Here is a 72,089-nt window from a genome sequence, read left to right as displayed (position 1 = left end):
ATTGAATTGGGTAAATTTTTAGATCTGTACAGCAAGAAAGACACAGCAGAAACATTACAGAGTAGTTTGAGGAATTGGGAGGCTCCAGATCCTTTGAATGCTCCTGAATACCCTTATTTTAATGATCGGGGTTCCTTAATTTCCTCTCAGTATATCTTCCATATAAAAGAATTAGTGAGGTTGTGAATTTAACTGCTATTTTAGTTAAGCTCCCCTAGAATCAATTTCTTTTTTTTTTTTAAAGATTTTATTTATTTATTTGTCAGACAGAGATCACAAGTAGGCAGAGTGGCAGGCAGAGAGAGAGCAGGGGGTAGTAGGCTCCCTGTTGAGCAGAGAGTCTGATGTGGGCTGGATTCCAGTCCTGGGATCATGACCTGAGCCAAAGGCAGAAGCTTAACCCACTCAGCCACCTAGGTGCCGCCCCTAGAATCAATTTCTATATTTGATATTTAGTTAACTTCAGCTATGTGGTGACGAAAGATAAGATTTTCTTTGTTTCAGCTTGGTAAAATGTAGGAACTGAGGATCACATCTAAATCTTGTGGTAGGCTAGGGTTGTTTTTAGGGTTGTCTTACTTTAAATTACTCTGTACCATTAGATATAGTAAAGATACTGTCATATTCCTAGAATTTTTCATCCTTTGTGGTTTTTCTAGTAAATAAAATCAGTAACTTGATTGACTAATTCACTGTTCTGTACCATCATAGGCTAGAACTTTTCTGTTCTTGGAAGATGGGAAAGTATCCTACTACTTTTGTTGCATGTTAACCATGTAACACATTGAAAAAAAGATAAATTTCTATAAGGATCTGTGGCCCTTGCCCTACTCCTATTATTTAATTCTGTGTTTGTTAAGGTGTCTATGGATGAAAGCAGTTGACACAGTTCTGATGGTACCTGACTAGACCTTCTGATGCTACTACATTCCCACACACTGGCCATCATGAGGTGGCTCTGCTGTATATAATGTAAACACAATAATATGCATTTTAATTATTTTATAATCTGCAGACAGTGGCATAATTAAAAATTGTATATGAAACATAGGTGTTAGATACAGGTGACCTGCCTTGCTAAGTGACTTCACAATCATAAAATATTATTATGCTATAATTTCAGAGACATAAAGTTGATGGTATAAAAGGCTAGGAAGGCTAGGAAGCCTTCCTATTGGGATCTAGGGCCTGAGTACAAGAATACAATCTCTACCAACGTAAGTGTATTGTCCACAAGAACCTGGAGACTCTTGAAAAGCAGGACTTGCTCCAAATCCTTGACCCTTGTGCCTCCCAGTCCATTCTCTTGAGAGTGTACTTCTGTGTATTTCAGGATAGTTTGTACCTTCTATGAGAACAATATATCACAATTCTTTCCTTCTCTAAAACTCCTGCCTACTCTTTTAGAAGATTGAGTCACAAACTTTGGTTAAAATTTTTTTTTTTCGTTAAAAAAAAATGAAGGAAAAATAGGAATGTTTCTTGAAAAGAAAATGAGATCATTTACAAAGTTAAATAGCTAGATAATTAGGTCTCAGGAAGGATAAATTCCAACTCAAACTGCTGTAAACCAAGAGGAAACTCATTGACTAATATGGCTGCTACAGTGTTGGTTTGATCCAGCACTTCAAAACTTTCACTAAGAAATTAGCTTCTTTCTGTTTTTCTCCTGCCTTTGTACTACTCTAAAGTTGACTCTTTCTGTTGTGTCATAGGACTGCAGCCATGGGCTTCTGAGGTTCATTCTTCCTGGCTTATATTAAGAGTGTGTGTGTGTGTGTGTGTGTGTGTGTGTGTGTGTGTGTGTTTGAGGGAGGGAGGGAGGGAGGCAGAGAGAGAGAGAGGGAGAGAGAGATACTTGTCTATTTTAATCACTGAATAAAAGTCCCAAGCTTCCCTGTGATTGGACTAATATTAGCACTTGTTCATTCATGGAAAATCATACACTAACTACTTGGCTTAGGCATTGGTTTGCTGCTAAATGATTAAAATCAGCTCTCTAAAAACATATAACCATGTAACTATGTACATAAGATCATTATGAATTTTGCTCACGGAAAAGATGTCTGGCCCACAATTCACAAATAAAAAAATACACAGCACTCTTCAATGTAAATTCCATATGACCAATTAATTCTCCGAATTACTAACTTTTGCCAAACTCTCATATCTGTAGCCAACCTATGGTTGCAATCCAGTAATGATTTGAAAACATCCTAGCTGTTGGGAAACCACCAGTTCATTCATTGGTGATGGGAGTGAATTACTTGCTCATTTGGACAATAGTTTTACAGTATTGGAAAAATATATATTATTTAGCTATCAGCATGATGTCGCTGACCAGAGTTGAGAAAAGGTATGTAGTAGCACAACATTACATAGAATTCCCACCATACATATTCAATAAGTGTCAAAATCTGAAGAACATCAATTCTAATAAAGTACAGTAAGGTAATATAAAATGATTAGGAATTGGTGTATTTTAAGTATTTTCATATAACTTACGTATGAGTTCATAATTTCGTTTTTAATAATGACTCAACTCTTTGTATTAGTCCTGACTAACTTGCAGACTTTGAAGAAATTTAGCAGTTGGCTCCAGAGAGTTGCTGTGAGCTAGATCTAGCCCACCTAGCCTGGGGTCTAGGTTACATACCCACCCCTAATTCTGAAACTGTGCATGGGGATGAATTATGTTGTTGGCTTCAGCAAATTAGGATACATCTTGAACTAGAGATCGGATAATAGCATCCCAATTATATGAATGGGGCATTAAGATACTGTTAGCACTTGGGAAGGGAAGATGAATCTAGAAAAGCTACTAAAAATTTCTGCTGCCAGCAGGAGCATCAGTATTCTGGGATCTCAGCAGCAGGAACTTGGGGTCATTTGCTGCAGTGCTGACCTGGCATGACTCAGCTACCACTTTCTAACTTTATGCACCTTTGCTCAGCCTTCTGGTTGCTGGGAAAAGACTATGACTGATCCAGCTTAGATCACCAGGAGTCAATATTTCGTCCAAATAAAATTGCTAAATGCCACTGAAATAGGCAAAATACGTTTAATGTATGCTAAATAAAATGCAAAGTAATCTCATTTTAATTCCAAAGGTTGGTAATATATTCCATGTTTAAAACAAATGGAATCTTGGGGTCCTGGCTGGCTCAGTGGGTTAAAGCCTCTGCCTTTGGCTCAGGTCATGATCCTGGCCAGGGTCCTGGGATTGAGCCCCGCATTGGACTCTCTGCTCAGTGGGGAACCTGCTTCCTCCTCTCTCTCTGCCTGTCTCTCTGCCTACTTGTGATCTCTCTGTCAAATAAATAAGTAAAATCTTAAAAAAAAACAAAAACAAAAAACAAATGGAATCTTAAAAATGAAAAAATAAATATATAAATAAAAAATAAAACAAATGGAATCTTAAAATACAGTGGACCTCGAATAGCATGTATTTGAACTGCATGGGACCACTGATATGTGGTTTTTGTTTGTTTGTTTGTTTTAGATAAATTCAGTATAGTCTTCTAAATGTATGTTCTCTTCCTTAATATTTTCTTTATTTTATTGTAAGAACACAGTAAAAAATGCATTTAACTCAGAAGATTTGAGTTAATTGACTCTATGTTATGGTAAGGCTTCCAATCAACACTAGGCTATTTTGGAAGGGTCAGAAAGTTATATGCAGATTTTTCAACTATGCAAGGAGTTGGCACCTTGAATCTCTACATTTTTTAAGGGCCAACTGTATTATATTTTGGGATTTTGTGTAATAACTGCATCATGAGTAAGAATTTAGGGGACTTTTAAATCTCTCTTGATCTTAGATTTACAACGCTCTAAGTAAAATAAAATAATGATTGATTATGAATTAAATGTGCGTTAATTGAATTAGGTTTGATTACAAGTAGCAGAAGGTCCCACAGAGCCTTGGTTTTCTTTTTTCTTTTTTTAATTTAAATTCAATTAGCCCACATATAGTTGATCCTTAGTTTCAGATGTAGTGTTCACTGATTCCTCAGTTGCTTATAACACACAGTGCTCATCACATCACGTGTTCTCCTTAAATAGCCTGGGTTTATTTTTATTTATTTTATTTTTGAATTTTTATTTATTTATTTGACAGAATAAGAGGGAGAGTGCACAAGCAGGCAGAGCAGCAGATAAAGGGAGACGGAGAAGCAGGCCCCTTACTGAGTAAGGAGCCTAGGACTCTGGGATCATGACCTAAGCCAAAGGCAGTCACTTAACCAACTGAGCCACCCAGGTGCTCCATAGCCTTGGTTTTAATAAGAACAAGAAATTTCTTTCTTTCTTGAAGTCTGGAAGTAGTCACTTGAAACATACTATGATACTCCACAGAATCTGAAAACCACATGATAACCTCAATTCCCAGAATAATCTCATGGAAGGAGATGATTGCTCCAGTTCTAATACTGCATCCCCATTTCAGCCAGCAGAAAGGGCATGTTCTAGAAGCGTTACACTTGATTCTGTTCACATTCCATTGACCAGAAGGCACAAGACTACTTTGGTATTGCTGTAAGATAGCTATGTGCAAGTATGTGCAAGGGGAACAAAACACACCCCAAGATTTCTGGAATTTTAATAATATACCAATAATACAATTATAGTTAGCCAACAAGGAAATATTTGCTTATAAATTATGATTAGAGCTGCGAAGAAAATAAACATAACACTGCAAGGGGGAAAATGATCAGTAAAATGATTGGTAGAAATTAATTCCCCCTAAGAGGCAAAAGAAAGAAATATGGGAAAGCTTCATGGAGCGGCTTTTGATAAGCGGATATAATTTGCAAAGATTTGGGCTGGAGATAAGCTTAGAAAGGGAATTTAAATACAGGGAAAACATAAGCATCACAGACATCCAAAAATGTGGGCTTTGTTCAGAGGCCATCATGCAGTTTTGTTTGTTGAAATTAAGTGTGTGTGAGCAGTAAAATGAATAATCTAACACTTAGACAAAATTTATTCTGTGCTAAGCACTGTTTTAAGTACTTGCCTTTACTCATTTACTCTCCACAATCACAATCTCAGGTACATTCTGTTGTTTTTCCCATTTTCAAATGAGGAATTTGAGGCATGGAAAGGATAGATAACTTGCTTAACTTCACAAAGCTCTGATTTTAGGCAGTGTAACTCTGAGTCTGCTCTTAACAGTTGGACTATATTGCTTTAAAATAGGGAGACCTCTAACGGAGGGCCAGTGATGTTGTACTCAATAATTTGGACTTAATTCTATAGACAATGGGGAGCTACTAAAGAGTTTGGAGTAGAGGTAGATAATATATTTGAATTTGTGTTTTGGGGATATTGGTTTAATATTTGTGGGATGGACATAATTAAATAGACTAAGAATGGGGTGTCATTTGGGAGATGCTAGAAATGACCCAACAAGAATCAGCATAAACCTTTACTGAATAATGAATGAAGTGTTGGGGAGACTTTCTGAGACAAGTTTTTCTAATCTGTAGTGCCTATTCAGGGTAGAATAAAATTGAAAGAAATATTGGCAATCCTTTAATATGAGAGGTAAATATTAATTATTGATCCTCTCTGCAATGGCAAGGTTAACTCAGAAGGAAGGCGGTAACGTTTATGAAGCATCTAGTTTGTGCCTAGAGCTAACATGGGCTCGTATGATTTTTAATTCTCACAACAGAAGTATGGGAAGTAGGGCTTCTCACTGAATTCTATTCATTCTCAGATGAAGGCAGCATGACTACTTTTTGACCAGTTTTGTCAGCAAATGACAGAACTGGAATTGGGTTTCAAGTCTTCTGTCCTTACACTACACAGCACCGATAGCAGTACCCATTACCAGTTCACAAGGTAAGTTGGCCAGTCACAAAGCCTCAGAATATGTGGCCACATGCACAACTTGAGACCTGTTTTGAAATAAACATTCCTTTTATTTTTTTTTTTAAAGATTTACTTATTTAATTGACAGAGAGAGAGAGATCACAAGTAGGTAGAGAGGCAGAGAGAGAGGAGGAAGCAGGCTCCCTGCTGAGTAGAGAGCCTGATGTGGGGCTTGATCCCAGGATCCTGAGTCAAAGGCAGAGGCTTAACCCACCGAGCCACCCTGGCACCCCTAAATACTCCTGTGAAATGCAGTCTTCTCTGAGATTACCTTGACGTTAGCTCTAAAGTAAGACAAATGAGCGTGAGTAGAAAAATCTTTATTGATTTCTGTCTTATTCACATCATTAAGTGACATGTACCAGACCTCTTTATTACAGAGGAAGAAGATATTAAATGTTTTCTGAGATTCCCGACTTTCTTGTTTCCTGGGGTCCTTCATCCTCACTCATGTTGTCACAGTCCTCAGACCAAAAGAAATACTTAAAAGTTCCATTTATTACACAGAGAAGTCCAAATAACTCAGTCAGTACTTATGTCCTAACAACTTATTAGATGTCTGAAGAAAATAATATGAATAAATTACTTAAAAATCAGTTAATTTTTATGTAAGCACAATTACCAATGGGATTTGAGTATGGCACACCTCTAAGATATTAGCACTGCCCAAGACATCACCGGGACACTCATTTCACCTGTATTGCACATCGGGTTTTTTGCTTGGTACTTGGTTTTCTTCTGATCGGTCACTGAAAATCCAGCTATGCTGGACCAAGAGATGCCATTGAAAGGATTTTAGCACAATGTACTCCCGAAACTCAACTACTTCAAACCAGTAGTTTGCGGCAATCTGACAATCACTGTGTTTCTCTTAAAAATTTAAGGTATTCCCTAGTGCCTGGTGACTAGTTTGGGAAACATGCATATACATTATTTGCCACATACCAAGAGTTTTGACCTAGACACATTACAATTTGCATCCAAGCATATTTAATTCAAAACATGTTTTTCAACTCTGATGTTTTTATTCCAAATACAGATGATTTTATAGATGCATCCTGATGCTGATTTGAAGTCATGTTTAAATCCTTGTTTCATTATTCACTGGCAATTGGTCTCTGGGCAAGTTACCCAACATCTGTGAGCCTTAGTGTCTTCCTGTTTTTTAATCTGTTCCGTGGAAATAGTCATAAGCACTTCTCATGGTGCCTGTCAGAATTAGTGTAAATGTTGTATTGGAACTACCTAGGACAACAGTTGGTGCCTTTGGGGCTTCATCTAATATTGTTTTTTTCCCCTCTTTCCTCTCTGAAGAGAGACTATCTCATGGAATTGACTGTACTTCTTTTCTGAATAACACATACTTGAAATGAGAAAGCCTTCTGTAAAGGCTGTGAAGGGCAATGACTTTTAAATTAGCAGAAGGAGGCTAATGCAGATGAGATGAGATGTTTAATTCTGGAGAATTTATGTCGCCAGAACCATTAACAATCTCCTTTCTAGGAGCAATTATCTCAGCAGCAAAGTAAGCACTGAGGGACACACATGCAAGAAGTAGACAAGCAAAAGACAGATGAATTTAGAAAATACAAACTAAGAGGCGTTCTGTAGTAAAGTATATCCCGTGGGCTCCTAAAAAAATAAATTCTAGGGAATATTATTCTTTATAGGGTTTTTTTCCTGTATATTATGAGGGTTACTGATCAGGATTCTCACAAAGATGAATAATTCCTAATTATTTTCAACGTGTGGGTCATGCGTGACTGTATGACTGAGAGAAATTGAACCACTGATTCCATGACCCATTCTGTTCCTCTCTCTCCTGGTCAGCCATACGCAGTTGGGAAAATTATGCCTACTGGAGACCAATTTCTCACTCATTCAACATTCCCTCAGAGCTACATCAGATCATTAACAAGGATTTTCTCAATTAACTACTAAATCAGCAATTAAAGCTTAAGAGATATCTACTGCAAATAAAGGGGTTATTGATTTTAATTCAGTCATATCTTACAATTATGGATATTAATCACACCAGTCCTTAATGGCAAACTAGGACTCTCTGTAGCAGTCAGACATGACAGAAGGAGGCAAAGTTAAATGACTTTCAAGTGGACAAACTGCCATTACTTAGTAATGAGATTGAACAGTATGGCACTAATTTAAAAAACAGGATAGATGCTTTACAGGGTAATTTAAAAATGACTTGAGATTTATATTTAGGCTTGCTTAAAACTCATCAGCCATGTAATACATGAATACATTCATTGAAGGATCATCTACAATTGCCTTAATGGAAAGGCAACATGCTACAAGAAACAGTTACAGCTACACTCTGTGTTCACACAGACCAGTGCATATGCCAAATCATGTCTTCATTAACATATCACATGGAAATGTAACTTGTTAAAAATAGTAATGGAAGAGTGGTGAGAGCGTATTAACCTAATGAAGTCCTTCATATTTAAATTTATTAAAATAAAAAAATAAGATTTTTTTTTTCTATCTGGATATGTTCATTTTGGTCTAACAGAATATGTAAAGTCTCATAAAAAAAAAATAGAAAAAGACTGCAGCCCACCACCTTTCTCTGTTTTACCAGATGGCAACATTTTCTTTAGCATTCTTTCGTGTTTGCCAAAGCCCCAGCTATCAGCCATGTGTTGAATGAGTTTCGGCAATCTGGAATACACAGTCCGGGTTGTATTAGACAGTGTTGTAATTTTGCACAAAAATTTCCTTGCCCAAGACCAATTATCTTTAGACCTTGTTTAAATGTATTGATTCCAAGCTTCGTGCAAATTCCTACGACTGACAGCAACCTTCTCATAGAGTTTGTTTACATTATATCTTTATCAAGTGCTACCATTCCTGGTCTGCTGTTTCCGTGATTGCAGATTGCAAGTCTTTCTTTTCTGTCCTAAACAGGTTCTTGAGTGTCGAAGCAAAAACTGCCTCTGACGAAGTTAAAGAGGTAAGGAAGTTTTTATTCAAGGTTTTATTTATTGTAGTCAAGAGGGAGATCAGACTAAACTCTGAACTCATTTTCTCTGAAACAAAGGGTAAGGAGATTTGTAAGCACTGGGGTGAGAGAAAACACAGGCCATCTGTGTTTGCTAATTTGCTTTTTCCCAAAGAAAAGTAAATTTTCTCCAGTTTTTGTGATGGGAGGTAATTTTACAAGCTGGAGTAGAATTTACACTGAAGTTCGGCTCCTGTCCTCTCACAGAGTTTGGGAGATAGGAGAACTCTCTTCCTTGATGTTGAAATGTCAAGAGGGATGGCTGTCAGATCCCCTAGACAGGTAGTCCTGGTTTATAACACTGACAGAAGCTTTTTTTTTTTTTTTTTGTAAATTTACATTTCAAAGGGGGCAGAGAAGGAATTTGCAGTTTCAAAGTTTTTAAAGTAAATGCTCCAAGAAAAGGAAGATCTAACTAGGTATTAGGGTCAGGAATAAGCCTGTCTAAAGTTGAATTAAGCTGAGCACTTTAAGGCTGTGTTCACCACCTGAATTACTAGGACTCTGTGGTGACAACTGATAAGAATAATGAGAACCTCATAATAATGGCAGATGGTTAGGATACATTTCACAATTTAGCAGCCAAGATGTCCCAGTGTTTGTTCCCAGAGTCAGTTATGGTTATGGTGATAGACTCATTAACTGCACTTGAGAAGTCATAACAAAACCCAGAAGGTGAAAATTTATTTTGTGCCTGTATATCTTAAGTTGTACTTCTCAATGGTTCCCACCCCTTTTACAGAAATGTTCGAGATTAAAGGTGTCTCCAAAACCTGCCATTATTTCTCCCAAAGCCATTGCCTTTCTGTGGATTTAACTGTTGTTAAATCTGAATATACCCATATACCATCTACATGGTAGTGTTTCTACATTTCCGAAGTACACTCATTTTTCATTTGATCCATACAACAGCATCTTGAAGCAGAAAAGGACAGAAACTATGATTCTCTTTTTACAAGACTAGAAAATTGAGGTTCCTGGGATCTAAGCAACTTGCCCACGGTCACATAGATAGCAAATAGTAGTACTAACTTCTACTACATCCAGACTTTGATATAAAATTTTCCCAAGTAGTACTACTTGCAATTTAGCCAAAGTGTGATTTTTGAAGCACATGGATTGTTTTTGTTTTTTGAGGGCATCTGAGAAAAATCTGTCGTATTATTGAAGTAATACTGTCCAAGTAAGTGAGCCAGCATTAGCCTTCTTCCTCTCTTTTGGATGTTCCTCCTAATTGCTTGTGTACTTGGCTTTTCAAATCCCTGTCAAGTGTTAAGATAATTAAAGGGACATTTGATCTCTTTTCTTTTTTTTTTTTTTTTAAAGATTTATTTATTTATTTGACAGAGAAAAATCCCAAGTAGACAGACAGGCAGCCAGAGAGAGAGAGAGAGAGAGGGAAGCAGGCTCCCTGCTGAGCAGAGAGCCCGACGCGGGACTCGATCCCAGGACCCTGAGATCATGACCCGAGCCGAAGGCAGCGGCTTAATCCACTGAGCCACCCAGGCGCCCCAACATTTGATCTCTTTATGTATTTTTATAATCTGTAAATGGATAGACAATCTTATATTTCTTTATATTCTTGTACAACCATATGTGTAAATTTATTCTTTTTTTTTTTTTTTTTTAAAGATTTTATTTATTTATTTTACAGAGAGAAATCACACGTAGATGGAGAGGCAGGCAGAGAGAGAAGAGGAAGCAGGCTCCCTGCTGAGCAGAGAGCCCGATGCGGGGCTCGATCCCAGGACCCTGAGATCATGACCTGAGCCGAAGGCAGCGGCTTAACCCACTGAGCCACCCAGGCGCCCCGTGTAAATTTATTCTTATCAACAGACTTTTATGTTTCCCAAATTGCTTCTCTCTTTTTAAAAAAGATCTATTTATTTATTTGGGGGAGGGGGAGAAAGTATGAACAAGTGGCAGGAGGGGCAGAGGACAAGAATCTTTAAGCAGACTCCCCACTGAGCTTGGAGCCCACCAGGGCTCAATCTCAGTATCATGACATGAGCTAAAAGTAAGAGTCGTATACAACTGACTGAACCACCCGGGCATCCCTTCCTCCTCTATTTCTAGTGTTTACAAAATAATATTCATCATTAACATTTCAATATTAACATTTTTGTTTTATGTTAGACTTAGACTCTTATTTTGGAGCCAAACCTATGATTCCCAAAATGTGGACTTTTACTGCGAATAAAGTATAGAAATACATATTAATGAATGAGGGTCAGTCGGGGTGGGGGGGTGCAAAGAATGTGCATTTAAAGTGTTAGCTGCCCCAATAATGGGTCTGTGATTAAAGGAGTGAGACTGATACAAAGCGAAGGTCAAGCAAAGCTTTATTTCACACCAAGCATCAAGAAACAAACCGAACATTTGGGGCCACGCCTCTTACAGAAAGGGTGACCTCTCTCTGCTTCACAGATTAGCTTTTAAGGGCAAAGGCCATGTGGTTGGGCCTGGCCATGCACAGGTGGCCAATGAAATTGTAACACACAGAGAAATCTGCACAGTCATGCTAGGTCACATATAAGTGACCAACTGAATTACAATTTACCCTAGTAGATATTTGAACTGGCCTATCACTTTGGTCAAAATTGGCACCCAAAAGGCTCCCAAAGGGTGGGGCCCATACTCCTTGGTAACTAGGGAGACAGTATGCACCCCCACACACTGATTGGATGTCTCCACCTGGCCTGACCCACATTTGTATTTGGGCTTTGTTACCTGGGACTGGTTTCCGGGACTTGTTTTTAAGTAAGTCCCCTGGGGGAAGAGGGGCAGGGACAGTTTAAGGGTTAAACAACAAAATTATTGTTTAACCAGATGGAAGCCTCTGGCTAAATAGGTCCTTACAAAAGAAGGTCCCCAATAATTCTGTGTACTTTATGATTTAAGATGCACTGGTCCTAGGTTTTTTTTTTTTTTTTAATTATTAAAGATTTTATTTATTTATTTGACAGAGAGAGATCACAAGTAGGCAGGGAGGCAGGCACAGAGAGAGAGAAAGAGAGAGAGAGGAGGAAGCAGGCTCTCCGCTGAGCAGAGAGCCCGAAGTGGGACTCGATCCCAGGACCCTGAGATCATGACCTGAGCCGAAGGCAGAGGCTTAACCCACTGAGCCACCCAGGTGCCCCGGTCCTAGGTTTTTTATTCTTCCAACCCCTCATCTTGATTAATGCATTTCCTATTCCTCTGAAAATCTTCATTTTAAAAAGCAAACCCATCACTGCCACTACCACTATAACTTAGTGAATAGCAATGTCATTGGGTTTATAGTACCTATTTTCAAAATAATTTTAATTTTCTCAAATTTATATAATAGTATGTTGTGAAGGAAGAGAAAATCTTCCTCAGAAAACTTTGTAAATGAAAATTAAAGTCAAAACCAAAATTATAGACACAGAAGAAATTTTATCCATTGAATGTGTTTTCATACTCTTTAATGGGTTAATCTATCATGAAATGGACCGTATTTGTATCCCCAGTCCTCAGAACCCATCATTTTCATGGTGGACTTTTAGGCCTCTTAGTAGACCTATATGACACTCCATTTCAGCCTTCAGGTTAATTCTTTAAATTACTACTGCCACCTGATAGAGCTGAACCAGAATTTAAAGAGAGAAACATGAGGAGAAAACTATGGATAGTTTATAATTTTGCCAAAAAGACTTTTCTAACATTTAGAAAATTACAAAGGTAGAATTGACTGACTTAGGAGGTAGAGAATTCCTTAGAAGGTAGAAAGTGAATTTGTATGTAAGATATAATGGAAGAAATGAATGTACTTGTGTAAAACAAAAACAGACTATTTGATCTCTGAGGTCCTTTTTAATTCTCTTCTTAATCTCAGAGTATTTAGATTTGCCATCTGTCCAACCAAAGTTATTATAGCTTTCCCACTCAGTTATTATTGCTTGAATGCTAGTTATAATTCATTTGAATTTCTCATTTTTATAGAACAAAATCTGTGAGAGAATATCAAATGAAGTATTATGCCTTGAATTTCCTTGTCCAGAGCACATGCAAAACAAAAATAAGAATTCTTCTATTCACCCAAATAATAAACAGTTTAATGAAATCTCTTAAATGTCAGGTAATATAAAACCATGGGAACTTTGAAGGACCTTAGGTTCCTCAAGAAAATTTAATTTAATTTAAAGATTTTGTTTATTTACTTGACAGAGAGAGAGCACATAGCAAAGGGAGAGGGAGAAGCAGACTCTGGGCTGAGCAGGGAGCAGGGCTTAATCCCAGGACTCCAGGATCATGACTTTAAGAAAATATTAAACTCAAAAATATCATTGATATGTTTCTATATACCTTGTTTTCCCCAATAATTTTGCCAGTGATTAGTAGTTTTTATATCTTTCAGAAGATTTTGTGTTGGCTTTTTAATATTTTCTTTTGTTAAGCATTTTTTAGACACTTTGGCTAAATACTAATGATAGTTTAATATCCTGAAAAAGTAAAAAAATCAGCCAATTGTCTGGGTACATTGTTTTTCTTTTTTTTTTTTTTTAAGATTTCATTTATTTATTTGACAGAGATCACAAGTAGGCAGAGAGGCAGGCAGAGAGAGAGAGGAGAAAGCAGGCTCCCCGCTGAGCAGAGAGCCCTTTGTGGGGTTCCATCCCAAGACCCTGAGATCATGACCTGAGCCGAAGGCAGAGGCTTTAACCCACTGAGCCACCCAGGTGCCCCGGTACATTGTTTTTCTCATATAATTGGACTGCACGAAAACCTCTCATTTAAAGGATTATGTGGGGGGCACCTGGGTAGCTCAGTAGGTTAAGCCTCTGCCTTTGGCTCAGGTCATGATCTCAAGGTCCTGGGATCGAGCCCCACATGGGCTCTCTGCTCATCACGGAGCCTGCTTTCCCCTCTCTCTCTGCCTGTCTCTCTGCCTACTTGAGATCTCTCTCTCTGTCAAATAAATAAATAAAATCTTTAAAAAAAATAAAATAAAGGATTATGTGTAATAGGTCTTCTCACCTCCAACAGAAATTATTCTTTCCCTTTACTAGCCATTTTTGACAGATAAAAATCATTTGGTGTATTTTTATGATGCTTGCTATCATAGACATAGCCATGTCCCCTTGAGAAGCTTTCTAAAGAGAGCATTTGACAGCTACTTAAAAAAAGATTGAATGATATTCTCAAAATTTGTCTGTTGCCCACTTTAAGTATTGTCTAACAAAGAAGTGCACTGTAGATAGGCTAACTTACAATTCAAAATAAAATCTAACAAAAACACTTACTCCGACACAAGAATTAATTTTCACTTTCTGAATTAATTGATTTGGGAATCAGCAAACTGGAACTATAATTCTAAAATCTAAGAACTAAGGTGACTCCTTAGCACAGTAGGCAGCGCATTAGTCTCATAAAATCTAAAAACTAATGCACATTTATTACACAGAGAATCTTGTCCTGAACCTTGTAATTAATAAAGTAAAATATTAAAAAGAATGCAGCTTTGGAAAATGTTTTAAGGGTACTATTATGTTCCAGTTCTTTTTGAAATAAATGTTTTTACCTGTTGGGCTGAGGAGGATTTGTTTGATTTTGGAAATGTCACTCTGATAGAATAAAACTGCCTGGTATAGAGGTGATTGTCAAGGGCAAGCAAGTACTAAGGCACTAGGTAGTTCTAAATGCAGAGTATATGTATTATGTATGAAGTTGTGTAAAAATTTCCATAGGATTTAAGTAAATACTCTTCATGACTCATAGAAATGTGTAACTGGTAAGTGATTTTTATTGTTACATTATACACAATTTATTCCTGATTTGTCGTAAAGTTTGCAGTAAATTTCCAGATCAGGTATTTAGAACTCAGAATCAGATTTTCCAAAGGAATTACATTATATGTGGTGGTCGGGTCTTAGGCTAGTTAACATTGTGTCTGTCAAATCTGTATCATTCAACCAAGTATAAAAAAAACAAAAACAAAAACAAAAAACTAACCTTCATCTACTATACTCTTTTAAGGGCAATGATTTTGAGTTTTGACTTAGACTTATAGAAGTATATATGGCTTTTGAAGTAGGATCCTGGATGGTTCTTGTGTTCTGTTTTCCAATTTAAAAGAAGAAAATGGGATAGCAAGGTGGCCAGAGATGCACTGGAAGGAATTAGGTGAGATGCAATAATCAAAGTTATGAAATGGAAGGAAAGGAAAATGTTTTGGGAGGAGTGAGATTATCTAAATAACTAAATACTGATCATCTGATCAGGTAATAGTGGCTTGGATTCTATTCCGTTCATTGGGGCACCTGGGTGGCGCAGTGGGTTGAGCCTCTGCCTTCGGCTCAGGTCATGATCCCAGCGTCCTGGGATCGACCCTGTGTTGGGCTCTCTGCTCGGCAGAGAGCTTGGCAGGGAGCCTGCTTCCACCTCTCTCTCTGCCTGCCTCTTTGTCTACTTGTGATCTGTCAAATAAATAAATAAAATCTTAAAAAAAAAAAAGATTTTCTCTATTCCATTCATTATTCATGGCATGGAAGGCTCAAAACTATTGGAACAGGAAGATGTGTGCTCTAGAGCTATGCTGTCCATTGAGGTAACCCCCAGACAGATACGGCTCTAATGACATTTCAAGTATTCATTAGCTCTATGAGTTTTGTGACTACCATATTGGGAGAGCAAACATATAGAGCATAACCACCATCACAGGAAGTTTTATTAGATACTGTTGTTCAAAAGGAAGGGTTGGAAACTTTTTTCATAGGGCCACATAGTAAATATTCAAGGCTTAGTGGATCATGTACGGTCTATGTCTTAAACTCTCCTCCTCTCCCTCCTTTCCTCCTTTTCCTCTTACTGTTTTTTTTTTCTTTGTTTTACAAACTTTTAAAAAGGTAAAAGCATTCTTAGCTCATGCATTCTTATATAGTAATAGGCTACGGGCTGGACATAGTTGGTTTTCCTCTGCCCTCACTGATCTAGAGTATCTCATTCCTTTTTTTCTGATGAATGGAAAGACTGGAGGTTAGAATTAGTTTAAGGGTAAAATTTTTTGTTTGATCCTAAAATAGGTACTTATGTCTCATGTTGAAACTTCAGGAAGAACAATGAGTGGCATGGTCTTCTTATGCTTCTACTAAAGAATGTGATTTGGTCTGTAGAGTTTCCTCTACAGTGCACTGGTGAGCAGTGCCATATCCTTTACTTCAGTGATGGCAGAACTTGAGAAAAATGTATTATAATATAATATGACTGCTCTGTAAGCATAAATTTTTTCATCCATAACATTTATCAATATATTACTGAAAATATGTATGAATGAAAAGTTTCTATGCTCTGTTACAGTCTCACTGTAATTAATCTGAAGAGTCATCCTCAACATCTTTGATGTGGTAAAGTAGAATCAATTATAGGGTCTTTATGTTCCTTTAAAAAGGTGTCTTATTTGATGTTTAACAGTGACAGTTGAAATTCATGTACATACTTTGCTTCATGAAAATGTGATCATCTCTTTCTTTAATATAATTGATTTTTTATTTCTCTTTTGGCCATCTCCATTAATAATAGTGATAGTTAATTCTTAAATCTCAACTTCCTCTAAAAACAGGAAAATAAAATTTAAGAGTATTATTTATAATATTTATGCATTCAATTTAACAAGATTTGTTGAGTCTCATCTATGTGCCAAGAGCTATGCTAAGCACTGTGGATACAAAAATCGTTTATGTAATTCCTGATATCAAGGAACTCATGTGTAACAGGAAGATAGGCACATAAACCTATAAAGCAGAGTATTAAATGCTATATTGTTCAAGAAAAAATATAGCAAAAGAGCGAAGAGCTGTATTAGAATAATGTCTATTAAATCTTTAGGAAAGAAGAGACATCTCTTTCAGGCTTTTATAGATGAATGGGATTATTTTATTTATTTATTTATTTATCAAGATATATTTCTTTATTTTAGAGAAGGAGGGGAGGGTCAGAGAGACAGGGAGAGAGAGTCTTAAGCAGACTCTGTACTGAGCTCAGGGCTTGGCATGGGGCTTGATCCTATGATGCTGAGTTCACAACCTGAGCTGAAATCAAGAGTTGGAAGCTGAACAAATTCCATGACCCAGGTGCCCCTGAATAGGCTATTTTAAAATCGAGAGAGAGGGCACCTGGGTGGCTCAGTGGGTTAAAGCCGCTGCCTTCGGCTCAGGTCATGGTCTCAGGGTCCTGGGATCGAGTCCCACATCGGGCTTTCTGCTCAGCAGGGAGCCTGCTTCTCTCTCTCTCTCTGCCTGCCTCTCCATCTACTTGTGAATTCTCTCTGTCAAATAAATAAATAAAATCTTAAAAAAAATAAAAAATAAAAGCGAGAGAGAAAGCAAAGCCATGCTGTATAAAATAAGTAGCATGAATATATATATGGAGTATATACTAGGAATGAGAAAGTTGGATATTATAGTTTGGTTTGAGTAGAAGGTATGAAGGTGAGAAGATAAGTGGCTAGATATGTGGCCAGGCTGTGTAGCTTGCTAAAGCTGTTGAATGCTATAATTAAAATAGATGATGAGATGACCTATTAAATTAATATACTACTTAAGTATAGTCTTGACCTTAGTCAGAAATACAATTCTGGCAGCAGTGTATAATATCAGTTGAGTGAAAAAATGAAAGTAATGAGATGCCCTAGGTAGTTCTTTCCATAGTTAAGGGAAACAGTGTGGAGAATTAAAATTTAATTAAATCAAAATAAATAAAGCAAATTAATTAAAACAAATGGCACCACAATAGAGCATATGAGTAGGGTTCTAGAAAATTGGGGAAGAAACTAAGGCAGGATTTCCTCAATTGGTTTTGAGTAAAGGAGAAATAAAGAAAGTAACTCCATAGTTACTTTCTTTATAGATTGATGTCTAGGTCAGCTTATAAACTTTTAAAAGAGAATGGTAATATGGAAGAAAAAGGTATCAAGGTTTTAGGAATGGAAATAGAGATTTAACTTTGGAAAAGACAGATTCTGAAGAACTAATCCATCATCTAAGCAGAAATGTCTAATAGTATAGATACTGATTTAGAGCACAAAAGAATTCAATTGTGATATTACAATCACCTTAAAACACATTTATGTGAAGTGTTTAAGTACTTTAAGTGTTTATCATTCATCACATAGTTTATTCCTCATAAAAAAACTCATGAGAGTTTTTTTATTATTATACTCATTTTAGAATTAAGATAAATTTGCTTATTTCTTTTGGGATTATCTTTTCTCCTCCTATGTGATTCAACAAAATGTGACAATATATGTGAAAACACTTAATAATGCTTGTTCGTGATAGAAAGTTGTGTTAAAACTCAACCCATATTTGCAAATGACATATCAGATAAAGGGCTAGTATCCAAAATCTGTAAAGAGTTTAGCAAACTCAACACCCAAAGAACAAATAATCCAATCAAGAAATGGGGAAAGGACATGAACAGCCATTTCTGCAAAGAAGACATCCAGATGGCCAACAGACACATGAAGAAATGCTCCACATCACACGGCATCAGGGAAATACAAATCAAAACCACAATGAGATACCACCTCACACCAGTCAGAATGGCTAAAATTAACAAATCAGGAAATGACAGATGCTGGCGAGGATGCAGAGAAAGGGGAACCCTCCTACACTGTTGGTGGGAATGCAAGCTGGTGCAACCACTCTGGAAAACAGCATGGAGGTTCCTCAAAAAGTTGAAAATAGAGTTACCCTATAACTCAGCAATTGTACTACTGGGTATTTACCCTACAGATACAAACGTAGTGATCTGAAGGGGCACGTGCACCCGAATGTTTATAGCAGCAATGTCCACAATGGCCAAACTATGGAAAGAACCTAGATATCCATCAACAGATGAATGGATAAAGAAGATGTGGTGTGTGTATGTATATATATATATACAATGGAATACTATGCAGCCATCAAAAGAAATCAAATCTTGCCATTTGCAATGATGTGGATGGAACTAGAGGGTATTATGCTTAGCAAAATAAGTCAATCGGGGGGCACCTGGGTGGCTCAGTGGGTTAGGGCCTCTGCCTTTGGCTCAGGTCATGATCCTAGGGTCCTGGGATCGAGCCCCGCATCGGGCTGTCTGCTCCGCGGAGAGCCTGCTTCCTCCTCTCTCTCTCTCTGCCTGTCTCTCTGCCTACTTGTGATCTCTGTCTGTCAAATAAATAAATAAAATCTTTAAAAAAAAATAAGTCAATCAGAGAAAGACAACTATCATATGATCTCCCTGATATGAGGAAGTGGAGATGCAACGTGGGGGGTTTGGGAAAAGAATAAATGAAACAAGATGGGATTGGGAGGGAGACAAACCATAAGAGACTCTTAATCTTACAAAACAAACTGAGGGGGTTTGGGAGGAGGGGGGAAGGGAGAGGGTGGTGAGGTCATAGACATTGAGTGGGTATGTGTTATGGTGAGTGCTGTGAAATGTGTAAACCTGGCAATTCACAGACCTGTACCCCTAGGCTAAAAATACATTATATGTTTACAAAAAATAAAAATAAAAAATAAAAAAAAACTCAACCCATTCAGATGGTAGAGTATAGTACTTAAATTTGAATTGATTAAAATGAAAATCCATTTCCTTAGTGGGATAGTAGAATATAGTATCAGCCCCATTTAGGTGTAGAATATAGTAGTTAAAACCACGGATTCTGGGGCGCCTGGGTGGCTCAGTGGGTTAAGCAGCTGCCTTCGGCTCAGGTCATGATCTCAGGGTCCTGGGATCGAGTCCTGCATCGGGCTCTCTGCTCAGCAAGGATCCTGCTTCCTCCTCTCTCTCCCTCTCTCTGCCTGCCTCTCTGCCTATTTGTGATCTCTCTCTGTCGAATAAATAATAAAATCTTTAAAAAAAAAAAACAAACCACGGATTCTGAAATCAGATTATGATTTTAAGATACACTTCAGTACCAAAACCAAACAAACATATTAAAAGGGAGGAACACTCTAGACCAATATGTTTTATGAACTTTATGTGCAAATATTCTGAACAAAATATTAGCAAATTAAACCCAATAATGTATAAAAAGAATTATTTAATATGATCAAGTGGGATTTATCATAGGTATACAAAATTCCAATATTGATTAATATTAACTTACAATAAGCTAGAAGAGAAAAATCATATAATTATATCAATAGATGCAGAGAAAGTATTTGAAAAATATAACATCACTTTATGATGAAAACTGAGCAAACTACTAAGATAGAGGAAATTTTCCAACTTGATAAACAACATCTCCAAAAAACCTATAGCTAGCACCACATTTAATGACTAGAAACTAGAAACTTCCTCCCCAAGAATAGGAAAAGGCAAGATGTTTCCTCTCACTACTCCTATTCAACATTAACTAGGAAGTTCTAATTAATGCAATAAGACAAGAAAATGAAATAAAAAGTATACAGATTGGGAGAGAGGAAATAAGATTATCTTTGTTCATAGATGACATAATTGGTTATGTATAAAATCCCAGAGAATCAAAAAAACAACCCCTAGATGTAATAAGTGATTAAAGTTGCAGGACACAAGGTTAATATAAAAAAGTCATTTGCTTTCCTGTATATCAGCAATGAACAAACTGTATTTGAAATTAATAAGAAAAAATTGTTTATATGGAAATGAAAAATAAACACTAATTGTAGTTCAAAAATGAAATACTTAGATATAAATCTAACAAAATCCATACCAGATTTATAAGAGAAAAACTAGAAAACTCTGACATAGAAAATCAAAGAATATCTAAGGAAATGTAAAGATACTCTATGTTCATAGGTAGAAAATTCAGTACTGTTGTCAGTTCTTCCTAACTTCATGTATAGATTCAATACAATCCCAATTAAAACCCCAGAAAATTATTTTATGGATATTGACAAATTTATTTGAAAGTTAGTATATAAATGTAAAAACCTAGAATAGCCAGACAATATTGAAGAAGAATTAAGTCAAAGAGACTGACACTACCTGACTTCAAGACTTATTGTAGAGCCATTGTCAATGAGGTCATATGGTACTGGTGGAAGAACAAATAGAATAATGAAACAGAATAGACAGCCACAGAAATTAGTCAACTTATTTTTGACAGAGGAACTAAGACAATGAACTAAGACAATTCATGACAAAAATTTGATGGAGAAATGTTAGTCTTTAGTAAGTGGTGCTGGAACTACTGGACATTCTCATGTAAGCAAGCACAGCAGAATCTTAGACTTTCATACAGTTTACTAAAAATTAATCATAAATCTAGAAATACAATGCAAACTATAACACTTAAAGAAAATACAAAGAAAGTGACCTTGGGTTTAGTAATGCCTTTTTTATATACAAACCAAAGTCAAGAAAGAAAAAAAATGGTAAGTTGGAGTTCATTAAAATTAAAATCTTCTCCTCTGTGAAAGACCTTTTTTTTTTAAAGATTTTATTTATTTATTTGACAGACAGAGATCACGAGTAGGCAGAGAGGCAGGCAGAGAGAGAGAGAGGAGGAAGCAGGCTCCCTGCTGAGCAGAGAGCCCGATGCGGGACTCGATCCCAGGACCCTGAGATCATGACCTGAGCCGAAGGCAGCAGCTTAACCCACTGAGCCACCCAGGCGCCCATGTGAAAGACCCTTTTAAGAAAATGAGAATATAAGCCACAGATATGGAGAAAATCTTCACAATGCTCATAGGTAATATAGGAGTTGTCTCCAAAGTATATCAGAAACACTTAAAAACTCAATATTAAGAAAATGAACAACCCAAAATAAAAACTGGCAAACCACGTGAACAGACACCTCAGCAAAGAAGATATACAGATAGCAAATAAGCTTATAAAGAGATGCTCAAGGGGTCCCTGGGTGGCTCAGTTGTTTAAGCATCTGCCCTCAGCTCAGGTCATGATTCCAGGGTTCTGGAATTGAGCCCCACATCAGGCTTCCTGCTCGGCAGGGGAGTCTGTTTCTCCCTGTCCCTCTGCCCCTGATCCTTAACTCTCTGTCTTGCTCACTCTGTCTCTCAAATAAATGAATAAAATCTTTAAAAAAAGAGGTGCTCAACTTCATATTTCATTGGGAAATTGCAAATTAAAACAGCAATAAGATTCTATGATACACCTAATAGAATGAATGAAATCTAAGACAACACCAAATGCTGGTGAGTATGTGGAACAAAAGAACCTCTAATTCTTTGCTAGTGGGAATAAAAAATGGTACAGCCATTTTTTAAATAGTTTTTATTTAAATTCCAGTTAGTTAACACACATTGTAATATTAGTTTCGTGTGCAATATAGTGATTCATTACTTCCATATGACATCCAGTGCTCATCACAAGTGCACTCCTTAATCCCCATCATCTATTTAACCCATCCTCCCTCCACTCTGGTAATCAGTTTGTTTTCTTTGCTTAAGAGTCAGTTTCCTGGTTTGCTCTTCTCTCTTTTTTCACTTTACTCATCTGTTTTGTGTCTTAAATTCCACATATGAGTGAAATCATGTTTATCTTTTTCTGTCTGACTTATTACACTTAGCATAACCTCATGTACCCTCAGGTTCCATCCATGTGGTAGCAAATGACAGGACTCCATCTTTTTTTATGGCTGAGTTGTTTTCCATTATATATATATATATATTTTCACACACACACACACACACACCCTATATATCACATCTTTATTTTCCATTATACATATATATGATACACACACACACACACACACATGCATGCACACACACACATATATATCTCACATCTTTATCCATTCATCCATTTATGGACAATTACATTGTTTCCATATCTTGTATATTGTAAATAATGTTACAATGAAAATAGGAGTGCCAATCTTTTTGAATTCGTGTTTTCAATTTCTTTGGATAAATATCCAGAAGTAGAATTGCTGGATCATATGGTAGTGCTATTTTTAATTTTTTGAAGTAATCCATACTGTTTTTCATAGTGACTGCACCAATTTACATTCCCACCCATAGTGCATGAAGTTTCCCTTTTTTCCACATCCTCACAAACACTTGTTATATCTTCTCTTCTTAATGATAGACATTTTAGTAGGTGTGGGATAGAACCTCATTGTGCTTTAATTTATATTTTTCTGGTAATAATTAGTGAAACTGAAATTTTTTTGTTGTCATCTGTATGTTTTCTTTGGAAAAATGTCTATTCAGATCCTCTGGCTATTTAAAAAAGATTGTTTTGGTGTTGAGTTGTATGGGTTCTTTATATATTTTGGATATTAACCCTTCATCAGATATATGATTTGCAAATATTTTCTCCCATTCAAGTAGATTGCTTTTTAACTTTAGTGATGGCTTACTTTGTTATGTAGAAAGTTTTAGTTTGATGTAGTCCCATTTGTTCATTTTTGCTTTGATTATCTTTAATTTTAGAGTCAGATTATTAAAAAATTGCCAATATTGATGTCAAGAAACTTACTGCTTATGTTTTCTTTTAGGATTCTTTCAGTTTCAGGTCTTAAATTCAAGTTGTGATCCATTTTGAATTAATTTTTGTGTGTGGTGTAAGATGTTAGTCTAATTTTATTCTTTTGCATGTGGCTGCACAGTTTTTAAAATACTGTTTTTTTAAAAAATACTGTTTTGTTTGTTTGTTTTTAAATACTGATTATTAAAGAAACTGACCTTTCCCCATTATATATTCTTGGCTACCATGTTGTAAATTAATTGGCCATATATGGATTTACCTCTAGGCTCTAGGCTCTCTATTCTGTCCCATAGATCTGTGTGTCTTTTGTGTGTGTGTGTGCCATATTGTTTTGATACCAATATGCCAATACCATATTGTTTTGATTACTATAGGTTTATAATACAGTTTGAAATCAAGGAGCATGCTGCTTTCAGCATTTGTTCTTACTCTGAATTGCTTTGGCTATTTGAGATCTTTTTGGCTCCATACAAATTTTATGGTTGTTGTATTTCTGTAAAAAATGTCATTGGGATTTTGATAGAGATTGCATTTAACCTGAATATCATTTTGGGTAATATGAATATTTTAACAATATGAATTCTTCCAGTCAGTGAGCACAGAATATATTTCCATTTATTTCTTTCATTAGTATCTTACAGTTGTCAGTGTATAGGTCTTTCAACTTTATGGTTAAATTTATTCCAAGGTATTTTATTCTTTTTGATGCATTTGTAAACAGAATTTTTTTCTTAATTTCTCATTGTGATAGTTTGTTGCTAGTGTATAGAAATGCAACAGATTATTGCATGTTGATCTTATACTCTGTAGTTTTACCTAATTTGTTTCTTCATTCGGACAGGTTTTTGGCAGTCTTGAGGCTTTTTTACATATAAAATCATGTTGCCCACAAACAATTTATAAATTTGGATGCCTTCTATTTATTTTTCTTACCTAATTGCCCTGGCTAATACTTACAGTACTTTGTTGAATAAAAGTAGCAAGAGTGGGTATCCTTGTCTTTTTCCTTTTTTTAAGAGTAAAATGTTTCAGCTTTTCACCTTTGAGTATGATGTTAGCTGTGGGCTTGTCATATATTGCCTTTATTTTGTTGAGGTACATTTACCCACTTTGTTGAGAGTTTTAAATCATAAATGTTGTTAACTTCATCAAATTCTTTTTCTGCATCTATTGAGATGATCATATAATTTTTATCCTTCATTTGTTAATGTGGTAAATCAGTAGACAGATTAACAGAAGTTAATTCATCTTTATATCACTATAGTAAACTCCCATTTACTATCATTGTATGTTACTTTAATGTATGATTAAATTGGTTTGCTAATATTTTGTTGGTGATATTTGCATCTATGTTCACCAGGGATATTGGCTTATAATTTTTTTTTTCTTCTGTGATGTCCTTGTCTGGTTTTTGTATTAGGGTAACGTTGACCTCATAAAATGAGTTTAGAAGTATTCTCTCCTCTCATTTTCTGGGAGATTTGGAGAAAATGAGTATATTAAGTCATCTTTAAATCCTTAGTAGAAATCACTAGTAAAACTGTCTGGCCTGGGAGTTTCATTTTTTGTTGGGAGGCTTTGATTACTGATTCAATCTCCTTAATAATAATCAGTTTATTCAGATTTTCTACTTCTTCATAATTCAGTCTTGGAAGATTTTATGTTTTAGGAATTTGTCCATTTCTTCTAGGTTTTCCAATTTGTTGGTATAACTGTTCATATTAATCTTATAATACTTTGTATTTCTTGTTTTTAAGATTTATTTTATTTTTTTATTTTAGAGAGATTGAGCATGCATGGAGGGGAGGGGCAGAGGGAGAGGGAGAGAGTCCCAAGCAGACTCTGAAGTGAATGTGGAGCCTGATGCAAGGCTTGATCCTACCACCCTGAGATCATGACTTGAGCCAAAATCAAGAGTCCGACTCTCAACAGACTGTACCCCTCAGGGACCCCTAATCCTTTGTATTTCTATAGTATTACTTGTAACTTGTCTTCCATTTCTGATTTTATTTATTGAAGTTTTCTTTCTTTTTTTGTGGTGAGTGTAGATGAAAGTTTGTCAATTTTGCTTAAATTTTCAAAGAAGCAGTTCTTTGTTTCATTGATTTTTCTATTGTCTTTTTGGCCTCATTTTCATTTATTTCTGCTATGATATTTATTACTTTTTTCCTTCTAAAAATTTTGGACTTCATTTGTTCTTTTGATTTTCCTTTAGACTGCTTATTGAGATGGTTCTTGTCCCCTGAGATAAGCCTATATTGCTGTGGACTTCTGTATTAGCACTGCTTTTGCTACATCTCATAGATTTTGGTAAGTTGTATTTCCATTTTCACATATCTCAGAGTATTTTTTGATCTCCCCTTTAATTTTTTATTGACCCATTGGTTGTTCAGTAGCATGCAGTTTAATCTCTACATAATTTTAATTTTTCCTGTATTTCTTATAATTGATTTCTAGTTTCATGCCATTGTGGTCAGAAAAGATGCTTTATTTCATTCTTCTTAAATTTATTGAAACTTAACTTAGTGGCCTAATATGTGATCTATCCTGAATAATGTTCCATGTGCACTTGAGAGAAATGTATATTCTGCTGCTTTTAGAGGAAGTGTTTTGTATATACCTATCAATTTCATCTGGTCTTATGTGTCATTTAATTTGATATTTCCTTATTGATTTTCTGTATAGATACTCTAGCCTTTGATGTAAGTGGTATATTAAAGTCCCCTAATATTACTATATTGCTTTCAATTTCTCTGTTTATGTCTCTTAATGTTTGCTTTATATTTCAGGTGCTTCTCTTTTGGGTGCATAAATATTTATAAATACAAGCTTTTGTTGGATTGATACCCTTATCATTATTAATACTTTTCTTTTTTTCTTTTTCTTTTTTTTGTGTGTGTGTGTCTTATCACAGTCTTTGTTTCAGAGTCTGTTTTGTATGATGTATGTTTAGCCACCCCAACACTCCTTTGGTTTCCATTTGTGTGGAATATCTTTCTTTATTCCTTCATTTTTAGTTTCTATGTGTCCTTATGTCTGAAATTAGTTTCTTCTGGGCATTACATAGATGAATCTTATTGTTGTTGCTGTTGTTTAATCCATTAAGCCATTCTGTATCTTTTGATTAGAGAAATCAGTTCTTTTACCTTTAAAATAATTGTTAATAGTTAGGTACTTGTTACCATTTGTTAATTGTTTTCTGGCTGTTTTGCAGTTCTGTGTTTCTTATTTTCTTGCTCTCTCCCTTTGTGATATGATGGCTCTCTTTAGTGTTCTGCTTAGATTACTTTCTTACTATCTTTTGTTTAGTTATTATAGGTTTTTGCCATGTAAATATAATGAAGCGTGCATGTATATATATGAATAAAACAGTCTTTTTAAAGTTGATAGCAACTTAAGTTTGAACACATTCTAAACTCAGTATTTTTACTCCTGCTTCATCTGTTTTTGACGTCACATTTTACATTTTTTAAAAAATTTTGGATATTTTTTAACTGAGTATTGTAGTTACATTTGTTTTTACTTTTGACTTTTAACCTTTATCCTAGCCTTATAAGTTCTTATCTACTACCTTTACTTTCTTGACCAGTGAGATCTACACTTTAATATGTTTATTATTAATTAATGCCTTTTCAGCCCAAAGAAGGTCCCTTAATATTTCTTGTAAGGCTAGGTTAGAGGTGATGAGCTGCTTTAGTTTTTGCTTGTCTGGAGAATTCTATTTCTCTTTCAATTCTGAATGATACCTTGCTAGGTATAGTATTCTTAGTTGGAAGTTTTGTTTTGTTTTGTTTTTTCTTTCAGCACTTTGAATATATCATTCCACTCTCTTCTGGCCTGCAAAGTTTCTTCTAAAAACTCTCTTCATTGTCTTACGGTGTTTTCTCATAGGTAACACATTATTTTTCTCTTGTTACTTTAAAAATTCTCTTTTTTTAAGGGGGTGGGATTATGGACATTGGGGGGGGTATGTGCTTTGGTGAGTGCTGTGAAGTGTGTAAACCTGGTGATTCACAGACCTGTACCCCTGGGGATAAAAATATATGTTTATAAAAAATAAAAAATTTTAAAAAAATTTCACAATAAACATAACGGATGCTTTCCTTTTAAAAAAAAATTCTCTTTTTTTTTAAACTTTTGACATTTTAATTCTAATGTGTCATGGTGTGGCTCACTCTTAGGTTTATTTTATTTGGAACTCCCTGAAATTCTTGGATGTGGGTATCTGTTTCCTTCCCCAAATTAGAGAAGTTTTCAGGCAGTATTTTTTTTTAAATGTTTTGTTTCTCCTTTTCTCTCTGTTCTCCTTGCATGACCCCTATAATGCAAGTATTATTCTGCTTCATGTTGCCCATAAGTCCCTTAAACTACCTTTACAAATTTAATTCTTTTTTCTTTTTGCTACTCTGTTTGGGTAAGGTTCACTGCCTTGTATTCTAGGTCACTGATCCTTTTTTCTACTTTATCTAGTCTGCTGTTGAACTCCCCACCCCCTTTTTTCCAATTCAGTTCAGTTACTGTACTCTTAATGTCTGTAACTTCTGCTTGGTACTTAGATTTTTCAGCTCTTCACTGAAGTTCCCACTATGTTCATCCATTCTTCTCCCAAGTTCTGTAAGCATCTTCATAACAATTACTTTGAACTCTTTATCAGGTAATTTACTTACCTCTGTTTCTTTGAGGTTTTTTTTCTGAGGTTTTATCTTGTTCTTTTGTTTGGGATGTATTCCTTGGTTTTTTCATTTTGCTTGACTCTGTGTGTTTCTATATATTGGGCAAAATAGCTTTCTCTCCTAGTCTTGAAGGAGTGGCCTTGTGTCGGAGATGAGACTTATCTTTCACCTTTTCTGTAGTTCTTGGTTGTCACTCAAACCTTTGTGATTATCTAGGCATTCTGATTTATTCTGGACAGGTCCCAGTTGTTGATAGTGTGCTGAGATCTGTCAGTGTTACAAAAGGAGGTTCTCAGTCAGTTCCTAGTTTTAGGCTGATTGGAAAGCAGACCCTCAAGCAGCAGCTTTTAAAGTATGCAAATATATATGTTCCTGTGGGACCACGTCATAACCCAGGTGTTATCTGGAGGTACCACTGGGTGATATAGCAATAATTAGAGCTTTGAAAGAGAGTATAAGCTCCTTTCTGGGAGGTACTAGTGAGCTACAGTGGGACTAAGAGAGTACAAAGATAATGTCTCCCTCTCTGTATTCCATGAGAGTTTCTCTTTAGATGTGTGGCAGATGTGAAATATGACCCTCAGGCTGAAGATCTAGGAAAAAAGTAAATGGGCCTTTCTTTTCCACTGAAAAAACAAGATGTGTTTTATTCTGTAGTTTGTGCATTTCCCTGTTGGAGATTGACTACCAATAACTGTCTGTAATTGTTATAGCCCTGGGGGACCCAGGAATTCAAGTCCTTCTGTCCATTAAAGCCAGATGATTAAGGAGCATCTTTTGTGCGGATTGCATATGGCTGCTGGTTTTAGCAAAGCAGTGGAAGAGCATAGGCCTGAGGTGTGCCTTCCAGCTTTAATGTGTCAGTGTAGAGCTCATACAGGGCCAGTATGTTCCCGCCAGCACCATCAAGGTAGGACAAGAATGCAGAAATGATTCTCACCCCCACATCCATCTCTACAATCTCTCAACAAATCCCTGCTCTTTCCCCTCCACAGGTGCTTTGAGGTTAGCAAATGAATCTCCACATAGAATCTGGGTGCTTTTTTTTTTTTTTTTCTCTCAAAGATTTTATTTATTTATTTGAGAGAGAGGGAGCATGAGAAGGGAAGGGTTAGAGTGAGAAGCAGACTCCCTTCCGAGCAGGGAGCCTGATGTGGGACTTGATCGCAGGACTCCAGGATCATGACCTAGGCCAAGGCAGTCGTTTAACCAACTGAGCCACCCAGGTGCCCCAGAATCTAGATACTTCATTTTTTTATTTTTTATTTTTTAAAAGATTTTATTTATTTATTTGACAGACAGAGATCACAAGTAGGCAGAGAGGCAGGCAGAGAGAGAGAGGAGGAAGCTGGCTCCCTGCTGAGCAGAGAGCCTGATGTGGAGCTCGATCCCAGGACCCCAGGATCATGACCCAAGCCGAAGGCAGAGGCTTTAACCCACTGAGCCACCCAGGTGCCCCAGAATCTAAATACTTTAAAGCTGTTGCTTTTGTGCTGGTCCTTGGGGCAAGTGCATTTGTAGATAAGATCTTCAAGAGAAGTGTCTCAGTTTCTTACAGTCTTTTGGGTTTCCTGGTTGTGATCGCCATTGGTTTTCAAAGCCAGACATTTTGGGGACTCATCTCTCTGATATAGGTCCTAAAGGTTGGGTAGGTCCTTGATATGGGACACAACCCCTTATTCTTCAGGGAGAAGCTCCAGATTTGTGAGATTCCTCCTTGATTAGAGTTACCATGCCAGGAATTGGATTTTTGGTGAGACCATACCAAAAGGCTCCTAGCCCTTTTGATATGGGCCTTTTACTATTTATTGTGAAGGAGCTGTTCAACTACTTTTTAGGTCTATTTTAGAGAAAATTATTTCATGAGTATCTATGGAACTGATATGTCTGTGGTAGGAGATGAGTTCAGGATCTTCCTATGCTGTCATCTTGAACTATTTTTCTGCATTTGTTTTTGAAATGAAAGTTTTTGATGTAGCTAGATCCTAGCTTGCTGGAAATTTGATATTATTTTTAATTATATTTTACACCGGCCTTGTAACTAATATATATTGTTGAACCAACATTTTAGATGAGAGAGTCTTTTGATAATATGTGTAAAAGACCTTATGTAAGTCCTTGACTTTATGCAGCAGATGTAAACATTATGTGGAATTTACCATGTGGAATTACTATGACAGATAACTGTGGACACATCTTAAATGCCTTATCCCTAGTGCTCTATTAAAACAATCCTGTTCAGACAAATGAGAGTTTAGAACCATATTAGTGCACATATGGTATCTTTAGGGACAATTAATAGTGGCTTATCTCTTCTTATTTTATTAGATATCTTGCCTTTACTAGCAGGTGAGGTTGAAAATCAGTTTTATGTTGTCTAACTCAATTTTCAAAACCCAGCAACATAAAGCTCATAGGCTGATGGCAGTATTTGTAAATTAAAGATTACTTTAATCTTCAGTGACAGAGATTTATGAAATATTGCTTTAAATTTGTGCTTCATGTGGTAAAGCAAATTGAGTTTATTTTATAGACAAAAGCAATTTGAAGAGACCCATAGATTACTCTGGCCACTGAAGGGTATAAATTATCTCTAACTAAATTTTGTCAGTACTGTATGTTGAGCTATTTAGATAAAACATGTTTTTGACATTTATTGCAAAATGATACCTTCTAGACTTCTGCATTCTCTGGAGTTGAGTATAGAATGAATCATTAAGGGAATTAGTAATCCTTTTCTTGACACAAATCGCATTATCCAAGAATGTGAAAATTTGAATGTATTTTTCTAAGTAAATTATTGCGAAAAGGTATCCAAACCTATTATGATGAATTTGAGGCATACCAAAACATTATACAACCCACATGCATAATTTCTAGGCAAATTTGCTGCCATTATTTAGGATTTTAAATGCATATTTATTCCCACAGGGTATAATCCCATGTAGAGGCAAGGTAAGTAAATCATTATGGTGGTAATACTTGCTCATAAAAGTAAGGCAATTTTTACAGAACATGAAGCTTTCTAGTGGACACCCACCATAAATGTTAGTTTTGCTCCTATTACTCACCTCTAGAAGCAGCAAAAAGGCATCCATTATGAGCAAAGCTCTGCACTAGAAAGAAAAAAAAAACACACACACAACAGTGTACGTTTTATGACTCCAAGAAATATAACATATAATGGGTAAAAGAGGCTAATGTGTAGATGTTGATAAACATTAAAACACAGACAGCCAACCACAAGGCTTAACAACTGAGGTATGAAAGATAAAGAATGGGTGGATGGTTTAAAGAAAAAACAAACACTATAACTGGATTCAGGAAATTATTATTTGCTAAGATTTGTAATCAAATTAGTACAACACCAAATTTAGTAGTAGCTGCCATTAAATAGCATTTCAATTTAATAATTTAACTATGAATTATATTGACTGCCACTAATTGGGAAGGACATAATGAGCCTTTGATTAATGGTTCTCCTCTTCCTCCCTTCCTCTCCTCTTCTTTTACTTCCCAAAAATGTTTTTCTAGACAAACCTAACTTTGAACATTGCAGCTTATATTTGTTATTTATATTTAACCCTAATGGCAATGACATGAACAGCACATAGCCTCTCCCTCCTAGCTGATATAATTTAAATGAATGTCATGTCTCTGCTTTAAGATCTCCTGGTAGAGATGTCACAAAAGAATAGATTTCATTAATTCAATTACCAAATAATTTTCTACTCTACTGATTTTTGTTCTTTCATAACTAGTATTAGTTCATTTATATTTATCTTAATTATAGTCATACCCCATTTCATTGTGCTTGGCAGATACTGTGTTTTTTACAGATTGAAGGTTGTGGCAACCCTGTGTCATGCAACTCTGTCAGCACTGTTTTTCCAACAGCATTTGCTCACTTCATGTGTATGCCACATTTAAAAATTCTTGGACTAATTAAAATGCCTTTATTTTATTTGTTATGGTCATATGTCAACTGTGATTATGACTTGAAAGCTCAAATGCTGGTTAGCATTTTTTTAGCAATAGCTTTTTTGACAAAATACTATTGCATACTTAATAGATAACAGTATAATGTAAACGTAACTTTTATATGCTCAGAGAAACCAAAGAAATCATTTGACTTTGTTTATTGCAATATTAGCTTTATTATGGTGGTTTGGAACTGAACTAACAGTATCTCCAAGGGATGAATATACTTACATACATTGACTTATATCTACCATGATTTTTTTTTTCGTTTACCATGCTCTCTCTTAAGTTGTTTTCAGCTTTCCTAAATTCTGTTACGTGAATCTAGTGATCTTTTCCTTATTTAAACTCTTTGTTTCCTCTGCTGGTTTAGATGCTATAGATTGTATTTTTTGGTAGCCATCCTTACATTCTTTTAACACTCAGATTTAAAAATAATTTCTTCTCTTAAGTCCTTCATTTGCCTACAATATCACATTCCCCCCAAGAAAATGAGAATTTATATATACTTTAATTTTTCAGTAAGCCATTTCCTTTTTCTTATTTATTTCTAAAATATTAGCCCTATTTCCATTTAGTACAATTTTACAGTCAAATTGTTATTTGATTTAACAAAAAGTTATTTGTTCCTTATTTTGTTTTTTAAATTTCATTCATTACTCGGCCAATAGAAGTATTTGATACCACTGTATCTCACAGGAATAATTATAAAGCCCACTCCTATGTGTCCTGCATACCAATGGAATTATAGATTCCTGCCAACAATATTGTAACTCAGGAACACATATGGAGACAGATTTTAATAGTCTTATACAAAGACTAATGAGTATAAAACATGCACTTGTATCAGTTGAATTTATCAGTGAATATACTCCCTGGAATTTGGGATTTGTTTGACCTAGCAATTGGGAGAGGAGTTATGGGTACTGGGTTGGTTAACTGAAGTTTGGACACAATTTTTGCCCACAGTTGAGTGACATGAAATGAAAGGGCTTCCTTTATATATTTTAGAGGACCAAGTCCCAGAGATTAGTGAAATAGAAATATTGGGGTACATATATTTTATACAACTTGTTCAGTCATTCCCTAACTACATATCTGGGAAGGTCTGGCAGACATGCCCTTCACTAAGGAATTAAAAATATATTGGTGAATGGAGCACCATAATCCTTGAAATATTTTGTACTGATTACTCACCACAGGGGGTAAATAAAAATATGGTGAAACATACTACCATGAATTGTGTTCCCTGATTTCAGTAGGGGTAATGGGCTTAATACTTGAAAGATGCAGATATGGTCATTTTTAAAACATCTGTATTTATGTCTCTTTGGTTGTTGAAAAGCCACATATGTCCTATAGAATGTCTGTATTTTATCGATCCAGTGGTGACTCCAATCACAATTATAGTTTCTTATATTTATTGTATCAAATTAATACAGCCCAAGGCAGATTTACACAAAGATTATCTTAGTAAAAAAAAAATTTTTTTTCTTTTTGCGCTCTTTCATACCAACTAGTGAGGATAATCAGGAACAATTTGCTTTTGTCAACCGAAATCAATAGTATACATTTATTATTTTGGCCCCAAGTAACCACTGCTCCTAATTTTGGTCATAATATAATCATAAAGGGACCTTAATCATCCTTTAGATCTTCACTATGGTCCATTACATGTATGACATTATGCCAATGGGATTTGGTGACCAGGAAATGAGCAAGTACCTAGATGTCTCAGTAAGAAATATCTAAGCCAGAGGATGGGAAATAAAACTGCAGAGGCAGCCACATTGGTAAAGTCTGTGAGCATTGAATGGTCTCAGAAATGTCAGGATAGTTCCTTAAGTGAAAGAGGTTGTTCTACCCAGTAGTTCCCCATAAAAAGAAAGAATCACAGTTGGTGCACTTCTTTGAATATCAGAGTCAGTGTACTTCATATTTGGAGATGCTCTTTCAATTCATTTACTGTGTAAATTGCAAATTTTGGAAGGGGCCTAGAATAAGGCAACTGCAATGGGTCGAGGCTTCAGAGCTTTGACTGAGTAGATCTAACAGCACTTAAAGGGTAGAAGGGAATGCTGCATGGAGCCTCTCTTTAATCCCAAAGAGAACATAATACAGACTTCTAGGATTTTGGAGTAAGTTCCTCCTGTGTGCTGCACTCTTACTAAAATAGAGCATGATACTAGATCCCATGCTAGAACTAGACTCTTCTGTTTCCTGGTCATTGAAGAGGGTTTTTTTTGTTTGTTTGATGATATCTGGCTAGGCCAATGTTAAATAGAACAGTATCTCAAGTACTTGAACTATATGGGTGTATCCACAGTTGGACAGGCAATGCTTTTGCAGATCAGAGGCCCTGACTAGTGACTTCAGGCGACACTCTTTTGGACCAATCATTGTATGAGCTTAATCTCATAGAGAGAGGCTACAGTTTTTGTAGTCTCTTTTGTCTCCATTTTTGGGAGGTTTTGAGTCCTCTCTTTAGATATCCTGCATCTTAGGGGTTAAGCCGTTAGTGTAGTTCCAACAGTTCTCGTGTCAGTTGCAGGAAGCCTCTATTCTCACCTCCCATTATTTAATTTTATGTAAAATCCTGATGTTGGGAACATTAAACATCAGTCTCATTATATTTTGTTTCTTTATCTGCAACTGAGAGACTCCTTAAGAAAGTGTATCTAGAGACTCTGTCAGGTTTACTTGGTACCTTTGGCTAGTACCTATTTTTCAAGTGAGAGAGATATGCAGCCTGTGTGTGTTAGGCCTTTTAAATTTTCATTTCTATTTACACAGAACATGTAGCGCCGAGCAGTACTATCCTGTCTTGGACTAATGTACTTAGTTTTAGAAGAAAATGAAGGATGAAATCAGAAGAGGATAATTTCTCCCAGTGGGTTAGCAAATTGTATCTCTAATCTCTCTCTCCCCTTCATAGAGCTTCTTCCTTTCTTGGAAAATCCCTTCAAGATCATTAATAATAACAAAAGAAGGTTATCTTTTATCCCTGCTTTGTGATACAGTCAGCATAAGAGATAAGTAACAAATTAGTAACCTGCAATTCAAATCCCTTTCATTGATGGACTCCATTATCCCTAGAACTCTACTTTCTTACCCTTCCTTGGGTATGTTCTTGACCTCTAATGATGTCTGGCTTTCTCCACCAGGTTGTCAAATGAATGAGGATAAATGACCCAATAACATACACATCAGACCTGGATGATGTTTATAGACAGAAATTTCTGATATAAGAGGCTTAGTAGATTTTCAGTTTCTCTTGGAAGGGCACTCTAGAAAAGCCCACAGGAATATAAGACAGCTAGATACCAGGCTCTAAGTGCTAGCCCCCTAGCAGAAGAAGCACCATCACATGAGCTAGACTGTGGGCAAGTATTGTAATCACAATTTGATGATGTGATAGAACTTTAGCCATCAGCGCTGATTTGCTGTAGTATATTTAGAGAGGAGAGTACAAGCCTCTCTGCTATGATCAGGAACATGGGTCCAGGCCTTGCCCTTGTAGATCTGTGACCGAACAAATCCTTGTCTTCCAACCCTGCTCCACTACTGACTTAGCATTCTTACAGAATTAAATATCTTAGTACTTGTTTCTGTCTCTTTTCTGTGGAGTGGTTTACATTTCCAATCTGTCCCTCTGTTGGCAGCCCAGTCTGGAGTAGATCAGCCTTGAAAAAGTTAAACTCTTATTACCTCTCATTTAGACTCTCCTAAGAGAAATGCTGAGAAACGTTAAGTGATTTGAAAGAAAGAACAAAACAAACTTCGGAGATGGCATATTCACATGGGAGATGAACCCCTTGTAAAAAATAAAATCATATTGAAACACAGTAGAGGTTTATATATTGATGGTGTTGCAGCAATGATAGGAAGGTGTAAAAGCTTCGCACATTAAGTTCAATTTGAAAACTCTGAAATTGAAGTAATACATTTTTCTATTCACACAGAATCTCTTATATGTAAAGGTTTACGTGGAGTTCTGGAATCCACATTAATAAGGTTGTCAAAATGATAAATCTATTAAAATTCAAGCTTCAATATTCCAATTCTATTTTCAGCATTATTTAAAGAAATGGGATCAGAACACCATACTCTATTGTTTCCTACTGAAATATTGCTAATTATAAAAAAGAAAGAAATTCATCAAGAGTTTGTAAATTAGAAGAAGAACTGTTGTGAGTGTGTGTTGGGGGGCAGGGAGCAAATGTATCTATGTGATTCTCACTTTAAGAGGTATTAGTGAAAGGGATCTATTGGCTTCTAAAAATGACTGACCTAATGGAAATTTAGGAACATCCAACTTAACAGAAAAGTGCAAAGACTGTGTATGTGCATGTGTGTGTGTGTTTGTACACACAGTATGTGTTTGTACACACACACACATACTGAAAAGGTTTGTGTTTTCATAGCCAAAATTAAACTATAGCAAAATAAAGTTAAAATGATTTCTAATAATATTTGAATTGGAATTTGAATCCTGAAGACTAATTATGAAAATTTATAGGAAAAAAAAAACCTATGTAAGCTACATGGAAAGTTTCAGTATTGTCTGCATTTTATTAATACCTTTTTACTGACATAGAATTGTATAAATTTAAGGTGTATGATGTGTTGATTGCAGTGTGATTACCACCATTGCATTAGCTTACACCTCGATCATGTCACATAAATATCACTTATTTTTTGTGATTAGAACATTTAGATCTCTTAGCAAATTTGAAGTAAATAATACAGTATTATTGACTATAATCACTGTGCTTGCTATGCCTTAGCTCTCTAGAACTGATTCATTTACTACTTGCAAGTTTATAATCTTGGACCAACATCTTCTCAACTCCTTATTCCCCCAGTCCCTGGTAACCACCATTCTAATCTCAGTTTCTACGAGTTCAGATTTTTTAGATTCCTCATGTAAGTGATTTTGTACAGTATTTGTCTTTCTCTGTTTGACTTATTTTACTGAGTGTAATGCCCTCAAGATCCACCTCTGTTATTACAAATGGTAGGATTTACTTCTTTTTCATGTGATATACCTGTGTGTCACAATATACATCACAATATCATGCATCTTCTTGATGTATGCACTTGTTGATGGATAATTAGGTTGTTTCCATATCCTGCCTATTGCAAGTAATGTTGCAGTGAACATGGGAGTGCAGTTTTTTTTTTTTTTTAATAATTCAGTTTTTATTTCTTTTGGATATATACCAGAAACAAGATTCTGACATCAATGGTGGGGTGTTTTTTTTTTTTTCCCATTAAGCCTTATTTTAAAATAGGATTGCTTCTACGAGCTTTCTTAGTATCAGAGAGTGATTATTCCTTCATATGGAATGATTTTAAACTGTGTATAGATTATAGTCTAAGCCACTGGCAGTAATCAATTTACAGAATTAAAGGAGGGATTACTCATAAAAATAATAATATTCCTATTCTCAATTTCTGAGGGGTAGAGAGTTGTATTCATTCATGAACTATGTTTAGAGGAGATAACAGAAACTTGATAGATGATTTCTTCAAATTCAGAGAAAAATAGTTGAGTTTTCCTTCTGATCATGACCATCACCATGTCTGTAATTCATAAGAAGAAAAGGAAGTGACCAAAGAAATGTCTGTGAACCAGAAAGTGGCCTTCACTGAACATATCAGTCTGTAGGCACCTTGATCTTTGACTTTTCAACCTCCAGAACATGTCATTCATGTAGGTTTTGAATCTTTGTTTGTAATGTTTCTGATCCATTTAATGTCCTCCCACTTTATACACCTGGGAGATCTGTACATGTGCTTTTATTTTGGATTCTCTCATTTTGTAATCTGCATTGTTAGCACTAATATTTCTTGCTGAGAGGGATGGCCAATACCAAAGCATGGGACAAGACTCACGTGCTTCTATTCAACACCAATGAAGTAGCTGCTGTTCTAGACTTAAGTTAGAAACTGAGAGAGTCGAGAAACATATTTAAAACACAGGGACCGGCTGAGGTTTGGTACTTAGGCCATTGTTCCCTCCAAACCATATGAAACCTTGAAAGCCTTCAATATGAAGGCTTTCATACCATGAAACCAGGCTTTCAAACCATGAAAGCCTTCAATAGTTCCATTAAAAATTTTTTGAGAAACCTACATACTGTCTTCCTTGGTGGCTACATCAATTTACATTCCCACCAGAAGTGCATGAGGGTTTCCTATTTCCACATTCTTTTCTTTTTTTTTTTTTTTTTAATGTGTCTTTTTTTTTTTTTTAAGATTTTATTTATTTATTTGACAGACAGAGATCACAAGTAGGCAGAGAGGCAGGCAGAGAGAGAGGAAGGGAAGCAGGCTCCCTGCTGAGCAGAGAGCCTGATATGATGCTGGGCTGGATCCCAGGACCCTGGGATCATGACCCGAACTTTAGGCAGAGGCCTTAACCCACTGAGCCACCCAGGCACCCCCTATTTCCACATTCTTACCAACATTTGTTATCTTTTATCTTCTTGATGATAGCCATTCTAACAGGTATGACATGGTATTGTGGTTTTGATCTGCGCTTCCCTGATGATTAGTAATGTGGAGCATCTTTTCATATATCTGCTGGGCATTTAAATATATTCTTTGAAAACTATCTATTCACTTCCTCTATTCACTTTATAATCACATTGTTTATTTTTTTATTATTGAGTTGCATGAAATCTTTTTATGACTTAAATATATGACCTTATACTGTAAAACTTCTAGAAGAAAACAGGGAAGAAACTCCTTGATATTGGTCTTGGCAATGATTTTTTTGGATATGACACCAAGAGCACAAGCCACAAAGGCAAAAATCAGCAAGTGGCATTACATTAAACTGAGAATCTTCTACACAGAAAGAAAAACCAGTCAACAAAAAACCGAAACAAAAAAAGGCAGTGTACGGAATGGGAGGAAATATTTGCAAATCGTAAATTGAGTAAGAGCTTAATCTTATATCTAAAATATTTTAATACTTTATAAATTTTAAAAGAGCTATAGATTTATAGAAAACTTGTTAAATAGCATAGAGAATTCTCATATACCTCATACCTGGTTCCTCTGTTAATAACATCTTTAGTTAGTATGGTATATTTACCACAGTTAATGAACCAGGATTGTACCTTACTATTTTTTAGAAATTCATTAATTTTTGTTGTACATTCATATGTGTTTTTCTATTTTAAATATATTTTTTTAATTGAAATATAGTTGGCATACATTGTTACACTAGTTTTAGATATACAACATAGAGATTTGACAATTTTGTATATTACGCTATGCTCACCACAATAAATGTAGTTACCATCTGTCACCATATTGTACATTATTATTGACTAAAGTCCACACTTATTCACATTTCCTTACCTTTTATTTCATATCCTCTTTCTGTTCCAGGATCTCAGCCAGAATACCACATTATATTGGGTTATGTCTCCTTAGTGCCTTTTGGCTGCAACAATTTCTTAAGCTTGACTTATTAGACTGGGGTATGGGCTTTTAGGAGGAAGACCACAGAGGTAAAGCGCTGTTGCCATTACATCATTTCAAGGATACATACAATCATGATGCTTTTTTACTCTTAGTGTTACCTTTGATCACCCCGTTGAGGTGGTGGTTGTCAAATTTCTCTGCAGTAAATATTTCCCTCCTTTTTCATACTTCAGTCTTTGGAAAGAAGTCACTGTACTACCCACACTTAAGGATTAGGAAGTTAAGCTCCAGCTTCTTGGATATAACACAAGTTATTTGGATTTATCTATAGAAACCATTCTTTCCTTTTTTTTTTCTTAAGATTTTATTTATTTATTTGACAGAGAGAGTGAGAGAGTACAAAGCAGGGGCAGCAGCAGGCAGAAGGAGAAGCACCTTATTCTTCCCATTTTAGTTCTTTAGTCAATAGTTTATTTTTATTAGTATGGGATTATAGATACTTATTTTATAGTTAAGAGTTACAATTTAACAGTATGAATATCACATTATTTATTTGTAGCAAAAAATGTTCCCTTGGGGTGCCCAGGTGGCTCAGTCAGTTAAGCATCTGCCTTCTGTTCAGATCATGATCCCAGAGTCTTGGGATCGAGTCCCGCACGCTCCCTGCTCAGCGGGAAGCCTGCTTCTCTCTCTCCCACTCTCCCTGCTTGTATTCCCTCTCTCTCTCTCTCTCTCTCTGTCAGAAAAAAAAAAAAAAAAAAGAAATATTCCCTCTTTGGTTATGAGGAGCTCTTTTACTTGGCTCCCATGTACATTGACTTGCCTTCATTGTATTTTTCTTCCTAGCCCATATATTTACAAGTATCTACATTTCTGTATTTCTATGTGTATCTTATCTGTATCTTTATGAAGTTAGACATGAGTTTTACTGATGTCTCCAACTCTAATCCATTATAACTTGGATCATTCTAGTCTTCATTCTTGCTTATTTGTAATGGTCCATTTCAGCCTTGAGAAACCTGTCTCCCACCACCTGCCATCTATTTACATTACTATTAAAGTGAAGTATATATTTATAGTAGTTTTTAAATTGTTACTCTATATTCCTGTGGAGGGAAAAAAAACTATCAATTATAGCACAATCCTTTTCAGTATCTCTTTTGACTTTAGTCTTTCAGTCTTCACTTATTTCCAGAATTACTTCAGTGGACATCCTTTTTTGCCATCAACTTCAGGGACATTATTTCACACACTTGGGATACAGTTAGATTATTTTGTCAGCAGATGCATTCCATCCCGATATCCCTTTTAAATGACTTTTAAAAAGATATATACTTGTTAGGGATCAGTCTTCAGACTTTGAAATTCTATGAGTTTTGATGAATCCATAGTGTCATGTAGCTACTACTAGAAAAAACACAGAAGAGTTTCATCATCCTAAAAGATCTCCTGTGTTCCACCTATTCAGCATCCCTGTCCACTAAACCTTTGCAAACAGTGATTTACCAATGCTATTGTTTTGTCTTTTTAAGAACATTGTGTAAATGAAATCTTACAGAGTATAGCCTTTTCAGACTGTCTTTTTGTACTAGAAATATGCAGATAAGGTTCATCCTTGTTATTTACATTGCTTAAGAGTTCATTTATTTTAACACTGACTAATATTCTATTATATGGCTGTAACAGTTTATTTATTCATTCATCTATTGAAGAATATCTTGACTGTTCCTAATTTTTGACATCTGTGAATAAAGCAGCTATAAATATTCTAGTACAGATTTTTATGTGGAAAAAACCTTTTCAAACTATTTGGGTAAATAAGTAGGAGCACAACTGCTTGACTGTATGGTAAACAGTATATTTAATTTGGTAGGAAGCTCTTAAATGGTCTTACAAAGTAGCTGTACCATTTTGCATTCCACCAACAAGGAATGAGAGTTCTTGTTTCTCTACATTCTCTTTAGCAATTGGTATTGTCAAAATACGTATTTTAGCTAGTTGAATAGTTGTTCAGTGACCTCTTGCTATTTTGATTTGCATTTCTTTAATGACAAATGATCTTTTGTTGTTTGTGTTTCTTCTTTGTTGATGTGTCTGTTCAGATCTCTGGCTTTGTTTTAATCGAGTAGCTTGCTTTCTTATTGTCGAGTTTTAGGTGTTCTTTTGTATTTTGCATAAAAGTCTTTTATCAAATATGTGTTTTGCAGGTATTTTCTCTGTCTGTGAGTTGCTTTTTCTTTTCTTTCTTTTTTTTTTTTTTTGTTATACTAAGTTAGTTACCATAGAGTACATCATTAGTTTTTGATGTAGTGTTCCATGATTAATTGTTTGTGTATAACACCCAGTGCTCCGTGCAATCTGTGCCCTCCTTAATACCCATCACCAGGCTAACCCATCCACCCCCCAGTCCCTTCCCTTCTGAAACCCTCAGTTTGTTTCCTGGAGTCCACAGTCTCTCATGGCTTGTCTCTCCCTCCAATTTCCTCCCCTTCATTTTTCCCTTCCTCCTAATGTCCTCCCCTCCCCACTATTCCTTATATTCCACAAATAAGTGAAACCATATGATAATTGTCTTTCTTTGCTTGACATATTTCACTCAGTATAATCCCCTCCAGCTCCGTCCATGTCGATGCAGTATTCGTCTTTTCCAATGGCTGAGTAATATTCTGTTGTGTATATGGACCACATCTGCTTTATGCATTTGTCTTTTGAAGGGCATCTTGGCCCTTTTCATAGTTTGGCGACTGTGGCCATTGCTGCTATGAACACTGGGGTGCATGTGGCCTTTCTTTTCACTACATCTGTATCTTTGGGGTACATACCCAGTAGTATAATTGCTGGGTCATAGGGTATCTCTATTTTTAACTTGTTGAATCTATGAGTTTCTTTTTCATTCTCTGACTAGTGTCTTTCATAGTCCAGATACTTTAGTTTTAATAAAGTCCAGCTTATCAAGTTTTACTTAATTGGATTGTGCTTTTGGTATTTTATCTACAAACACACTACCATGGCGCCTGGATTGCTCAGTCAGTTAAGCATCTGTCTTTGGCTTGGGATCTGATCCCAGGGTCTTGGGATTGAGTCCTGCATTTGGCTCTCTGGTCAGTGAGGAGTCTGCTTCTCTGTCTACTCCTACCCCCCCCACTTGTGACCTCTCTCTCTCACTCTCTCTCAAATAAATCAATAAAATCTTTAAAAAAATTCATTATCAAACCTGAGGTAATAGATTTTCTCTCATGTTACTTCTAGAATTTTTATAATTTTGGTTTGACTTTTAGTTTTAAAAGTTATTTTGAGTTACTATTTGTGTGTGTGTGTGTGTATGTGTGTTTGTATAAGATGTAAGGTCTAGGTCTAGGGATTTATACAATCTTAAAAATTATTTGTTTATTTATGAATGTCCAGTTGTTCCAGCAACTTTGTTAGAGAGACTGTCTTTTCTCTATTGAAGTGCTGTTTTATTTCTGGGCTTTTCTTCTCTTCCATTGATGTATATCTATTGTTTCTCCAGTTATGTTCTATCTTGATTCCTATAGCTTTATAGTAAGTATTGAAATCAAGTAGTGTAAGTTTTCCAACTCTGTTCTTCATTTTTGTGTTGGTTATTCTAGACATTTCAATTTCTTAAGTTTTTTTGTTGTTGTTGTTTCTTTGTTTTAGTTTCCTCTATATATCCTGTATATACGATATTAGATTTATACTGAAGTACTTTAGTTTTTGGATGCTATCATAAAACAGATCACTTTTCAACTTACAGTTGTTTAATCCTGATATATAGGAAAACAACTGACTTATGTATTTTGACTTTGTATTCTTTGCATTCTTGCTTATTAGTTCCAGGAGTTTCTTTGGGGATTTTTGGGATGTTCTACATAAACTATCACAGTGTCTTTGAATAAAAATGGGTTTATTTCTTCATTTCCAAACTGTATAATTTTATTTTAGTTTTTACTGTTCTCTTAATGGACAAACTAGGATAATGAGCAAACGAGGACTATTTGGCCTCTAGCGAGTCATCAAAATTATTGAGATAAGTCTCCAGAGCCTTCTGCTTGATTTAAACAGATGTAGTTTGTGGCTCTGAATGTTTACATCTCTTGACATGATGGGGTTTTTGTTTGTATTGTGATTTTCAGTTTGCCCAGCTTTTTCTTATTAAGGATGAGAGTGATAACTTCTAATCTCTTTGCATGTCATAGCTGATCCTCTTCATCGTTGTTTTAAATATTTAATATAGAAAACTTCTTTTGAAATTTAAATCCTTTTAATTGTCTCAAGGTTTTTTTTTAAACATTTATATATAAATAAAAAAAAAGAAAGAACTCCTTTTCTCTCCCCATTTTATTTTATTTTGTTTCTTTTCAGTGTTCCAGCATTAATTGTCTGTGTACCACACCCAGTGCTCCATGCAATACATGCCCTCCATAATACCGACCACCAGGCTGATGCAACCTCCCACCCTCCTCCCCTCTAAAACCCTCAGTTTGTTTCTCAGAGTCCACAATCTCTCATGGTTCATGTCCCTCTCCAATTTCCCCCAACTCACTTCTCTTCTCCATCTCGCAATGTCTTCCGTGTTATTCCTTATGCTCCACAAGTAAGTGAAACCATAGGATAATTGACTCTCTCTGCTTAAGTTATTTCACTCAGCATAATCTCCTTGAGTCCCATCCATGTTGATACGAAAGTTGGGTAGTCGTCCTTCCTGATGGATGCATAGTATTCCATTGTATATATGGACCATATCTTTTTTTAACCATTCGTCCATTGAAGGGCATCTTGGTTCTTTCCAGTTTGGCGACTGTGGCCATTGCTGCTATAAACATTGGGGTACAGATGGCCCTTCTTTTCACTACATCAGTATCTTTTGGATAAATACCCAGTGGTGAAATTGCAGGGTCATAGGGAAGCTCTATTTTAATTTCTTAAGGAATCTCCAGACTGTTTTCCAAAGTGGCTGCACCAACTTGCATTCCCACCAACAGTGTAAGAGGGTTTCCTTTTCTCCACATCCTCTCCAACACATGTTGTTTACTGTCTTGTTAATTTTGGCCATTCAAATTGGTGTAATGTGGTATCTCAATGTGGTTTTGATTTGAATCTCCCTGATGGCTAATGATGATGAACATTTTTTCATGTGTCTGTTAGCCATTTGTATGTCTTCTTTGGAGAAGTGTCTGTTCATGTCTTCTGCCCATTTTTTGACATGATTATCTGTTTTGTGTGTGTTGAATTTGAGGAGTTCTTTACAGATCTTGGATACCAGCCCTTCATCTGTACTCTCATGTACAAGTATCTTCTCCCATTCTGTGAGTTGCCTCTTTGTTTTGTTGACTGTTTCCTTTGCTGTGCAGAAGCTTTTGATCTTGATGAAGTCCCAAAAGTTCATTTTTGTTTTTGTTTCCTTTGCCTTTGGAGACGAAGAATTTGCCAGGGCCAATGTCAAAGAGGTTACTGCCTATGTTCTCCTCTAGGATTCTGATGGATTCCCGCCTCACATTGAGGTCTTTTATCCATTTTGAGTTTATCTTTGTGTATGGTTTAAGAGAATGGTTGAGTTTCATTCTTCTACATATAGCTGTCCAATTTTTCCCAGCACCATTTATTGAAGAGACTGTCTTTTCTCCATTGTATATTTTTTCCTGCTTTGTCGAAGATTAGTTGACCATAGAGTTGAGGGTCCATATCTGGGCTCTCTACTCTGTTCCACTGGTCTATGTGTCTGTTTTTGTGCTAGTACCATGCTGTCTTGGTGATCACAGCTTTGTAGTAAAGTTTGAAATCAGGCAATGTGATGCCCCCAGTTTTGTTTATCTTTTTCAACATTTCCTTAGCAATTCGAGGTCTCTTCTGGCTGCATGCAAATTTTAGGATTGTTTGTTCCTGCTCTTTGAAAAATGCCAGTGGAATTTTGATCAGGATGGCATTGAAAGTATAGATGACTTCAGGCAGTACAGACATTTTAACAATGTTTATTCTTACAATCCATGACCATGGAATGCTCTTCCACCTTTTTGGGTCTTTTTAATTTCTTCCATGAGTGTTCTGTAGTTCTGTGAGTACAGATCCTTTACCTGTTTGGTTAGGTTTATTCCCAGGAATCTTATCATTCTTGGTGCTATAGTAAATGGAATTGATTCTCTAATTTCCCTTTCTATAGTTTCATTGTTAGTGTATAAGAAATCAACTGATTTCTGTACATTGATTGCCACATTACTAAATTGCTAATGAGTTCGAGTATTTTGAGGGTGGAGTCTTTTGGGTTTTCCATGTAAAATATCATGTCATCTGCAAAGAGAGAGAGTCTGACTTCTTCTTTCCCAATTTGAATATTTTTATTTCTTTTTGTTGTCTGATTGCTGTTGCTAGGACTTCTAGTACTATGTTGAATAACAGTCATGAGAGTGGACATCCTTGTTGTGTTCCTGACCTTAGAGGAAAAGCTCTCAGTTTTTCTCCATTGAGAATGATATTTGCTGTGGGTTTTTCATAGATAGATTTTACTTTGAATCATTTTAATCAGGAATGGATGTTATATCTTTTGAAAGGCTTTTTCTGCATCAATCAAGAGGACCATGTGTTTCTTCTCTCTTATTAATTTGTTCTATCACATTGATTGATTTGCAAATGTTGAACCACCCTTGCATCCCAAGGATAAATCCCACCTGGTCATGGTGGATAGTCTTTTTAATGTACATTGGATACTGTTGGATCCTATTAGCTAGGATCTTGTTGAGAATCTTAGCATCCATATTCATCAAGGATATTGGTCTGAAATTCTTTTCGGTGGGATCTTTGCCTGGTTTGGGAATCAGGATGATGCTGGCTTCATAGAAAGAGTCTGGAAGTTTCCCTTATGTTTCTATTTTTTTAAAGAGCTTCAGGAGAATATATATTATTTCTTCTTTGAATGTTTGGTAGAATTTTCCAGGGAATCCATCAGGTCCTGGGCTCTTGTTTTTTGGGAGGTTTTTGATCACTGCTTCAATCTCGTTACTAGATATTGGTTTATTCAGGTTGTCAGTTTCCTCCTGATTCAGTTTTGGAAGTGTATATGTTTCCAGGAATGCATACATTTCATCTAGGTTGCTTAACCTATTGGCATATAACTGTTGATAATAATTTCTGATGATTGTTTCTATTTCCTTTGTGTTAGTCGTGATCTCCCCCTTTTCATTCATAACTTTATTAATTTGGGTCCTCTTTTTTAAATTTTGGATTAGTTTGGCCAATGGTTTATCCATTTTATTGATTCTTTCAAAAAACCAATTTATATTTTTATTGACATGTTCTACTGTATCTCTAGTTTCTATTTCATTGATCTCTGCTCTAATCTTGATTATTTCCCTTCTTGTGTGCGGGGTTGGCATAATTTGTTGTTGATTCTTCCATTCTTTAAGGTGTAAAGAGAGCTGCTGTTTCCTGGATTTTTCAATTTTTTGAGGGAGACGTGGATGGCTATGCATTTCTCCCTTAGGACCACCTTTGCCGTATCTCATAGGTTTTGAACCGAAGTGTCTTCATTCTCACTGGTTTCCATGAGTTGTTTAAGTTTTTCTTTGATTTCCTGGTTAATCCAAACATTCCTTAGCAGGGTGGTCTTTAGTTTTCAAGTGTTTGAATTCCTTCCAAACTTTTTCTTGTGGTTGAGTTCCAGTTTCAAAGCATTGTGGTCTGAGAATATGCAGGGAATAATCTCAATCTTTTGGTATCAGTTGAGCCCTGATTTGTGACCCAGTATGTGGTCTGTTCTGGAGAAAGTTCCATGTGTGCTCAAGAAGAATGAGTATTCTGTTATTTTAGGGTGGAATGTTCTGTATATATCTATGAGGTCCATCTGGTCCAAAGTGTCATTCAATGCTCTTGTTTCTTTTTTGATTTTCTGTTTGGATGATCTGTCTGTTACTGAGAGTGGTGTGTTAAGATCCCCTACTATTAATGTATTCATATCAATATAACTCTTTATCTTGATTAACAGTTGTATTATGTAGTTGGCTGCTCCCATATTGGGGGCATAAATATTTACAATTGTTAGATCTTCTTAGTGGATAGACCATTTAAGAATGATGTAGTGTCCTTTTTTTTTAAAATTTTTATTTATTTATTTATTTATTTATTTATTTTTAGCATAACAGAATTCATTGTTTATACACCACACCCAGTGCTCCATGCAATACGTGCCCTCCATAATACCCACCACCTGACTCCCCCAACCTCCCAGCCCCCATCCCTTCAAAACACTCAGATTGTTTTTCAGAGTTCATAGTCTCTCATGGTTCATCTCCCTTTCCAGTTTCCTTCAACTCCCTTCTCCTCTCCATCTCCCTATGTCCTCCATGTTATTTGTTATGCTCCACAAATAAGTGAAACCATATGATAATTGACTCTCTCTGCTTGACTTATTTCACTCAGCATAATCTCTTCCAGTCCCGTCCATGTTGATACAAAAGTTGGGTATTTATCCTTTCTGATGGAGGCATAATACTCCATAGTTTATATGGACCGTATCTTCCTTATCCATTTATCTGTTGAAGGGCATCTTGGTTTTTTCCACAGTTTGGCGACCATGGCCATTGCTGCTATAAACATTGGGGTGCAGATGGCTCTTCTTTTCATTACATCTGTATCTTTGGGGTAAATACCCAGTAGTGCAATTGCAGGGTCATAGGGAAGCTCTATTTTTAATTTCTTAAGGAATCTCCACACCGTTCTACAAATTGGCTTGCATTCCCACCAACAGTGTAAGAGGGTTCCCCTTTCTCCACATCCCCTCCAACACATGTTGTTTCCTGTCTTGCTAATTTTGGCCGTTCTAATCGGTGTAAGGTGGTATCTCAATGTGGTTTTGATTTGAATCTCCCTGATGGCTAATGATGGTGAACTTTTTTTCATGTGTCTGATGGCCATTTGTATGTCTTCATTGGAGAAGTATCTGTTCATGTCTTCTGCCCATTTTTGACGTGATTATGTGTTTTGTGTGTGTTGAGTTTGAGGAGTTCTTTATAGATCTTAGATACCAGCTCTTCATCTGTACTGTCACTTGCAGGTATCTTCTCGCATTCTGTGGGTTGCCTCTTTGTTTTGTTGACTGTTTCCTTTGCTGTGCAGAAGCTTTTGATCTTGATGAAGTCCCAAAAGTTCATTTTTGCTCTTTTTTCCTTTGCCTTTGGAGACATATCTTGAAAGAAGTTGCTGTGGCTGATATCGAAGAGGTTATTGCCTATGTTCTCCTCTAGGATTCTGATGGATTCCTGCCTCACATTGAGGTCTATTATCCATTTCAAGTTTATCAATAATCGCTCTCAATGTGAATGGCCTAAATGCGCCCATAAAACGACACAGGGTTGCAGATTGGATAAAACGACAGGACCCATGCTGTGTTGTCTAAAAGAGACCCATTTTGAACATAAGGATACACTCAGACAAAGTGAAGGGATAGAGAAGCATCTTTCATGCCAATGGGCCTCAAAAGAAGGCCAGGGTAGCAAATCTCATATCAGATAAATTAGATTTTAAACTAAAGACTGTAGTCAGAGATACAGAAGGACACTACATAATTCTTAAAGGGACTATCCACCAAGATGATCTAACAGTTGTAAATATCTATGCACCCAATATTGGAGGAGCCAATTACATAAGAAAACTATTAATCAAGATAAAGAGTCATATTGATATGAATACATTAATAGCAGGAGATCTTAACACACCCCTCTCAGTAATAGACAGATCATCCAAGCAGAAAATCAATAAAGAAACAAGAGCATTGAATGACACTTTGGACCAGATGGACCTCATAGATATATACAGAACATTCCACCCTAAAACAACAGAATACTCATTCTTCTCAAGTGCACATGGAACCTTCTCCAGAATAGACCACATGCTAGGTCACAAATGATGGCTCAACTGATACCAAAAGACTAAGATTATTCCCTGTAGTGTCCTTCTTTATCTCTGACTACACTCTTTAGATTAAAGTCTAATTTATGGGAGGCTCAGTGGGTTAAAACCTCTGCCTTCATTTCAGGTCATGATCACAGGGTCCTGGGATTGAGCCCCATATCAGGCTCTCCGCTCAGCAGGGAGCCTGCTTCCCCCTCTTTCTCTGCCTGCCTCTCTGCCTACTTGTGTCCTCTCTCTTTCTCTGTCAAAAAAATAAATGAAATCTTAAAAAAATAAAGTCCAATTTATCTGATATGAGAATCACTACCCTAGCTTTCTTTTGAGTCCCATTGGCATGTAAGATGCTTCTCCATCCCTTCACTTTCAGTCTGGATGTATCCCTAGGTTCAAATGTGTCTTGTGTATATGGGTCCTGTGGTTTTATCCAATCTGCAACCCTGTGCCATTTTATGGGAGCATTTAGGCCATTCACATTGAGAGTGATTATTGAAAGAAACGTTTTTATTGACATCATGTTTCCTGTGAAGTCCTTGTTTCTATAGATTGTTTCTGTAAATTTCTGTTCAATGACACTTTGGGTTTCTATAACTGCCCCAACCCTTAGTATTTCTTTTAGTGCCAGCTTGGTGGTAATATACTTTTTTAAACCTTGCCGGTCTTAGAAGCTCTTTATCTCTCCACCCATTTTGAAAGTCAACCTTGCTGGATAAAGTATTCTTGGCTGTATTTTCTTCTCATTTAGTGCCCTGAAAATGTCTTGTCATCCCTTTCTGGCTTGCCAGCTTTCTGTGGACAGGTCTGACATTATTCTGATGGACCTTCCTCTGTACGTCAGGAATCTCTTACCCCAGCTGCTCTCAAAAGCTCTTGTCTAAAATTATGATTCTTCAGTCTTACAATCAACTGCCTTAAGGTCTTTTTAGATTCGTTGATTTGGGGGAGGTGTTATTTCTACCTCTAGGACACAAACCTTGGTTCTATTCCCCGGATTGGGAAAATTTTCATGGAGAATTTGTTCAGCTATATCTTCTAGTCTTCTTTCTTCCTCCTCCCCCTCAGGGATGCTAATAATTCTGACTTTGGAACATTTCATTCATTTATTTCCCTAATTTCCTAATGGCTTCTAAGCTATTTGTTCCAGGCCTCCTCCTGATTCTTTTTCTCTATCAGTTTGTCCTCTAGATCACTAATTCTATCTTCTGCCTCAGTTACCCTAGCTGTTAGAGTATTTAGATTAAATTGGATCTCATTGATAGCATTTTTAGATTCTTCCCTGGGCGGCTTTCACTTTTGCCCTAATTGATCCCATGTCGTCACTAATGGTTTTCTCCAATCTAGGCATTGCCTGGAAAATTGTTATGCTGAATTCTCTTTCCAACATACTGTTTATGTCCATATCCATAGCTCTGATGGAGAGGGCACAGTCTCTGAATTTTTCCTCTGTTGAGTGTTCCTCCTCCTAGTCATTTTGGTGAGAGGTGGTTCAGAGGATGTGTAGCTGAATATATCAACCGTGATCCAGGCAAGGTGCACCTTGGAATGCTTCTAAGCAATCAGAAGTCACCAGCAAAAAGAATGAAAAAAGAAAAAAAGAAGAGAGAGAGAGAAAGGGATAGGAAAGAAAGAGAAGACCCAGCCATAATGGGCCTCAAAGGTAAGATTTATAAGGTGTACAAACAAAAATGGACAAACAAAAAGACTGACAAAAGTAAATGACAAGAAAAAAAAAAAAAAAAGAACCCAGCCAAAATGAGCCCCAAGGATAAGATTTATATACTACAAGAACAAAAACAAATACACAGAAACACTGACAGAAGAAAAAGATGGGAGGGCGGTTATAAATCCTTAGTGTGGGCGAGGCAGGTTATTTTGATTCTTCTTGGGTGTATCTTGATATCTTTGTTAAAGGGCTCAACTTTCTGGAGATAAAGGGAGATTAAAACTGGTATATATAGGGGTAGTATTGATTAGGGAAAGAGGATTACCTTGAAGCTTATATCTATATGTATATTAAAAAAATAGAAAAGAAAAAATACAGGCATATGTATGGAAAAAAATCAAGTTAAAAGGTAATTATGGAACATGTTGTATTAAACCTCTAGTTGTAATGGTAAGTAGGTTAAAAATGATTAAAAACAACAAGAAAGTGAGAACGAATTAAAAATAAAAGTTGTATCTATGAAATATACAGGTTTTAGGCCAATACTAGGAGCTTAATATATTGCTTTCCCCTGATAATGGGGTTTTACATTTTTATGGGAATCCGGGGGTGGTTGTCTTCTCATTCTTTTGCCTGGCTTTCTGGGGGAGGAGCCTGCTGCAGTGTTTTTCAGGCAGTCTTGCTTGGATTGAGTCCTTCTGTCCCCTATCAAGGGGCTGGGCTCTGTGGAAACTGGTTTCTCAAGCTTTTGTTCTCTGGAGGTTTTTGTTCTTTGGTGGCTTTTTGCAACTTTTTGGAGATTTAGTGGGAAGCAAACTGCACCCAGACCTCCATCTCAGAGACAAGTCTCAGTCTGCTTCTCTCTGGGTGGTCCAGAGCACACAGACTCTGCAAAATCTGCTGAGACTCCCACAAGCAGTGTGCGCCCCCAGCCACCAACTCAGGGGTCGCACAAAGCACCTCCAATTGTCTCTGTACCCTGTGCTACTAAAACCGGGAGCGACATTTTTCCAGGGAGCCCGCCTCCGGTGGCTGCCTTTGCTGGGACTACAGTAGACCAGAGCTAGTGCGCTGAAATTTTCAAGCCAGAGCTGGGAGTGTTCAGACTCTCAGTCTGTCCTAGTGCCTACCTGCTAGAGCGCACACACAGCACTCTCAGGCGCTGGCAGGGAGCAAGCATGGTTCAGTCCTAGGTTGTGCAGTGCATGTGCAGAGTGCAAAAGGCTGTGGTTTTAGAGAGCGCCGGCTGACCCACACATCAGACTCCCTTATGTGCGGAGGGCGCCTGGCCCAGCGCTGGTGCAAGCAGCAGAAAGCTGGCCGCTCAGGGACTAGGTCCTGGACACTTTGCCGCACTCTCTCTGGCATGGATGGTCTCCAGCGGTGGCTGTCCTGGGTCTGTGCACTTAAACCCATGCCTGTGACTACCCGATTCCACCAGTTACCCCTTAAGCTCTTTTGCTCTTTTTGAGAGCTTTTAACCAGACTGCAAGTTAATGCTGGTCCCTAATCACAGGGCGCTCTCGTATTGGGGTAGTGCTTTCCAATGGGTCATTTCTGGTGGCTCCCTCTCCCTTCTGTTTATCCTACTATATCAGTCCAATTCCGACTTGCTTTACCTCTCAAATGGCATCTTCTGCCCCCGTAGAGATCCAGAAGTGTATAATTGTACATCTCAGGCTGATTTCATGGGTGTGCAGCACATTCTGGTAGATAATTAGCTCACTTTAGGGGACGGGTCGAAACAGGGTCTCCTACTTACCCACCATCTTGCGCTGAGTCCCAAAAGGAAGAACTCTTAAAGTTGAAGAATGGTCATACTCTAAAGTAAAATAAGAATTGGGATTATCCAAAATCATGTTAATGGAAAAAAAGAAGTATACAGCAACAAAACAGTAAAGCAATAAATATACTTCTGCAGTTTGTATCATGTATGCAAAAAAGTTTCTCACCAGTCCTTACTACCAAGGATTTAAAGGTATTGTTATTAAAATATTTAATTAGGAATTGCATGTAGGCATTCCAAGCATTAAAATAGCTATTAACATGAAAACAACCTCACATTTCTCATTAAATTTGAATTTAAGATTTTCTTTGTAAGTTTTATATTAATTCAAAGCTTAACTTCTTTGTTAATTCTTTATAATGTATTTTTGTTATAATTATATAATATAAAGAACATATAATTATTTTCTTAGACCAAGCTCCCTCTACTTATTCCAAAATTTATTCCAATTTGGTCTAGTGTATACTGTATTATGTATATGTATTATGATTTTCTCTGTGTGTCACAAAGCAAAATTGTTTGTGGTTGTTATATATTGTAGTATGCAAAGACTGAAAAGTTCATAACCTCTTGGTATTTTTTTTTTAAGGATTTTTATTTATTTGTGAGAAAGCCAGAGTATGAACAGGGGGAGGGGCAGAGGGAGAAGCCAACTTCCTGCTGAGCAAGGTGTCCTACCCGGGGCTCAATGCCAGGAACCTGGGATTATGACCTGAGCTGGAGGCAGACACTTAACAGACTAACCTACCCTGGTGCCCTAACTTCTTGGCATTCTGAAAAAATGTTTTTCTTTATGAGAGACCAATATCAAGAAATAACTTTTGGGGAGGTCATTAAAGAAATGCATCATTGTTGGAACTGAGGATCCTGAGCACTGTTTGTGTTTGTGTGTGTGTGTGTATGTTTGTTTTAATTGGGATAGGAAAGTTATGGATATGCATTTTTAAATTCCTGTGGTGAGAGTCATTCTTGATCTCATTGGCCATGAGTCCCCTTCCCATCATTTCATCGGATTGGCTTGACAGTAGTGTTTAGGAAGGAAAGCAAGGCTTATGACTAATGTTAGCAGTGCAGACGTCCATGAGACCTTGAGTACCTTAAAGCCACCTCCTGTGTCAGGAGATAAGAGCTCTCCTGTTACATAGAAAATTGGATGTTCTCTTCCCAATCCTGACCTAGCCTATTAACATGAAAAGTGGAATGGAGCTGTGTTCCTTCCACCAGCAAGTCCATCTCTGTAGTCCAAGCACCTCTCTCTAAGGAATATGAGTGTAGGACAGGGGATCCTTGTGTGTGATCTTGAGTTGGTAGTGAATTTTTTGACAGCTAACCCTATGTGCTGTTAGTAATATATGTATTAGTTAACAAGTTAAGACGATTAAACCTCTAGAGAGCCATCAGATTTACTGACATATGGCTCCAGAGGCTTCTGCTTAAATTAAGCAGATTTATCATGTGTCTCTAGGTATATATATCTCTTTAGAAGATGGGGTTTTAGTTTATTGTGATATGAGTTCTCTGATGGGTCCAAAATAAGTCATTGATTTTCAGTTTGCCCAGCTTTATCTTGTTAAGGATGAGTGTGATAACTTTTAACCTCTTTGCATGTCATAGCTGGTCCTAGAAGTCTCTTCATCATTGTTTTAAATATTTAATATGGAAAACATGTTAAAGAAACTGTGTATATTCCACATTTCTGAACCACAGCAGCATTGATGAGGTTAATTAAAAAGAATCTCTTGAAAGGTCTGATTTCCTCTTTCTCTTTTCTCACTTGGATTTCTAATATAGTAAAGTGAAAAAGATTCTGTGAATGATGCTCTCTTACATTCCTTATTTTTGTTACCCTGATGATTAGCACCACTAAAACAATCAATCATATTCAGAATCCTAGAAAGCCTTGATGACAAATCAGAACATGCAAAAGATAACAGATACTCAGATGTGAGGTATTTAAATTTGGAATATGCCTTGGTGAGAGATAATTTAGTATCTGTATAAGCTCTCCTGATGACCAGTCCTTCATAGGTTGGGCATGATTAATAATTTAAATACATTTCTCCTGGGAAAATGGAATACTTGATTGATTATAGCCTGTGGACATATTTCATATGTAAGAGCCTTACTTGAAGTTCACTCCAAGCCTTCCCAATACTCTCACATTGTAGCTATATGATTGTACTTGGAAGGAAAACAGGATTGGAAGTCTCCACAACCTTGAAAGACTTTGATCTTTTACTCCTAGCCATTTGACACATTTGCTAATGTCCCAGTTTTCCATCATAACTTGCTATGGACCTTTTGAATATAATGCAGCAATATTACAGACCTCCCTCTGTTGTCTATAGACTTCATCATCTGATGATTAAATGTGGTACAATGCTATGGCAGTTTCTTTATTTTGTAGGGAGTTTTGAATGACAGGTGTTTCTCTAAGTTGACTATTGAGACTCTGTATTCCTGATTAGCAAGTTAGATGTTAGCATTGGTTTATACAGTATATGCTTATTTTCTAAAACCAAATCTCTGTTTTTCCCTAATCAGATGATGTTATGTTGAATTAAACAAAAAATATAGCCCAAGAAGATTTTAACAAAGTAAAGTCCTTTACTGTTACAACATTTCTTTTGGACAAATTGGTCACAAACCTTTGCAAATAAACAAGTGAAACTAACCAACCGAACATTAATGCCTATCAACATGCTTAAATCTACTGAAAACATTAAGGACATTTTGCCACAAAATAAAAACTAGCGTTAGGTTGGCCTTTATACTTAAAAAGTCATGCAGGAGCCAGGCTTATTTTACTATAGCCACACTGATCAGGAAAGACTGGCCAAAAATAAATCGAAAAGGATAAAGTGATTTGGATGCCAGTGTCCTTAACTTTATCGTTTATCTCACTGAGGTCTCCATTGTGATCCCAAAGCATTATAACCTTCGTCCTAGCATCTGTCCTTCTGTGTACCCCGAGGAAGGCTGTACCTCCTTCCAAGTGGAGGGGCCTCAAACAGTTACTCGCAATCATCTAGTCTGACAGCAGAAGGCAGGCAATGGAAGGCTTTTTAATTGACTGATTGATGGATGGATTAATCCATTCAGTCATTCGTTTATCTGTTTCTAATAACTGAAGGACTAGAAATGAGATCTGCATACTCATTTTGAAATGAGGTCAAACACTGCACTTAAACTTCATTTAGTCTCAGATGCTCAAGCTCGTTAAAAATATGAGGGCCAGTGAACAGCAGCAGGCCTTCTACATAACTCTTGAAAGCCTCTGTTCTTTTCAGTGTTAATGAGAGTGTGAGCTTTAGAAACAACAGCAGGGAAACAAGCCCAAATGGTTAGAAACAAAGATTAGAATTTCAAAAAATGCTTTGGTTGACACTGTGACATTTCTAATTGTTCTATTTATTGTGTTATACATTAGCCAGCTTATTTGAGTGGGCTTATTAGTAACAGGCTCATGCACAATCACTTTGAGTATAGGAAGCTATTCGCATTACACAGGTATCTGCATACAGCAAATGTTGCAGGAGGTTCTCACACATTGCTTTTTTTTTTTTTTAATATTTTTATTGTAAAATTAAACACAGACATAGGAAACCAAACCAAACAAATATGTGGCTTATGGAGGAGTCAAGATGGCGGAGAAGTAGCTGGCTGAGACTACTTCAGCTAGCCGGAGATCAGCTAGATAGCTTATCTAAAGATTGCAAACACCTGAAAATCCATCGGAGATCTAAGAGAAGAAGAACAGCAATTCTGGAAACAGAAAAACAACCACTTTCTGAAAGGTAGGACCGGAGGAGAAGTGAATCCAAAGCGACGGGAAGATAGACCCCGGGGGGAGGGGCCGGCTCCCAGCAAGCGGCGGAGCAACTGCGCACAAAATCAGGACTTTTAAAAGTCTGTTCCGCTGAGGGACATCGCTCCAGAGGCTACCCGGGGCGAAGCCCACGCGGGGTCAGCGTGGCCTCAGATCCCGCAGGGTCACAGAAGGATCGGGGGTTTATAAAAAATAAAAAATTATATTAAAAAAAAATAAATAAAAATAAATTTACTAATGAGAAAAAAAAATATGTGGCTTAGTGAATTATTATACAGTGAACACCCTTATAACTGCCACCAAAATCAAGAAATAGAATTGCCAGCCAGCCCTATAACCCTTCTACATGCCTCATCCTAACACAGTCCCTTTCTACCTCTCAAGGCTCACCATTGTGACATTTATAATAACCACTTCCTTGCATTTATTTATGGTTTTATCACTCAACTGTGTACCCCTAAACCTCATAGTTTAGTCCTGCCCATATGGATTTTTTAAAATTGTTTAATTTTTAATAAACATATAGTGTATTATTAGCCCCAGGGGTACAGGTCTGTGAATCTCCAGGTTTACACACCTCACGGCATTCCCCGTAGCACATACCCTCCCCAATGTCCATAACCCCACCACCCTCTCCCTACCCCCCTCCTCCCAGCAACGCTCAGTTTGTTTTGTGAGATTAAGAGTCTTATGTTTTCACACGTTGCTTTGTACCTTTATGAAAAGTTCCCTGTGAAGGAAATATTTAGCCCTCCTTGGACAGACAAAAGAAAACTCTGCCAATGCAATTTTTGTCCTTACTAGCCACTCAACTCACCTTCATTTATTTATTCTATAAATACTGACATAAAATGTAGAATAATCTCAAGGATATAGAATTTAATTTTGAGATGATGTATGTATATAGGTATGTATGTGTGTGTATATATCATACATATAAACTTAATATGAAAAGTATTATAAAAGAGTGAATATAGATGAATTTTTTAATAAATCATATTGAGAAAATTTGCTCCATAGAAACTTTAAGGTAAATTCTCATATTCTACCATACACTAAGTTCCAGATAAATTAAAGGCCACTGCCTTCAACTCAGGTCATGATCCCAGGGTCCTGGGATCAAGTCCCACATCAGGCTTCTTGCTCAGTGGGGAGCCTGCTTCTCTCTCTGCCTCTGCCTGCCACTCTGCCTCCTTGTGTGCTCTCTCTCTCTCACAAATAAATAAATAAAATCTTAAAAAAAAAAATTTAAAGCATAAACTGATAGGCTTGACAATATAAATGAAAGATTTTCTATACATTACAAATATAATGCACAATATTAATGAACCAGTGGTAAAACTCATTAGAGGAATATTTTCAATAAATATGTGAAGACTTAATCTCAATATGTAAATAACCCTTACAAATGAATAAATTATGAGAAAAGGACAAGTAGATGAATTACAAAAAGAAAGAAAATGAAGAAGTCAAAAATTAGTCAATGTATTTGTAATCAAAGATACATGGGATATTATCACTTTTCCCTAACATTTAAAATGTTAATATACAATATTGAATTTTTCTTTCTTCACATTGCTGCTAACATATATATATGCTAAGTATTTGCTAGATAACTCTTTTAATCTCTTTGCATATGTTTATTCAACTTAATTCTCATGATAAACCTATGCGCTTGGTATCATTGTTATCTCCTCTTTATAGATAGGAAAACTGACAGTGAGAGGTGATACAGATTTCCAAAGTCACAAAGCTAGCATATGGTGAAGCTGGCATTGGAACTTGGGTAGTCTGGCTTTGTTTTTTGTTTTTTATTTTTTTCCCAGATTTTATTTACTTAACTGTAGAGGAAGAGGTGGGGAGGGGAAGAGGGAGAGAAAGAATCTCAAGCAGACTTCACATTAAGCATGGACTCCAAGATGGGGCTCCATTCTGGTACTCTGAGATCGTGACCTGCACCAAAATCAAGAGTTGGGTCCTCAACTGACTGAGCCACCCAGATGCCCCTGGCTTTTGAGTTCTCACCCATGCTATTGCATTTCCTCTGAGTTCTCCAGCTGGGTAAGGAGAGATAGACATCAAGCGTGCTCATTGAGGTGTATACTGATACATCCTTTTTGGAGAGCAATTTGTGTGTAAACACACATATCATAGTTTCAAAGAACTTTAGTTGCTTAATACTACGAAAAACCTAAATATCAGATAATGAAAATCAGAGCATAAAATTGTCCATTCCATATGAGACCCACATGAAGATGTCAGTCATCGGTAACACAGGGAAATGAGTTTCTATGTGATTTTTTTTTAAAGCATACTTTTCTATTTTTAAAAATTTCCTAAAATGACTTGTATAACCTTTTAGTCCAAAATCTCTGTAAAATCCTATCTAAATGTTAAAATTAAAAAAAATAGTAACCTCTGGACTCCTTAAACCTTACAGGGGTTACAGGTTAAAGATTCACTGACTATAAAAGAGGGTTAGCCCTTCAATACTTATCCTTCATTTATTTGGCCACTTAAGTAGTCTGAAAATAGGAAAAAGCCCTAAGCCATGTCAGTTACATTTGACTCACTAATTCAACAAACACTGTCTGTGGGTATTCTTCATGCTATACGTTATTTTAGGGATACTGCAGCAAACAAAAATATATCAACTATTCTGCTTGTGGCATTTTCATTTCACCAGGGAGGGATGAACAATAAATATGTGATAAACAAGAAGAATGAAACAGTAATAGCACTAAAGATTTATGGAAGATGCTACATTAAGTGGTATTTATGCAAAGACAAAAAGAAGTACAAGAAGAAGTTATCTAAGGAAGAGCATTTTGTGCAGAGGGAATTGTTAGCATTGGAGGCTGGGAGTGCACTTAGTTTGCTGGAGAGCAGCAAAGAGGCCATATAACACATGGGAAGTAGAGCTGGAGAATGGGGAGGAGGTTGAAGACAAATGCAATCTGTGTAGGGCTCTATGGGGCCCTGTTGGAACTTTGCATTATACTCTAAATGAATGTAGGTTTAACCAATGGAGTGACATGATCTGGCTTAACTTCAAAAGGCTCACTGTGAATGTTGTGGGAAGAGATGCTAGGGGCCAAGATAGAGGCACGAAGACCAATGAGAGAGAACTGGAACCTGAACTAGTTGGGTACATAGCTGTGGATTGTATGTAGAACAATCAAACTTGGGATATGTTGTGAAGGTAGACCTAATAAAATTTGCCAATGGTTTGGATGTTGAGTATAAAGAAAGAGGGACTCTTTCAAGAATGACCTTAGGAGAAAAAAAATAAAGACTCTTTAAGTAAAAGACAAAAGCTAATTTCACTTAAAAGACGCAACACTTCTTGCCCTTCCACAGCAGTCCTGCCCATTTTTAGTCCTGCCATTTTCTGATGTGACATGGGAAATGGCCACCCCTTTGTGATTCCCCAACAACCTGAGTTATTCTTTTGGCCAATCTGTGAGACTCTTGGGGAAGGATATTATCCTACTATTATTTCTATTTCCAATACCTAGTATGGTGCCTGGCATGTTGAAGGTGCTTCACGTATATTTGTTGAATGGATAGATTATTTGCTTAATTGAATGATTAATTAAGTGAATAAATAATTATTGGATTTTCTGTGTAGTCATGACAATTTACTCTCTTTCCTTTTCAGGGTAGAATAAAATTAATAAATGTGTTTTTGTATGTAATAAGGTTTCTTTTATTCCAGACAGTCTTGGGTTTCATTTTTCAAGTTGTTTTCATAAATTATATATTCTAATCAACATGTAATTATTAAGCTGGTCACCAGATCCTCTGGCAAGTGTCCCAGAACCACCAGCTGGGCGCTAATCAAAAATACTACTTCAGTTCAGAGGGGCAGGGAGCCTGTTCAGTGGGGATGACTAAGATGTTATATATCCCGAGTGTTGGGAGCTTCATAAATATTTCTGATAACTGGATCTGAAAACCTGAACACTATTTTTAACTTTTTGTTCTTTTTTTTTTTTTTTTTTTACTAGCCATGACACCTGATAATTCTTCCTTTATAGATAAGTAGACCCCCACTTTGCATTTCTTCATTCTCGTGTGTCTAAGCATTTATAACCTCAAGCCCAGATTTCTGTGGTTTCCTTCTAACTGATAATCGTATCAGCCCTGAGAGGCTCCTGCCCTTCTTCCTCTTTCCATCTTATTTATGACTTTGATGTTTCTTCCTAAGGATTCATTATGTCATTCTTCTTAGAAAGAACTTAAGAAATCTCCCCTTTAGCCAAAAGCTACTGCCCAGATTCCTCTGGCCCATTTGCCAGGTGTCTTCCATTCTGACTGGTATTTATGGAATGGCCCCCTGTGCGAGACATGACACTATATCACCTTGCCTCTGTTCTCCCATTGTATTGCTCACATTCCCCTCCCTAGGTAATGAATTCTCTGTGCTATTTCCTGCAGTCGCACTGCAATTCTCTATATAATTCTCATTTTTGCCTTTCACCTGATGATGAGCAAACCTTGTAACTCCTTATTGTCCATGGGAAAGCTGCATGACCCACCCATCCCTACCTGAGAACTGCCTCCTGCATGCCATGTCAGCTCCAGCTGTTCCCTGCTGAGCGCTCTTTTCTTTTCTTTTTTTTTTTTTTTTAAAGATTTTATTTATTTATTTGACAGACAGAGATCACAAGTAGGCAAAGAGGCAGGCAGAGAGAGAGAGAGAGAGAAAGAGAGAGAGAGAGAGAGAGAGAGAGGGAAGCAGGCTTCCTGCGGAGCAGAGAGCCTGATGCGGGGCTCGATCCCAGGACTCTGAGATCATGACCCGAGCCGAAGGCAGCAGCCCAAACCACTGAGCCACCCAGGCGCCCCTGAGCGCTCTTTTCTGACGTAACACTATACTGCATGCTTTTCAAGTCTTTCTTTAAGAAGTCTTCTTGTAAAATTCTTCACATTTGCATATGAATTTTATATTTCCAGCTAGACTGTAATGCCCTTGTAGGCAGAGAGTGTATATATCTTATTTTCTTTATATCCCTAATTTTTCAGTTATCTGTGAACTGTTACTAAGTGCATATTGCCTTGATCTAAGAAGTATCATGGTGGGTGTTAAACATCTTTTTAAAAAAATTTTTAAATATTTTTTAAAAGATTTTATTTGAGAGAGAGCAGGAGTGTGGGGGACGGGCTGAGGGGGAGAGAGAAGCAGACTCCCCATTGAGCAGGGATCCTGATGCAATGCCGGGCTTAATCCCAGGACCTGATCCTTGATCATGACTTGAGTCAAAGGTGGACGCTTACCCGACTGAGTCACCCAGGTGCCCCATACATCTTTTATAACAAATTCTTTTTTTTTTTTTTAAAGACACATTTATTCAGCGTCATGATCAGACTATTACATTTAGCAATCAACAGCATGGGTGCAAAAAAAAAAAAAAATCTACATTACAACCCTTTGTTGGAATGCTTTACACTTTCCACAGAACAGAAACTAAAATAACCTGTTATACAATTAGTCACAAATACAGTCCTCGAGTTTTTTTGCCCATACACATGAGTATTGTCTAAAACATGTCTTCTTTGTAGCAGCTAGGCCCTGCCACCACTGTGCTTGGCTGAGTTCACAAATCTGTTGTAACCGGTAGCTTCCCTGTCACTTCTCTGGCTCTCCTCTCCTGCTAAGCTTTGTTTCCTGGCAGTAATTAAAACCTTCTGCCACTGCCATAGCTGCTGCTGCTGCTGGAACCACCATAGCCACCTTGGTTTCGTGGTTTGGCGAAGTATCGGCCTCCACCACCATAAGGGCCAGAGCTTCTGCCTCCAAAATTGCCTCCTTTCATGGGTCCAGAATTTGAGGATTGATGGTTGTAATTGCCAAAATCATTATAGCTTCCGCCACCTCCAAAGTGGCTTCCATCATTACCAAATCCGTTATAGCCATCCCCACTGCCACCATATCCACCACCACCTCGACTGCCACCAAAGCCACCTCGACCACTGAAGTTTCCTCCGCGACCAAAGTTGTCATTCCCACCCAAACCACCTCCACGACCACCACCAAAGTTTCCAGAACCACTTCGACCTCTTTGGCTGGATGAAGCACTAGCCATCTCTTGCTTAGAGAGCGCTTTCCTTACTTCACAGTTGTGGCCATTCACAGTATGGTATTTTTGAATGACAATCTTGTCTACAGAATCATGGTCATCAAATGTTACAAAAGCAAAACCCCTCTTTTTGCCACTGCCTCGGTCAGTCATGATCTCAATCACTTCGATTTTCCCATACTGTTCGAAATAATCTCTTAGATGATGTTCTTCAGTGTCTTCTTTAATGCCACCAACAAAAATCTTTTTCACAGTTAAGTGGGCACCAGGTCTTTGAGAATCTTCTCTTGAGACAGCCCTCTTTGGTTCCACAACTCTTCCATCCACCTTGTGTGGCCTTGCATTCATGGCTGCATCCACCTCCTCCACAGTGGCATAGGTGACAAACCCAAAGTCTCTGGAGCGCTTGGTGTTCGGATCTCTCATTACCACACAGTCCGTAAGTGTTCCCCATTGCTCAAAATGGTTCCTCAGACTCTCATCGGTTGTTTCAAAGCTCAGACCTCCGATGAAGAGCTTCCGCAGCTGTTCAGGCTCTTTGGGAGACCCTGACTTAGACATGACGGCGGTGGGAGGGGAGACTTTAACGATGCTTACTCGGCGGCGTCCACAGGCAGAAAGGAGTAACCTCTATAACAAATTCTACATAACACTCGGGAGCCACTTTGTGACGTGACTTCCAGGGTTGGGGACTCTCAGCCACTACATATGCATTCACCTGTGCCTACAATGTCTGCTTTATTGAGCTGCTTGTCCTTAATGTCCTTGATTAGCCTGCAATGTAAATTTGATAAATTATATAAAAATGCCTTTGTGATATCTATTGTCCATTTGTGACGTCTTTTACGTTGCTTTGCCGAGTTGGTATAGCATGGTAATGGGAAAACAGAGAACTCGGAATCAGTCAGACTGGAAGTAAAATCCCAGACTGACATTTTTTTCACTTTAGGAATGGGTAGTATCATTTCTCCAGTCCTTTGTTTTCTTTTCACTACAATAGTGTAGATCATAGTAATGCTTTGTAAGATTGTAATGAGACATGTATGTAAGGCATTTAAAATAGTACTTGAAAATAAGTCCTTGATAAGTATTAGAAATTATTATTATTACTAGCATTGTCATCATCATCATCTTCATTATTGTTACTAAGGTACAACAAGGCCTCATTAATTCAAAGACTCCATAATAATACCATTCATATTAAAAATGTAAGCAAGAGAGGAAAAATTGAGGGCTAGGATCTGCAACAAAGTACCTGTCAAAAACTTTTTTTAAAAAATACTTTATGCCTTTGTAAAGTAGAACCACTCTAGCTGTCCATATTGTGTGTAAAAGAAGTAGAATAGAAATTATTATTTCATCCTGTCAATACTGAGATACAAAGATTGGTTAAAAATAAACCAGAGAATTATAGAATTAAAGTATAAAACTTAAGAAAAAATAGAAAAATTGGAGGCTACTTAATTTAAATGGTCTCATATATTACAAAATACAATCTTGAGGGTCTCATTTATTGTGCCAAAATCATATACTTGATAAATCACATTGCCAGAAATTAGCAGAAAAGGTAACATTATTTACCATTAACCCTGTTTAAGAAAATTAAAAAAAGGAATAGATATTTCTGTATAAGAACATTTTATTAATTTCAAGAACCTATAGCCTGTCCGATTGATACTAACATTTTGCACACAATTGCATATCACTGTGTCCTAAAGCACCGCTAAAATGGCAGTAATACAACATTTAAAATGGTGTGAGGTGGTACATGGACAAAGAATTTGGAGAGGAGAGAGGAGAAAGTATTAAAAGCTTATTAACTGGAAAGCAGATAAAGTGGCAAATGACGTAGCAGGTGCAAGAATGCTGAATTCTATTTCAGCAGTGATGAGGTCACTAACTTAAAACTAAAGTTTTTCAAGAGGCTCAGGCTTTGGTTATTTCTTGTTACTGATAGAGTTGGGGATAAAGGAGGAGCTAAAATGATTAGGGGAAAGATTCTGTAACAGTTGGGTAAAGACATTTATTCATAGAGAAATAAAAAAAGGATAATTCAGGGAACGAAAAGAGCTCTAGAAATTTTAAATATGCAGTAAAAACTAAAACTTCAATGAAGGAGTTGGAAAAGTTGAAGAATTCTCCAGGATGTAATTTTTTTTAAAGATATGAAAAATAGAAGAGCACTGTAAAGAGAACTGTAAAGAAACTAGAGGACTATTCCAGGAAGCCCACCATTTGTGAGACTGGGTTTCTAGAAAGGGGGAAAAAGAAATGGAGGAAAGGAAATCATTAACAAATGCAAGTAAATTTTCTAGAATAGGAATATGAGATTGCAGAATTTCCTATTAGTTTACTAATTGAATGAATGACAGCCACAACCACATAATTGACATTCCAGCACCTAGAGGGGGAAAAAATAAGAAAGGGAAGAGTCCGCAACTTTCCAGAGGGGAAATAAATTTAACACAGTAACTAATATAAAGTATTCAATGTGTTGGTAGCGTGATTTGAAGCCAGAAAACTCTGGAGAATGTCTTCAAAATTCTCAGGAAAATAATTTCTCAGGAGAAGATTGAAGGACAAAAAAAGAGGGTAAGAAAGAGAAGGATCCATAGAGCTGGAATGCCAACCCAAGGGAAAAGAGGAGAAAATTGCCAGGATGGTAAAGGGAGACCCTGTTTTATATTGGGTTCCTTCAGAATAAGAATTTGGTAATGGTTTTTTCCCTTCCTTCTTGTAATGTCCTCCATGCTAGTCCTTATGTTCCACAAATAAGTGAAACCATATGATAATTGTTTTTCTCTGCTTGACTTATTTCACTTACCATAATCTCCTCCAATTCCATCCATGTTAATATAAATGGTAGGTATTCATATTTTCTGATGGTTGATAATATTCCATTGTATGTATGGACCACATCTTTATCCATTCATTCTTCTGTTGAAGGGCATCTCAGCTCTTTCCACAATTTGGTTATTGTGGACATTGTTGCTATGAATACTTGGGTGTATATGGCTCTTCTTTTCACTACTTCTGTATCTTTGGGGTAAAAGCCCAGTAGGGCAGTTGCTGGGAATAATGGAAATCAATACACTATAAAGAGAGAGAATATCTCTTCTTCCCCCCACCCAGGCTCATTTGTTTTTTATACCCCTAAGTCTATTGGACCTACTTTAAGGAGCCATCTGCTCCCATTCAAAGGTGAATAAAACCTTTCTTATCTTCCCTGGAATCAGTACTTATACTTGAGGGTAGATGCCTTCCTTTATTCCTCTAAGAAAGGCTTCCTGTCTCTATCTCTGTCTTACTGCAGGGGAGAGGGACAGATGTGACAGCTCCTGTATTATCTCCCAATTTCATGATTTCTGAAATGAGAAATACAGACCCCTTGCATGTGAAGTGAAGGATACCATGTTTTATACTAGGTTTCCTGAAAATAGCCTACAACAAAAACTTGGGAAATGATTGGTCTATATATAAAATGGAGCGTGAAGAACTGAGGCAGGGTATTCTGTGAGCAAACAGATAAAGAAACCTGCCTCTGATAAAGAAACCTAATGTTACCATTAAGATAAAATAAATGCAAAAAGATATAAAACCTTACCAGATTATATACTAATGAATCATCTGAAAAAAATTATTTTGGTTATTCCAAGATTGGGTTGGAGTCAATCAGGAACCTGTTTTTCTTATAAGCAGGCTTAGATAAACTGTTTGGCTCTTGAAACTATGTGCATGTGTAAAGTTGATATTGATAAACTTTGAATTAAAATTTTAAATGATCACCTGTAAATGCCGTTTTCTCACAAGAAGGGAAACTATATTGCATTATCTAAATAATTATACTGACCTTAAAATTTGCACGAGTACAGTATCTTTACATAACAGTTTCATTTTCATTTCCTTAATTGTTTGCTATACTCAAGTAAAAGATGTATTAACCTATGTTACACACCTGTGGTTCGACTCACTAATTCGAGAGGTACATGGTTAAAAAGCCTAGGCTCATACTGTAATTATTTAAGTATGGCTACAAATGGCCTTCAAAGAGTGCCTTGGGATTTTTTTCATTTTCCCTGGGTCAATACCTTTCCTCTCCAGGACCTTTTGCTACAAATGTAATTGCAGTTTATCAGGGCAGTTAGTCATACACAAAGGATTACCGAGGTGCCAGTTGGAGAAGGTCTGCACAGTATTTTTCTATCTGCTATCAGCTATAAAACTTGGTGACACAAAGGTTTTATCCTCATCCTATATTTTTTCTTCTTAACCTTGAACAGTACTTCTTTGTGTATTACAGTTATCTCAACAGCTTTTGTTGAAATATAGATGAAAATGGTCTAAGGAACTGTTCCTACATTTTGATATTAGCAGGATATTTGCCATTTCAAAGAGGGAGAATGTTAAGTAATGTGAATTTTCTGTACGTGGTACAGCGTTGAATTTACCTAAACAGAACCTATTGCTTCTTGTATGAATGCTATTTTTTCCTATAATCAGGGATTTGTTAGACTTTATTTAAGGGGTCATGGAAACTAAAATTTTGGATATTTTTTTTTCAGTGGTATATTATCTTTTCTGCATAATTTAATAGTGTCTTTAAACATTTATAATTTATATTCCTATTTGGTAGCTTAGTTGCCATTAAAATTCTTCTGAGAAAAGTTCATTTTCAAACATAATATTATCATCATCATTATTTATTTGTCAGAGGAAGAGGAAGGATAGCAAGGAAGTTGGGATAAAGTAACTTTTAAAAATAAACTTCTTCTTTGGGGATAATTTAAGATTTGTAGAGAGTTGTTAAAAACCGTCACCTAGTTTCAGCTTTCCCCAGTGTTATCAGCTTTCATTGTCACCTGTATTTGTCAAAACTAAGAAACTAGCATTGGGACATTATTTTTAATTAAATATTTCACTTTATTTGGATTTTACCAGTTTTTTGATGAATGTCTTTTTTTCTCTTCCACAATTTAATCTAATCTGTCATATCCCATTTAGTCATCTTATCTCTTATCATCTTGTCAAATATCATGTGATCTTTGATAGTTTTTCAGCTTTTTCTTGTATTCAATGACTCTGACAGTTTTGACAGTGCGAGTCAAGTATTTTGTGAGTTTCCTTCAATGTGAGTTTGTCTGATATATTTTTCACCATTAGACTGGGATTATGAGCTTTTAGAAAATACACAGATGATGTGCCTTTTTCATCACTCTATGTCAGGGGTATATCACCACCAGCTTGAGTATAGAGCTGATTTTTTGGGCATATGACCTAAGCAGCTGCACAGAACTCCACAGTTAGAAGGACCGTATGCTTGGCTTAATGCTTTACTGTTGCCATCCTGACATTCTTAATTTTATCTTTGAATTTGTGATTTTTAAGAGAATGATGGGAGCATGCACACAAGATAATATCTGTGCAGGGTTCCTTGCTTCTCCATTCCCATATAGTGTTCACTATGCCCCATGAATACATAATTGCAATGGAGAAATGATTCATGGGAGTTCAGCAAGACTCAGAGTACACGCAAGTGTGTTTCTTTGGCAATTAAGTGGCGTTGCTTATAACCGGAGAGGCCACATGTTCTGTTTGTACTAGGACTTGCTTCATAGATAGAAGAAGCATAATAAAATGACTAAAAGACGCCACTCTATCCTTCCTTACTTCTGTTACTTCCATATAGTAATCAACCACTTCAATTGGAAGGAACCTCAGAACCAACGTTTACACACATATGTAACTTTTGAGACAGCAGGAGGGTATTTTGGAGAAAGTGAAATATATAATGACCATAAGGTAATTAATTTGCGCCCTGAATCTTCACCTACACTAGAAACAGTGGCCTGGAGAAATATATATTACAGAGAACTAAGACAGAATATTAAATTTCATGACAGAAGTTGACTCTTCCTTGACAGAGGAATGCATTTTGAACATTTCTACCTATATTTTTCATCAATCACTTGGAGAAACCTCAGCTAATCCTATTGATTCCCAGACCCCCTCTCTATTTATGGGCAATATAGAGTTGTATAAATATTTCTAATATTAATTTATAACCTGTTAATTAGTATTTAAGTACTTACCAAAAATTTAAATTAATTTTATTTAATTGTATGTACAATGATTTGCTTAATATTTATATAAAATTCATATTTATATTTCAATTAATTTAAATGTATTTAATATAATTTATTTAATATTTATTTTTAACTCTGGATGCCTGGTCAGGTATTATGCATATTGTTTCTCAGGCTATACTTTAGGCAAAAATTCCTTAAACTTTATATCAGTATCTCCGAGGTCATGAGTACAAATCAACATTGCATTATGAAGTTAATGATCAGCTTCATCCTTTAATTTTAGGATTTGACTATTTTTGGAAAAAAAAAAAAAAGGTAGCAGACTGCATCTCAAGATGAAATTGGTGCTTAATAAAGAACTAAATCAGCTCCTCAAATTTATAGCCATCACTTAGCAATCACCCTGAAAGTAATATATTTGGTAAAACTTCAAAAATGGACTGCATCTGAAACAAAAGATTCCCCCGTCATTTGTTCAGTGGTGCCTCCTCCCCCACACCTCACTTCATATGTTGAAGTCCTAACCCTCCATACCTCAGAATGTGAACTTCTTTGAAAATGAAGACTTTGCAGATATAACTACTTAAATTAGGATGAGGGCATAGTGAAGTAAGGTAGGACCTTACATGATTGCTGTGTGTTTTGTTTTTGGAAAAAACAGATGGCCTCATTCTAATCATGAGAAAACATTACATAAAATTGAGATGTTTTACAAAATAAGTGGTCAGTACTTTGCAATAGGGTCAGTGTCACACAGAAAAAAGAAAAGCTAAGCAAGGCCACAATTGACGAATAATGAAGCAGCATTTAACTGAAATCTGAGATCCTGAATTGAATCCTATGCCACAAAAAAGAACATTAGTAAGAAAAATGAAAGAGCTGTGTGTTAGTTTGTGTGTTGGTTTAGTCTAACATTAATTTCTTGTTCTTTCATAAATATTCTATGGTTTTACATAGTATTAACATTATGGATGGGGAAAGAAACTGCACTCTTTTTACATTTGTTTCCTGTAAATCTGAAAATATTTCAAAATAAAAATTTTTGAAAGGTATGGAAAAGATGTACTATGCAAACTCTAATAAAAAGAAAGCTGGGGGCTGTATTTATATAAGACTAAGTAGACTTCAGAATAAGGAATATTACTAGAGATAAAGGGGGAATAATTCACCAAGTGGACTAATTCACCAAAAACACATAATAACATTACATATGTTTGTACCTAACAGTAATGCTTCAAACTATATGAAGCAACAACTGATAGCACTGACCAGGGAAAACAAATCCACAATTATACTTGGAGGATGTACTATTTCTTTATCTGTAATCAGTAGACCAAATAGACAGAAAATCACTAAGAATGTAGAAAAATACTATGAATCAACTTAACCTAGTCAGTATTTATAGAATAACAAGTATCAACGGAACACAGACTCTTTTCAAATACATGATGGAATCTTAAACAAGATGGAACATATTATGAACTGCTAAAAAATAGTTATGAAGGGATTATAATCCCACAAAATATGACCTATGACCATAATGGAATTATCCTGGGAGAAAAGGAGAACTTTTTCAACCTGAGAAAGAGCCGCTACAAAAGCCTTATAGCTAACATTATATTTGGTTGTGGGCACTTTACACCCAAGATTGAGAATAAAGCAGAAAGATCTTCTTTCACAATTTCTATTCAGATCCCATAGTGCTCTTAGCAGTGTCATAAAGCAAGAAGGAGAAACAAAGGACATACCAATTGGAAAGGAAGAAATCAAACTATCTTTGCAGACAATGTGGTCATTGAGTAAGAAAACTCCAAAGGATGTTGAAAAAAGATGCTACAACTAGTTAGTGACTTGGGCAGGGTCACAGGATAAAAGCACAATATGCAAAAATCAGATCTATACACTAGCAATGAACAATGAAAAAATGAAATAGAAAGTACCAAGTGTAAGTCAATCAGAGAAAGACAATTATATGATCTCACTGATAATTTGAGAGGTAGGGAGAGGGAGGTCATGGGGGAAGGGAGGGAAAATGAAACAAGATGAAACCAGAGAGGGATACAAGCCATAAGAGACTCTTAATGTCAGGGAACAAAACTGAGGGTTGCTGGAGGGGAAGAGAGTGGTATGGATGGTATGGCGGGGGATGGACATTCGGGAGGGTATGTGCTCTGGTGGGTTCTGTGATTTGTGTAAGACTGATGAGTCACAGACCTGTACCCCTGAAACAAATAATATACTACATGTTAATTTTTCAAAAAGTACAATTTATAACTGCACCAAAAACATAAAGTAGGGATAAATCTGTCAAAATATGTGAAATATTTTATACTAATAGGTATAAAGCTTTGATCATAGCTATTAAAGAAAACTTGAATAAATGAACACATTATTGTGCTCCTGGATTCGAAAATTCGTTATTATTAATATATCAATTGTCCCCAAACTGATCTGTAGATTCAGTGTAATCCCAATCCTAAAGAAGAACAAATTTGGAGGATGCAAACCACTTGATTTCACTACTTGGTAGAAAACAACAGTAATCAAGAGAATGTGATATTAGTGAAAAGATAGACACAATGGAAGAGATTAGAGTTTCCAGAAATAGACTCACACAAATATGGTCAATTACCTTTGACAGATTTCTAAGACAATTCTGTGAGAAGGAATGGTCTTTTTAATAAGTTGTGTTGGAGCAACCTGACATCCATATGCAAAAAAATCTAACCTTGACCTATGCTTTACACCCATACACAAAAAGTAATTCAAAATGAATCAAAAACTATATGTAAACATTGAGATATAAAATTTCCAGAAGAAAATATGAGAAAATCTTTGTGATTTTAGATTTGGCAAAGAGTTTTTAGATAGAACACACATGCGCAAAACCATAAAATAAAATGACAAACTGGACAACAAAATTAAAAACATCTACTGTTCTAATTTCTTTTTTAAGAAATTAAGACAAGCCACAGACTGGAAGAAAATATTTGCAAAACACACATCTAAGATCTGATACCTGAAATACATGAAGAACTCTCACAATTCTATATAAAGTAAATGACACAGGACCTCAAATTTGAACATATATTTACCAGAGAAGAATTACAGATGGCCAATCAGTACATGAAAAGATCAGCAACACTATTAATCAATAGGAAATGCCAATTAAAGCCATCATTCAATAACACCATACGCCCATTTCTATAATAACACTATTCACCCATTGTGAAAGGAAGGGAAGGAAGAAAGGGCAAGGAAGGGAAATAAAGAAAAGCAAAGAAAAAGAGGGAAAAAATACAACTGA

The 72,089-nt window shown here is 36.4% G+C and overlaps 1 protein-coding gene and 1 long non-coding RNA gene across 3 annotated transcripts in view; one reads left to right on the top strand and one right to left on the bottom strand.

Annotated features, from left to right (window-relative positions):
• LOC132015101 (uncharacterized) overlaps nucleotides 1–10,769 on the top strand; it is a 165,278-nt gene extending 154,509 nt beyond the window's left edge. For both annotated transcript variants that reach the window (XR_009403546.1, XR_009403547.1), the window contains 2 exons: nucleotides 8,806–8,851; nucleotides 10,554–10,769. This is a non-coding gene — a long non-coding RNA (uncharacterized LOC132015101). The remainder of the gene's footprint in view (nucleotides 1–8,805; nucleotides 8,852–10,553) is intronic.
• Nucleotides 10,770–62,024: 51,255 nt separating this feature from the next.
• Nucleotides 62,025–63,272, bottom strand: LOC132015100 (heterogeneous nuclear ribonucleoprotein A1-like). The gene has a single exon (XM_059395758.1). The coding sequence runs from the start codon at nucleotides 63,255–63,257 to the stop codon at nucleotides 62,295–62,297; it is 963 nt and encodes a 320-aa protein (XP_059251741.1). The 5' UTR covers nucleotides 63,258–63,272; the 3' UTR covers nucleotides 62,025–62,294.
• Nucleotides 63,273–72,089: the final 8,817 nt, after the last annotated feature.

The sequence above is a fragment of the Mustela nigripes genome, chromosome 4, assembly GCF_022355385.1.
Source record: "Mustela nigripes isolate SB6536 chromosome 4, MUSNIG.SB6536, whole genome shotgun sequence".
Lineage (NCBI taxonomy): Eukaryota > Metazoa > Chordata > Mammalia > Carnivora > Mustelidae > Mustela > Mustela nigripes.
The sequence above is the reverse complement of the archived record's forward strand: the minus strand, read 5'-3'. Positions and strand labels throughout refer to the sequence as shown.

What these genes read in the sequence shown, in the direction of transcription:
- LOC132015100 (XM_059395758.1), bottom strand. Translation starts at nt 63,257, where the DNA reads ATGTCTAAGTCAGGGTCTCCCAAAGAGCCTGAACAGCTGCGGAAGCTC.